We start from the raw sequence: 72,089 nt of genomic DNA on the forward strand, positions 1-72,089 counted from the left end.
TTTCTATTGAGTTGGAGGAAAAGCATTTTATTAAAAGCAGTAATTTGTTATGGCTCTAAATGATCTTTTATAGTTTCTAAAACCTCATGTCTTCTAGCTAAAGCAGACCTGAGAGTGAATTATTAGGCTACTGGAAGTCCTTGCTGGTGAACAAAGACATACAACATAATGTGCTTACTTCTGCTAATGCAGAGCAGCTAGGATGTCTTGGCTAATTAGTATGCTGCTGTTAGTACCTTTTCCCTCTCTTTTGTTTCCTTTAAAAGGCTTCTTCTTAGCGAAAAATAAATTACTGGCAAAGGTTGGTTTTTTTTGCTATGTGTGTGTGTGTGTGTGTGTGTGTGTGTGCGCGCGCGCGTGTGTGTGTGTGTGTGTGTGTGTGTGTGTGTGTGTGTGTGTGTGTTTGTTTGTTTGGGTTTGGGGATTTTTCTTTTGGTTTTGTTTGTTTGTTTGTTTGTTTGTTTTGAGGTTCCAAACAAAGCAGATATTTTTATGCATGCAGAATCCATACAAAGGCACTCTGAAACATCTGCCCTTATCCCCTGCAAGGTGGTGTTCATCAGTGAACCTTAGGCAAACATTTCTGGCAGAATGCAGTGCACCAGTGACAAAGCATTTTAATTTTACTCTTTCCAACTTCCTTGGGCCAGGCTTGGACCCTTGTCAGTGAGATGGTGTGAAAGAGAGGAAATGGAGGCACTGGGCTTGAACCCTCAGCCGCCTTCGCATCTGGCTTTGCACAACACGCCTGAGTGAGGATGCCCTTCTGTTCCTCTGTCCTTCCTGTTCAGGACATCTGAGAGGGACCTTGGAAGTCCATGAAAGCCTCCCATATGTTGTCATTGAAAAGCTGTTAGGGACTTTGCAGCTGACAGTGGTGCATCTAATTGCTGAATTATTAAATGAAAGTTCTCTGCCTAAAAAGCAGCATCCTGTCACTCAAGAAATAAATAAATTCAAGTGAAAAGCAGAGGTGCGTCGAGGTCATCTCGCGCACTTCTGCAGACAAATTGGAACGACTCCAACACGAGGGGCAAGAAAACTTAATTGCCTCTGGTACCTGCTGGAAGCTTGACTTGAAATCTTATGCCACATGTGGTTTCAGCTCATGACAGCTGGGGACAGCAGCCTCGGCCTTTGGCTATTTCACATTTTTTGTTTTGGAATCAAAGATTCTTTGTGGAATGTGGACTAGTTCTCCTTTAAATGACTCACCTGCACAGAAATCATATCTGGGAGAGATTTCAACAGGGGAAATAAGGGCAGCTGGGCTCAGGTTAGAGGCCACGTAAAAGGAGATTAAGAATCATTGCCTTACAATATAGGCAGCTTGTGGCCGAGACCATTTCCTTCGTAGCAGTTTTCATGTCAGACTTCAGGCATCCTGTCTCTCTCTTGCTCTTCACAGAAGAGGGGCCAATAGCATATTTTCTGGTTTTGCATTCAACTTCCCAGATGACATCCCAGTTGGTTTTCAATAGTAAGGATGGATAGAAAATCAAAACTATATGTGTATCAATGTTACACTTCCATCCTATTTGTTTAACTAGTTAGGAAGTTAGCTAGTTAGTTAGCTAATTAGCTAATAGTCTAGGGATCAAACCCAGACTTTTTAGGCAAGTACTCTACCACTCATCCATATTCCCAGGACTGTTTTACGTTTTGTTTATTTTATCCTATAACTCCATTAGTCATATAATGTATATACCCCTCATTGACTTCTCCATGAAGAGTAAATCTTGAATTGCAGGTCTGTTGAGTGAACTACATGCTCAGAATAACATGGGTAGACAGTGGATGAACAAGCATTTAAAGCAAGGGAAGCAATCACCTTTAAGGATCAAAGAGGTTGCTTTTGATTTATGATGGTTCCACATAGCCATTTTCATGCATTGGTATGGAAGCTATATAAACTTACTGAAAACCATCCTATACATTGGGATTTGGCTTCTTTCCAGAGGTGGCAGTATGTGGTGTGCTGTTCTTTGGAAGCTCTGGTTAGTGGTGATGAGCTGCAGTTCCCGGTCAGCTGCAGGACAATGAGAGCCAGCAGTAGATGGTGTACTGTGCACTGCTCTGCTGAGTCATAGTGATTTCAAGGTCAGCTTCATGCTCCATGCTTTCTACGCCAAGTGTTTGCAACTTTCAGTAAAAGTATAAGACTTAACCTAATGATAGTCAAAGGCCAAGTATATACCTAAATATTTTTAATTGGCCATTTTTTTTTTCTTTTTCCAGTGATTTTACAAATGGATACTAGGAGGACAGTGACTTTGCCATTACGGTTTTGCATTGTGTCAAGTAGGGCACCCACTTTAGGGTAACAAAATGGAATGAGAACATCAATGGTTAGTGTCATCTCTCCTCCAGCCTTTCCTCATGGTCAAGTCTGACTTTACGGGGATATCCTACCCTACCTGCACAGCTTGTCTCTGCATCTGTTCCTTCTAAAAATCACGAATACAGGTCTTTTAAAATGATCTATTTTAATGTTTAATTAAATATAATTACATCTTTTCCACCTTCCCTTGCTACTGTACATGCTCATGATTCCATGACCTCTATTGCTTTCAGTGTGTGTGTGTGTGTGTGTGTGTGTGTGTGTGTGTGTGTGTTTCTGCATAGCTAGATGCATTTGTTTAACTTTTAAAATGATTTGAGCCCATACTGACTTGATCCCTTTCAGCTACAAGAATGAACATTGTCCTTTTGACAGTGTCCTTTGCCTTACAGAAGCTTTTCAATTTTATGAGGTCCCATTTGTGGATTGTTGATCTTAGAGCATAAGCCATTGGTGTTCTGTTCAGGAACTTTCCCCCTGTGCCCATGTGCTCAAGGGTCTCCCCCCCCCTCGTTTCTCTTCTCTTAGATTCAGCATATCTGGTTTTATGTGGAGGTTCTTGTTCCACTTGGACTTCAGCTTTGTACAAGGAGATAAGAATGGATCAATTTGCATTCTTCTCTAAGACAAAACAGCAGCCCACAGATTGGGAAAAGATCTTTACTAACCCTACAACTAATAAAGGGCTAATATCCAAAATATAAAAAGAAATCAAGAAGGTAGACTCCAAAGAACCAAATAACCCTATTAAAATGTGGAATACAGAGATAATAGAGAATTCTCAACCAAGGAATGGTTGCGAAGCACTTAAAGAAATGTTCAACATCCTTAGTCATCAGGAAAATGCAAATCAAAATGACCCTGAAATTCCACCTCACAGCAATCAGAATAGCCATCTGGGGACTGCCCTATCTGGAGATCCACCATGTCTGTAGACACCAACCCAACAATACTGTTGCCATGGTCAAGAGGTGCTTGCTGACAGGAATCTAGTGCAGTGGTTCCTTGGGAGGTCCAGCCAGCAACTGACCAATGCAGATGCAGATGCTTGGAGCCAACCTTCAGACTGAGCTCAGGGAATCTGGTGGGGGAGCTGGTGGAACGATTGGAGGAGCAGAGGGTGATAGCAACCCATTGGAAGAACAACATAAGCTGGCCTGACTACCTAGTTCTCCCAGAGACTAGACAACCAACCAAGGAGGGATCCATAGCTCCAGATACATATGTAACAGAGGATGGCTTTGCCTGACAGCAATGGGAGGGGAGGCCCTTGGTCCTGGGAAGGTTTGATGTCCCAGAGTATGAGGATGCTGAAGCAGTGGGTGGGTGGGAGAACACTCTCATACAGGCAAAGCAGAGGGAGGAGGGCAGATGTGGGATACTGGTGTTGGTGGAGGAGTAACCAAGAAGTCAGATATCATTTGAGATGCAAACTAATGACATGATTAATAAAAAATGAGTTTTAATAGTGAATGACAGGTCTAGTTTGCTTTCTGGTGCTGTGATAAACACCATCATCAAAAGCAACTATGCAGAAGAGAAAAGGGTTTATTTGGATTATGTGTTCCAATCAGTGAATCACTGAAGGAAGTCAGGGCAGAAAGTCAAGGCAGGAACCTGGAGGCAGGAACTGATGCAGAGGCCATTGAGGAATGCTGAATACTGACTTGTTCCCCACAGCTTTCTCAGCCTGCTTTCTTATATAACCTACCACCACCTGCCCATGTGTGGCATAACCCACAGAGGGCTGGGCTCATTCATGTGGGCATCAATCATAATAGATTTTATACCACAGATTTACATACCAGCCAATGGGATAGAGTTTTCTCAATTGATGTTCCCTCTTCTCAGATCACTCTGAGGCTTGTTTCATGTTAACAAAATGCTAGTGACACACTGATGTATTCCATCCTGTTTGTTAGGGACCACCAATGTCTTCCTTTGTCACAACTAGACTTCCTGTGTCTCTGGGTCAAGCAAGGAGACCTGCAAAGAAAATGCTGATGATGAAGACCTGACTACTGAATGCATTCAGAAACAATGTTTCATTTCATTATTAAGTAGCAGTTCTTCAAAACATTCTTTAGCATTGTCCCCTGTTAAAGCAAAGTACTTAATTCAGACCCCAGCAACAGCATGCCTCAGTGGTTGCAAATATAAACTGAAAAGAACTGTTTTGTGCCAGGCAGTGGTGGCACAACCCTTTAATCCCAGCACTTGGGAGGCAGAGGCAGGCGGATTTCTGAGTTCAAGGCCAGCCTGGTCTACAGAGTGAGTTCCAGGACAGCCAGGGCTGCACAGAGAAAACCTGTCTCAAAAAACCCAAAAAACCAAAATTGTTTTTGTTTTGTTGTTGTTGTTGTTATCATTGTTTGTTTTGTTATTTTGTTTCAACTCTCAGTTCTGTGATTTTCTATGTATGTGATCTTTAGAACTTAGTTCCCCATTTTGAAATATAGTGAAATCTCCCAAAGTCACACATTCACAATCTACAGGGCTGAGTTAGAACATGTGTCTCTGTTAAGCATAGTAAATGCTAATTTTATGCATGCATGTACTTAAGAATCTCATGCTATTTTTCATGTTGAATATGTGCTACACTGCATCTCACAACGTTGATACTCAGCAATGTGTATTGGATATATTTTGTTTACTGTTAAATATTTGATCTAGGAACAAAATGCTATAAAAATAATATGACTCTTTTGGCCCAGAAATGATCGAAATGATAAAAACAAGATGATCAAAACTTAGCTATTTAAAGCAAAGACATCAATAGTACATTGAGGGTAAACTGAGAGACAGAAGCTTACAAACATCTGAACAATGTTAGCAGCACATTTTTACGTTTATTAGAAACAGCCTAAATAATTACATCAGTCAAATTACTGTGGTTTTTGGCCTTTGTCCAGGATGAAAGGTCATCACCCAACATACCAGGATCTTGCATGGTACAAGTGATTGACAGGAAGAGGAAATAGATTGATACTTTTCTCATGAGAGTAATAGTGACATGTTTAAGTAAAACACTTATCTGGAGGTTGTGGGAAATATTAGTTTTGACATGGTTCCAATTCTTTTAAGTAAGTGTTTTAATTACTATTAATTGAGAGAGAAAGAGATTGTGTTAGATGCCAGAGTGTGGGGGAGGGGCAATGTGCATGTGAGTGAAGTTGGCAGAGGAGGCCGGAAGTTACGGGTAGTTTTATGCTGCCCAGTAGAGTTGCTAGAAAGAACTTCCAGTTCTCTACAAGAGCAGTAAGTACTCCTAACTACTCTAATTATCTCTCTACCTCTTCTCAATCTCCTGTGAATCCAGAAAAAAAATCTATAAATATATTTATGTTTATGTTTTAAAATCCATATGCTTCAATGTATTCATATATATGTGTGTGTGTGTGTGTGTGTATACATATATATGAGATAAAACTTTGAGCAAGCACTTCAATAAATATTTTTTAAATATATTTTATTTTCTAGGTAGAAAGGGCATCCAGGTACTGGCCATGACAAAAGGTCCAATGACAATAGGAAAATCTTCTATGTGTCAAATAGGCATGAACACATAAGAACATTACACTTAGTAGGCTACTCCGTATGCACTATGAGGTTTGATCATGGGGTAATCAGAACACTTACATGATACAATTAACCCTTCTATTGTTAGTTAAAATGATGCCAGGGAGAAAGAAGAAGATAAGCATTGTCTTACCTTTTTTTTAACAGGGGAGTGGACTGGATGACCAAGCAACTCCACGAATAGCACTCTTGAGAGACACAGACTCATTGCCTATGTGCCTAGAAAGAAGTCATGATGGGACAGTTTTCAATCATTTTCTTCAGTTTTTTTTTTTAATTATTTTTGCAATACACTGTCCCTTTTCACAAGGGAAAAAAATCTACCGCTACTTTGCTCATCCACAAAGCACGGTATTCTGCTAAGAGACCACATCTTTAAATTAATTTCCGATTAGCATATAAAGAAACATGCTATTTTTGATGTGTTTTCTACATGTTATTGTGCTTTGTTCTTAAACTTTCAACTAAATTAGACAAATTCTGGATAATTATGAAGTTGCTGAATTTAGATCTCTTACTCATTAGATAAAATAAGCTGAGGCTTTTGTTTTTCTCTCACAGTTTTTCAAAGCAAGCATATAGGATTTCATAACCCCTGAACAATGCTTATTACATGTATTAAGCAAGTACTGGTTATCCCAGGGGACAGTTGATAACACAGTAGTTCTTTCATCACAAAGACTAAGTGGGAAGCAGAGAGTTCATAACCCTGCCTGTAATTGTAGGCACAGGTTCTTTAATTTTGAAGAGAAAACTTTAAATAAAAAGCATTAATTTTTATACCATCTAAGAATTCCAGATGAGCAGCAGATTCTACTCATTCCCAGAAAGAACAGTCTATTCTGATGTTTACATGGCGTGACAGAAAAGTACTCCAGATTGTACAGTTTCTTTTGTCTAAACTGCCATAAAAGTTACAGAATGGACCCAAACCAAAGAGTGGTCCTTGGAAATTCTATGCCAATCAGGAAGTAGAAAAGTTTGCTATGTTCTTCTTGCTGTATTATTTAGTTTTTACCTGGAGTCCAGAAGTGAGACTCAGATCATTTGCCACACTGGATAGACAATGACGTCAGCAAGCAGTAAGTTTCATACGTCATACAAAAGTAAGAAAAGTCTTCGTGAGAGGAATAAATATCAAGGTACAAACTCTGAAGACTTGCTGTTCTAAGCTGAGTGACCTTGAGGGAGGTTACTCACCAAGGCCAACACTACCAAACAAATTTCATACTCCTTCACTGAAGATGGAGAAATTACTGTTTAATTTCACTCACAGAACTGAGGGAACGAGATAATAATAGAAGTATCATATGGTCTCCATCATAGTTGAGGAAGAGCCATGGGTATTGTCTTCTTAGTGTTATTGTCTATATTGTACAGGTTATTAAAATGATTTCTCCTTAAGATGGAAATGTCAGAACCAGAAAATTAACTTAAGAGTAAGAAAAATGGAAATTCATACAAAGAAGCAATGTGAATATTGAAATTAAAACTTCTGTGTTGGTTTTTACATACCATACATACATAGTAGGTGGTAACATAAATGATTCATTTTTTTGTTTTTGACTTATTAGTTCTAAAAGGAAGCCATGACTTGAAAGTTTTGCCAAAGCATATAGACTATATATCATAACAAAGTTATAGATGTCTATAACTTATCATTTATGAATTCTCTATAGTCCCAATTTTATAATTATTTATAACTTTTTGGTAAACATTATTAATCTCAATTCTATGCTAAGTTCTTACAAGCCACATAAATGTTTAATTATATCAATTTGTGAATATTGGTCATCATTGGGCTCCAGTGCTCTGAAATAAATGTTCAGTTTTCATATCTTTAGTTAGTAACATGAATCTGGGATTTATTGTAGTTGCTTTTCTCATCTCCTTTGGGTATTTTCTCTGACTATTTGCTTGTTCATACTTCGCTCTGTAGAGGTTTATGGCTTATTAAATAGGAAAACCATTAAACTTAAGTATTTATTCAAAATATTTTTTCTAACTAAAAATGTCTCTTAACATTTTAAATCATATTTTAGCTGCAGAGAAATTTTGCCTCTTTATTGTGTCCAAATGGTTGTGTGTTTAACTGGGATCTCTTTCACTGCAAACCAATGGTACTGCTATTATTTGGAGCTGAGAAAAACCTAATCTCCTTTTATGTATGGACTTGCCCTTATTTCTGTAGTCTTCAGGTGCCTAGTGAAGCTCTTTATCATCAGGCATGGAAGATGAGTCTTAGTTAAACCAAATACAGAACCTTTTACAAAGGATGAGTATTGAAAACTGTTCACTACAACTTAAAGAAGTATGCACACAAAGAGAAAGGGCAACTAGAGAAGGGAAGTGAAGATGTTAGAAGATATTCACATATACTATAAGAGCTATGCTTAGGATAGATGACTATTATTAGATACCAAAGTTTAAACAGAAAACATTTATGATGAAACAAGTAGAGTAATCATGAAAATGAGGAAAATTCTAACTTTGTAATTTAAAGATACACACTGTAGCAATCCTTAATGTGCTGAAACACCAAATTAGGACTGGAGGAAGGCAAATGGAAGAGATAAAAGGATTCGCTGAGAAATGGTATTTAGCTAACTGACATAGAACTTTGTTTACGTCACCAGTCATTATCTGGTCACTAGACAATGACTCTAGTTGCAATAAGACAACCAATAGAAAATGAGAAGATGCTTTACTGAATGCTCAGTGGGTACGAGTACTTACTAGGAAAACATGCAGAAGTGAGTTTGGAACCCAGGACCAGAGTGGGGGAGGGAAGGAGGGAGGAAGGGAGGAAGGGAGAGACAGAGAGAGAGAGAGAGAGAGAGAGAGAGAGAGAGACACAGAGAGAGACAGAGATAGAGACAGAGACAGAGAAAGCGAGCCTGGAACATGGACCCTAACCTAACATAAAATTGGAGGGCCCCAAGGTTCTTTGGAAAACTCTATCTCAAGAGAATAAGGCAGTGAGCAATAAAGACACCCTGTGCCATCCTTTGATCTCCACAGAACACACACAAGTACATACCCTGCCACACACATGCACACACACATACACATACACACACAGAGGGGGGGAATGAGCTTGTTGCTGCTAGAGTACTCAAAATACTACTTTACAGTACACTCATTTTTATAGGTAGCATACTCTAAGTTGACAATGAAATGTTTATAAATATAACACATGTTAACTACATGTCTTTATTATCATTATTAATTAAGAATCCTGCCTTCCCATGGTTTTATGCATTGTACTTTCATAAGCCTGACAACAAAAGGTTTTTAAAAATCATATATCCCAAAGTAAGTAAGAAACGTAGTCTGCTGAGATGTTGTAATGGGCATGATGTTCCTCGGAGGCAGGAAGCTGTGCACAGTATTATAATCTATGGATCTACAGTCAAGACTAGGGTTATCATCATGTGCTGATGGCTTTACATTATTGTTTCTAATTATTAGCTTATATACATATTATTTATATTACATGTAAAGAAACAGAGAATTGGATGTAAAATAGGGAGTACTGGACATAAGAGTAAGCCCCTTTTAATTTTACTATAATGCTGCAATGTTGGGAATATTGAAGAAAGAAAGAAAGAAAGAAAGAAAGAAAGAAAGAAAGAAAGAAAGAAAGAAAGAAAGAAAGAAAGAAAGAAAGAAAGAAAAAAGAAAGAAAGAAAAAAGAAAGAAAGAAAGAAAGAGAAAGAAAGAAAGAAAGAAGAAAGAAAGAAAGAAAGAAAGAAAGAAAGAAAGAAAGAAAGAAAGAAAGAAAGAAAGAAAGAAAGAAAGGAAGAAAGGAAGAAAGGAAGGAAGGAAGAAGAGAGACAAAGAAAAAAGGGAGAGGGAGGGAAGGAGGGAGGGAGGGAGAGACAGAGAGAGAGAGAGAGAGAGAGAGAGAGAGAGAGAGAGAGAGAGATTAAGCTCATTAATTTCTAATATTTCATAGTGAGGACAAAACATTTTTTAATTAAAAAAAAAACCACAGTTCTACATAGTATTGAATGAATGGACATTGCTTAACAGCTGGTGCCAGGAATTGACCAGAACTGGGTGTCACCATTTTAAACAGCTACAGGTGTGACTTAAAGGCACCCTCGAAGCCCAAGATAAAGTGGAGGTCACCTCATGGATTCTATAGGCTATTAAGGTAATTTGGCAGTTGAGCCAAGGAAGATGTGGTTAGCTGAACCACAAATCCCAAGGGAAAAGGCAAAGCCTTTGAAACTGGGTGTGGGGAAGAAAAGGGCAGAATCAAACCAGCTGCACACAATTAAGTCTGCAAAAGGTCCAAAGGGCCAGGAGAAAGAAAGAGGACTGGGTAGAGCTGACCTCCTTGGCAACTCTGACACAAACCAGAGAGGGCAAACAATGTGTTGTCAATTTGCATATTTCCAGAAGAGGGGGAAGTGGCTAGCCATGCCAATGTCAATTGAGCCATATGTTGAAAGCATCCCCTAAAATAAAATATGGATCCTGTTGGGAAGAAGAACTGGAGCCATGTACTATAGTCACCAAGTCACCCAAGGCTTCTTCTGCCAGGGCTTGAGCTCAGGAGCCCCATGTTCCCACCAGGCTACTTCACTGACATCTCCTCCAACTGCTCCACTCTTGGTATCATTATTCCCCCTGCTTCCCAGCCTTCTGATGAGTGTCTTCTTCCCAGGGAACAGATCTATCATTCCAAATTCTGTAGATCTTTATATGGCTTTCGGTGTGCAAAGCGCATTCAACAGTTGTTTGCTCTCATGCGTTTAAATGAATTACACATTGAAGGAAAAAAAATTAATTCCCATGTTTGAAGTCAACTATTTATATTTGGTCATTTGAATGGAAAACAAATGTGACATGTGTGTACGCTGTAAAGGCAGGACCAAGAGGAAGTGCCTGCTACTCTATTTATCCATGACAAGGTCTGTATTGCTAACTTGATCTGCAACTAGAGATCAGAGAAGAGACGTGTCTGTAAACAAAAAGTATCAAAGTGAAAATGCAGTGTCATTTATGTCTATGGGGGCACACTGAGAGAGAAACATTGTGCCTTGAAAAATCATGAATAGGACCAGGGCTGTAGCTTGGTTAGAAGAGGGCTACGCAGAGCCCTGGGTTTGATTGGTAGATGTCATGTGTAGCACTCAATATCTTCCAATGGACACAGCACTCAGGAGGAATAGGCAAGGTGGATCTCTATTGTTCTAGGCCATCCTTGACACATAGCAAATTTGACACTAGTGTTGGTCACATGAGGTTCTGTCTTAAAGAGAGGGTCAGTTAGAAAGAGATTTTTTATTTTTAAAATACATAATTTTAATTCCATTTTAAACAATGCATGCTTACTGTGAGCAATGAAGGAGACAGCTAAATTTACTTAAAATATTCATAGTAACTTCTTTTCCTCTTTTGAGAGATAAGAACTGATAGCAGGTTGCTATGCTCCCATCTGCTAAAGCAGTAAGAAGATATAGAATTCAAAATTAATTTTGAGTTAAAGTATGTACTTATAGATCTAGTATCTATCTATCTATCTATCTATCTATCTATCTATCTATCTATAACACTATCTATTGACTATGTCTTCCTAGAATTTCAAATTGTATTAATTGAGTTCTCTGGGAGATTTGAATTTGAGAGTAAATGAGCTTACTTTACCTTTTCTGCAAGCCATTTTTCACTTACACTGCACATAAAGCTACACTGAGGATAACAGATATACCTTTTCATTTCATGTTTATAAGAATTAAACAAGATAATTCAGTTGAAGAATTTAGCAAGATGTCTGTGAATGTAATCTACGATGTTAATTATGTCCATTATAAAATTAGGAAAATGTTAAAAAAAAAATTCCTTTCAAATTGTGCTTTTCTACAAAATCTTTTACCATTGAAAGTTCTTTGTGGGATTGCCAAGATGAATCAGCAGGTAAAGGTGCTTACCTCACAGCATGAATTCTTGAGTTTGTTTCCCAGGATCTACATTTTGAAAGGAGAGAATGAAGAACTGCAAGACCTCTTCTGAACTCCAAATACCACTGTGGCAAGAGGAAGAGGAAGTATACACACACACACACACACACACACAAACACACACACACACTAAGCAAATATAAAAAATGAAATACCTCAGCACATAATCATTTATTACAATCACATTCACAGGAAAACATTCAGCCCTTGACTGTGGCTATTTCTCAGGCACTAGACACTGGATCGAAGAATGCAGATGTGAACACTAGCCTCTTTTCATTTATGGAAATTAAATAACCATTTTGGATAAAGCATGTTATCTAGATGTGTGAAGGAGATGTTATTAAAGACTTTTTTACTTATAACCAAGGGCCAAGAAGTGTTCTGGAATGAAGTCATATCTTAATGGAAGCTGTCGGGATGAGTATGTGTGCATCATGGAGAAAGATGCTATTACTTAAGAGCTAGGTAGTGATGGTCCAAGCACAGAGGCTACCATGACAGAAAGCCTGTGGCCCATTCTTGTGTAAGGTCTGCTGATATTGAACAAGGGTGTCAAGAAAACAAAAGGAAAATACTATCTCTTCCACACATAATATTGGGAAAGCTGAACACTCCCAAGCCAAAGAACGAACCTATCTCAGTCCAATCTCAACATTCATTAAAGACTCTCTAGGAGAAAATTAATCTGATTAATTCAACCAAATAAATTCAGTACCCTTTATTTGATCACAAGAACAAAAACACTTTGTGAAGTTTTGGAAGACTGGTTCATGAATTGAGCAGTTCCCAGAACAAGAGTAGGTTGTGAGAAATTCAACTAACAGCTTGATTGGCAGCATTTGTAGGAAACTAAAAGGAGGTAAAAAGATTAACTGGTCAGTTGCAGGTTACAAAATTTGCCTCAATTAATAGAAGTTCAGCTACTGTGGTTAAACTCCGGGTTGGTTTAGTGTTGGTTTAGTACAGGAGCCTGTTCAAATCAATGCTCTGAAAAAAAATTATTTAACCTACAAATGTAAAAGAACATAAATCATAAAACTCTTAAAGAATGTAAAGGAAAAGCATCAACATTGATTTTGACAATAATTTTGTAAATATGCCACCAAAAGTGCAGGCAAATATAGCAAATATATAAAAATTGACCTATGCTAAAATATAAGGCTCCTCTGCAGTGAAAGAAAAAAATTAACAGGGTGAGAAGACTTAGTAGAGGATGGAGAGTTGGTAGACAAAAATATATAATGAACTTTTATAACACGGTAGAAAAAATTCTCAGTTAAAATGCAAAAAGACATTAAAAAGGCATTTCTCTGAAGAAGACATGGAAATGGGCAAGAGGCTCAGCAGAACAACTTGCAATGAAAAATATCATCCCACATCTGTGAAGATTATTGTGAAATAAATAACTAATAAGTGCATAAGGATGAGTGGAGAAAGTGTTCAATGTTATCTACAATAATAACGAATTAAAATGACTGCCATCTTTCCATTGCTTTGATACCTGGCTATGTTGGGAACTATGTCCTGACACATTTTAATGCACTCACAGTGGCAACATAAAATGACTTGCATCCGAAAAAGAGCTGACCATGTTTGTCTATCTAAACAACATTTGCAATTTGTTTTTGGTTCAATAATCTCAGTTTTAGAAATTTATCACAATTTTTACCATGCAATGTTAAGAGATAACCTAGGCACAAATTTATTCTGGGTAGCATTAATTTTATAAGGTGTTTATTTGAAACAATCCTACTATCCCTCAGTAGGGAACTATTTTAATACACTATAGTAAGTTAATAATCAACTAAAATTATATTTTAAAATTGTATTTAATTTAAACATGGTTTAAATTCTAAGTTATAGCAATGAAATGAATTATTGAATAACTTGTAAGATAAAAAGAATGAATTATTCTTTATTTTACTTCATCCTGACTGTAGCCTCATCTCCTTCCACTCTTCCAATCCACCTCCAACCACTTCTTTCCACCCAAGTCCACTGCTCCTTCATTTCCATTCAGAAAATAACAGGCCTCCCGGGGATATCAACTGAATGTGGTACACCAATAAGACTAGGCACAAACACGAACATAACGGCACATCAGTTAGCATGAGGTACTTCTATGCCATTATTCCTAAACAATTTATTTTTATTAATTTTTGAGAATCTTAAAGATGTCTTTTGATCATTTTCAACCCCCTCCAATTTCTCCCGTCTCCATTCTCACTTCCATAACCATTCACCTTTGTTTTGTTTTCCTTCATTTTGTTGTTGCTATTACTCTTTTTGTTTTTGTTTCCTTGTTTTGTTTTTCACTCATTGATTCCATTTTGTGTTGCCCAACAAGTCTTACCTGTGGCCAACCTTCCAGTGTTAAGGGTTCAAGAATCGCTGAAGAATGATACCCCGGATTCAAATAGTATTCAAAAGCAAAGGATATGTTTAATCAGTTGAATTTCCTGCTTGCAGGGGTCTCCCCATTCAGGAATGGAAACACCTAGTGGGCTTGCAGGCCCAGCTTTTATTGTCAGTTATGGGAATTCCAGGGAGGGGTATATATGCTCTTTTACCTTGATTGGTTAGCTCTATCTCTAAGGGTCTGAGGACTTCTACAATTGGTTAGGCTCTGCGAACCTCCCATCAGGGTCATTTATTCATTCTATCTATGTAATCTTACTTCTGGCCAAATGACAAGGTTTTCTAGGATTGGCTGCCCGAGGCTGTGGTTGGCTGACCACAGGTTTCTGGATCTACGCTTTCATTTTTGGGAAACAAAAACTTTGGCCTAGTCAGTTTGTAGCCTGCCATAGAGTCAGCCTGACTCTGAGCTTAGTCCCTTCACCAGATGTGTCATCATTAAAGAAAGGTGACTCTCTCACCCAACAGCTATTAAGTACCAATAGTTCCTTGGATAGTGGTAGGATTTTGTGCCCACCATTTAGTCTGACTTGCTTATAGTCTTATACATTCTGCCAGAATAATTATGAGTTCATGTATGCAAAGGCTTTGCTGTGTCATACTATTTCCTCAAAGTCATCTACCACCTCTGACTCTTAAAGTCTTTCTGTATCCTGTTCCAGGAAGATCCCAGGGCCTTCTGGAGAGGAGTGAGTTATATACAACTTAGCACAGAGCATCCCACAGTTCTTTATTCTTTAAATGTTGGCCATTCATACTAAACAAGGAGCTGATAAAAGTTGGTAGATACACTTTTCTATAACTATACCAACATGTCACTAGGAGTTATTTTAATACTATGTGCATTTAGTGGAATAATAATATTTAGATCATCTCTTTCTATCATCTGTCTAGCCATAGGATCTTGACCCTATTAACATTTTGTATTAAATATTAATAATATTAAAAAATAAAGCCCAATACCTGGGATGGGTTTCATCTCATGCAGTAGGCCTTGGATACAATCAGAGTGGTTGGGTGGTAACTCTCATAACATCCATACCATTACTGCACCAGGAAAATTATTATTCTAACTTGCAAGTTTCACAGCTAGGCAAGATGGATAATTGCTTTTGTCTGCCGGTAGTGTGACTATCACATCCCAGCACTGTGAAAGGTAGGCAGTACGAATGAAGGCTGCAAATGAATGGCTGCTTGACTTTTTCCTTGTTCTGTGAAACTAGTGTGTGATTTTTTTTTCAGAAACAGGGTCTTATCATTAAGGAAGGTAATCAAGTCTGCTGGTAATAGCTTATAATTCTTTGGAGTCTATGGGATTTTACTAGCTAACAACTCACAAAGGGGCAACCCATCACTGGTCTTGGGATTTTGATTCATTTTGAAAGAGTGATAAATACTAATTATACTGGGATGAAGGGACATGGGGCCTTTGATTTCCTTTAGCAAGTTTTTATCACAGAGTAAAAAGTTAGAAGTAATTGGTTATGAGATTCATGATTAACACTGATTGTACTAGTAAATTTTTGTTGCTGTGAGAAACACCATGGCCAAAAGCAACTTGGGAGACAGTTTATTTCACTTTACAGTTTGCAGTCTACCATTAAGAGAAACCAATACTCAGGGAAGGTGCCTGAAGAAGAAACCAGAGTGCAACTCTGCTTACTGGCTTGTTCCCTCTGCTTGTTCAACTCTTTCTTATACAGTTCAGGTCCATCTACCTAGAGATGAAAGTACTCATAGTGGGCAGAAATCTCCCTTATCCCTCACTGTCTTAGGGTGTTCATTGCTCTGAACAAAAACCATGATCACAGTAACTCTTATAAAGAAAAACATCCCCACTGCCCTCCTGCTCTGTTGTGAAATACAGCAGAATGATTATAGCATGCTTGGAGTGATGAAACTTTCAAATATTAAATAAACACATTCTTACAAGATAATTAAAATGTAATGTTTTCATTAAGATTTCAAACTAAGGAATTTAGCCTGGAAGTTACAACCAACTGTTGCCTGCTGAAGAAAAGGAAATAATCTTTTCCTTCCCAAGTTGCTTTTGGTCATGGTGTTTTATTATAGCTACCCCAAGATATTTATATTTCAATATCTTGCTTTTTATTGTGCATATGTACTATCTTCTCAAACTCTCCCATCAGACATTGTATCATGAACTACTTAGACACCTTAAAAATTCTGCCCTATCCTAGGAACGGTGACATGTACTTGTGATTCCAGTACTGGGGAAGCCAGGTCAGAAGTTCCATAAGTCCAGGCAAGACAAGACTACATCGTGAGATCCTGTCTTCAAACACAAAACCAAAAGAAAAGCAAACAGATAAACATACTAGACCACTCTAACACTCTCTCCTACTTTCCCCTCATAGTCCTTTGATCAGATAATTTCTGTAAATGTGGATAAAACATAAATAAGTATGCTATTACTTCTCTAAAAAAAAAAAAACAAAAAAAGCATTTTTTTTGTTTTTGATTTTTTTTTTGAGACAGAGTTTCTCTGTATAGCCCTGACTGTCCTATAACTCACTCTGTAGACCAGGCTGGCCTCGGACTCAGAAATCCTCCTGCCTCTGCCTCTCAAGTGCTGGGATGTAAGACGTGTGCCACCACTGCCCAGGAAAGAAAAACATTTAATTAGCACTGGATTACAGTTTCAGAAGTTTAGTCCACTGTTGCCATGGTGGGACATGGTATAGCTGCAGACATGGTGCTGGACAAGAGGCTGAAAGTGCCACATGTTGATCCACAGGCAACAGAATGAGACTGTGACACACTGGACATAGCTTGAGCTATGAGACCTCTAAACCTTTCCCACAGTGACACCCTTCCTCCAACAAGACCACACTTCATAATAGTGTCATTCCCTCTGGGCCAAATATTAAAAAAAAATATGCATATATGGGCCATTCCTATTCAAACCACCACAATTAGTAATTAAAAAATTCCCCACAGAAATGCTCACAGGCCTCTCCAATGGAGGAAATTCCCTGATTATTTCTTTTCCCCTTGGTGTATCTAGGTTTGTGTCAAATTGACAACTATGATGGTGACCTATTAACCCACAGTAGTAAAAGGATATTTTAAATGCACTAATTAATGAGAAGAACATTACAACTGCTAGCAAAATACATAAATATAATTGTATCAATGTTGACAACAGTGCAGCAGATCTAAAGCCCTAAGACATGAGTCAGTTTAGATAATGTGAGACTTGGTCCTGTGCTTCAAATGATAAGTGTTGCACACTGCTGAGAAATAGTAACCATTATTTCTTTGCAAGGCTCCTGGAGCTCAGATCAAGCAATAATTCAACTTCCATTTGTATACTTCTGGAAACAGGAAACACCATGCCTCGTGCAGTGGCTCATGTCTCTCACGTAGCTCAGTTAGCTTTTGATGGTGCCAAGAATTTTCACATTTTAAACAGATGATTGTATCTCTAGAAACAATTACAGTTCAGAAAGGAAAGTCAGGAGCTCAAGGACAGACTAAGGTGATGCTTGCAGAAGTCCATCAAGATTTGTACCTAGGCAGCCAGTACCTAACAGAGCCAGTACCTAAGTCTAGTTATATTCAAGTCTTAGTAAAATTACTAGCTTTGAGCATGAGATGCTTGTTCTTACTGATAAAATATTATTTTATTGGCATCTATTCACTGTATTTAGTACTGGGTTTCATATCCTTTATTTTGGATCTCTCTAATGAAGTACACTTGGCAAGTGGTTGGAACTGGAAAATATCATCCTAAGTGAGGTAACCGAATTACAGAAGAATACACGTGGAATGCAGTCACTGATAAGTGGGTATTAATTAGCCCAGAAGTTCTGGATACTCAAGACAAAATTAACATATCAAATGATTCTCAAGAAGAAGGAAGGAGAGGTCCCTGGTCCTGGAAAGGCTTGATCCAACATTGTAGGGGAGTACCAGGACAAAGAAATGGGATGGGGGGGTGATTGGGGAATGGGCGGAGGGAAGAGGGCTTATGGGACTTATGGGGAGGGGGGAACCGGGAAAGGGGAAAGCATTTGGAATGTAAACAAAGAATATAGAAAATAAAATAATAAAATAATAAAAAATAATTTGTGTCCATGTTCAACAGAAAAATCAACCTATAATTCTGTTTCAGTTGTTGTTGAGTCCTTATCCAGTTGGGTATCAGGGTAGCATTGGCCACATGAAATGCATTTGGCAGTACTCTTTTCACTTCTCTTGCATCAAATAGTCTGGAGATCATTGGTGTTGTTTCTTGATTAAAGATCTTTAATCCATCTACAATATATTAGTTGATAGAATTTGCATTGCTGCTTCAGTTCAATTGTACACCACCAATTTGAATTGTTTATAATTTCTTAATTTAATTTTTGCAGGTCATATATATTTTTGAATTTATTCATTTCTTTTAAATTTTCCAATTTATTAAACTATAGATGTTTTGGTCACTTTTCTCACTGATAGGAAAAAAATACTGAACAAAAAGCGACTTAGCAGAGGAATAGTCAACTGAAGGAGGGACATCGATCCCAGCAGAGGGTGCATGTGCAGGGGTGGGATGCAGCTGCCACACTGCACCCAGAGTCAGGAAATAGAGCGATGCGATGCATGGCAGTGCTCGGCCTATTTCCCTTAGATTCAGTCTGGGACCTGGACTCTGGACCACGGAGTTGTTCTGCATGCAGTTAGAGTGGGTATTGCTCTGCCTGCAGATAGAATGGGTCTTTTCACTTTAATAAGCCTATTCTGAAAAGTCTATCACAGACATGACCAGAGATTTAACTTCTAGGCTGTTTTAGATAATTTTAAACTAACAGAATACAAACCAGCACAATAAATATGAAATTGTGACTTGATGACACCAAGGATTTGGTCGATGTTAGTCTTTTCTCTATAGCTTTCATATTTTACTTCTTCCTTCTCTTTCTTCATTGAGGTTGGATATGGATTGTCAACTGTACTTATTCTTTCAGTGAAGCAACTCCTTGTTTTATTATTTGTTTCTGACACTTTTACACTTATCTAATCAATTTTTTTCTAATATTTATTATAATTTTCTACTTACTGATTTGGGATTTGGCTTGGTGCCCCTTTTCTGGAGTTAAATCTGTATCATTCAGTTTTTGTTAATTTAAGATTTCTCTGGTTCTCAAATGTAGATGTTTATAGCTATAATTCTCTACCAGAACCATTTTATGGCATCTTATGTATTCAAGTATGTTATGTTTCTTTTTATAGATTCTGGGATTTCTTTAAGTTTTTTTTCCTCCATTTCTTTAATGAATCATTTATTTTTCATTAGAATGTTACTCATTCTCAATGATCTTGTACTTTTGGTTGCTATTTATTTCTACCTTTTATCTATTGTGATTAGCTAGCAAACTAGACATTATATCACCTGTGTGTGTTGATATACCTTTAAACCTATGGAAGCAAAGGTGGGTAATTTCTGTGATATCAAGGCCAGTTGGGTCTCCATAATGAGTCCCAGTCCAGCCAAGGCCACAGAGTAAGGTTATGTTTCAGACAGAAGAGAGCCAGAGAGTTGGGGAGATAGAAGGAGAGGGATGGAGAAAGAGAGATCACACATTTTTTGCATTTGTTGTCTTTGTGTGTGTGTGTGTTTATGTTTTGTTTATTTTTTGTTGTTGTTTCTCTAAAATGTGATCTATTTGAGAAAAATGTTTGGTTTTAGAAAAGGTTGCACATTCTTCAGTGTTTGAGTTAATAATCTATTGGCCAAATCCATTTGACTACTCATAAAATTTATCTCTGGTGATTTTTGATTCTTATACAGATGACCAGATCATAGGTGAGAATAGTCTATCAATGTCTCCGACTACTGTACTCAGAGGCCCTTGTTCCTTTACAACCAGCAATAAGTATGTTTTGAATTGGGTATACTGATACTTGGTATATATGTGACTATAATTCAAATAACCTTGTTTTGATGGATTAATCCACTAATATGTGACATGCTTTATTGCTTCACCACCACCAGCACCGTCACCACCACAACTCTTTCCCATCTATTCTTCTCACAGATAATTTTAGTCAAGCAACTTCCTGAAGAGATTCTGTGTCTCCTAAAAGTGGTTTCAGTCTCTTCTGTATAGTAATGAGCTCATATGACACAGGTAGATCATGGTCAGAAACAATGTTAGGTCTTACTGATACTTGAAATGCAGGAAGATTGTCTTTATCAACATTCAGGGGCCATTTTGTTTCTTTGTTTCTAAGATTATATGCTTTTATTTCATTTCTTTCTTTGCATAATATTTTAACAGACATAAAGATGTGCAAAATTACTGCACAATCACATGTACCTGAGACTCACATATATAAAAAACATGTGTACATAGACAAAAAGATGGTAAATGATATCTAGACATGCATATAGTAGATAGATGATAAATTAAAGATAGATGATAGACATACAGATAGACAGATATAGCTAGATTATTACATAGATATAAAAATGATCAACAGATTTTATATATAGGTAGATGATTGATAATATACGAGCATTCATGTTTAATTGATTTTAAGTGCCTTTTACTCTATTATTTCATATTTTGCATTTTTCAATGGTTTTGCAGTCAACTCAAGGAAATAAAAATCACAAGTCAAAATATGGGAGTTAAGTAAAATTAACACTCATTTACAAATAATAAATGATTGATAGAGAGTTGCTGGTTAAAGAAAATTTTCTCATTGTTATATTTATTTATTTACTTATTTAAATGAGTAATTTAAGGTTCCTGTGGTGGTGTAAACAAGAATAGCCTCATTGGGTGCATACATTTGAATGCTTGCTGTTTACCAAGGATTAGGAGGTGTGGCCCTGTTGGAGAAGGTTCATCAGTGGGGATTTGGGGATTAGCTTTGAGGGTTCGGAAGCCTACATGTCAGTCTCAGTTTCTCTGTGTGTCTCTGTGTCTCTGTGTCTCTGTGTCTCTAAATATACATACATACATATATACATACATATATATATATATATATGTATATGTATATACATATATAAAAGTGATATATATATGTATATAGATATATACATATATATATATATATATATGTCACTTTTGAAAATAAAAAGAGCTAAAGGGGGCCAAAGAGATAGCTCAGTGGTTAAGAGCACAGACTTCTCTTCCAGAGTACCAGGATTTGATTACCACAAACAATATGGCAATTGACAAACTGTATTACTCTAGTTCCAGAAGATTCAACAATGTTTTCTGGCCTCCATAGGCATTGAACACATGTGGTATACAGACTTGTTCATGGAAAGCACAAATTCACATAAAGTAATCAACTTTTCTGATTAACTTTTAAAAAGTGATAGAGTATTAAAGAATGATTTCTTCTAATCCATCCACAATCTGTCTCTCTCTTTTTAATTTTATCATACACTTAATAGTTTAAGTTCATATTCAGGAGATTTATGCTGCTTACAACTATACTTTTTAAAGCTCACTTAAATGCTTCACTTTAAAAAAATACACAGATTTTCTACAATTGAAAAATGAATCATTTTTCAAATTATCCCTGAAATCATATTTTATTCTGATTTAAAATTAATAAGATATTAAGTAAGATCCAATAATCTTACGATTATGACTCAGCTGTTTCTAAAATCCTAAACTTTATTAAGAGGGAAATAACTACACATCAAAGTATTTTGATTATGTCATATATCATGTGTATTGGTTTTCTAAAAAATAAATATTTACTGTGGACATACATGTGAATTGTTATCCATGAATCTAAATCACCAAAAGTCTCTGTAGGTTAATACAAGTGCTACAAAGTACAAAACTCAAGCCTCTGAATTTGCACATTTGATTACTCAAATCTTACAGAAAACAAGAGAACTCTCAATTTTGCAAGTAGTATTAGAACCGTATTAGTTAAAATTTTTTGTTTGTTTGCTTGTTTGCTTTTATTTTTTTGTTTTTTTTATTTTTTTCTTTATTGATATATTTTTATTTACATTTCAAATGTTTTCCCCTTTTCTGGGTCCCTACTCCCCGCGAGTCCCATAAGCCCTCCTCCCTCCCCCTGTTCCTCCATCTACCTGTTCCCACTTCCCTGTTCTGGAATTCCCCTATACTGTTGCACTGAGTCTTTCCGGAACCAGGGGCCACTCCTCCATTCTTCTTGGACCTCATTTAATATGTGGATTATGTCTTGGGTATTCAAAGTTTCTAGGCTAATATCCATTTATCAGTGAGTGCATACCATGATTGATCTTTTGAGTCTGGGTTACCTCACTTAGTATGATGTTCTCCAGCTCCATCCATTTGTCTAAGAATTTCATGAATTCATTGTTTCTAATGGCTGAATAGTACTCCACTGTGTAGATATACATTTTTTGTATCCATTCCTCCGTTGAGGGACACCTGGTTTCTTTCCAGCTTCTGGCTACTACAAATAGGGCCGCTATGAACATAGTAGAGCATGTGACCTTATTGACTGCTGAAGAATCCTCTGGATATATGCCCAGGAGTGGTATGCCCAGGAGGGTCCTCAGGAAGTGTCATGCCCAGTTTTCTGAGGAACCACCAGACTGATTTCCAAAGTGGTTGTACCATCTTGCAATCCCACCAGAAGTGGAGGAGTGTTCCTCGTTCTCCACATTCTCGCCAACACCTGGAGACAGGGTTTCTCCATGTAGCCCTGGCTGTCCTGGAACTCACACTATAGACCAGCCTGGCCTCGAACTCAGAAATCCACCTGCCTCTGCCTCCCAAGTGCTGGGATTAAAGGCATGCGCCACCACTGCCCAGCTAATTAAAACAATCTTTATAAACTTTACCTATACAGCACCCAGGTAGGCCAATAGGAGGTAGGCATTTTCCCCCAACTCTTGTGGATTTTTTTGTAAGCAAGCAGACATATGAAGCTGCAGATATTGTATAAGTACTGCCTCCATCTTACAGTTCCTGTGAGGTTTGTTTTGTTACTGATCATTCACATGACTCCAGAAAGAATTTAGAACAGGTTTGGAGGCAGGTGATGTTAGCCTAGTTCACGCATTGCAACAAGGTTGTCTAGAGGACTTATTAGCAACCACTTTAAGCTCTGGCCATTAGGAAGATAAACAAATATGTTAACATAATATAGGCTGAAATAAGTCACTGATAGGAAGGATAGTGTAAATTTCCTCTGCCATTGAGTCATGACAGTAGAAGATATGCCTTCTATATAAAATAGAGACAAGCATCCTCTATTATATGCTTAACAAAATGAGTAGTAATACAATAAAAAATGCAAATTAAAGATAAGTTTTCTCTTTTAAAGTACCAACCACAAGGATAAATTTTGGGAGAAAAAACATGTGACAAAAAAGGGGAAGATTAGTAAACATAATGGACCAGGGAATATAATCCTATAATCCCTATTACTGAGAACATTTAATCATAAGAAATAATTCTCATGTCTAATTCTATCCTAATTAATACAGAAATGAGGATATTATAAAAAGCATTGAAGTGACTGAAAATGCCAACTTTTCACCAAAATTTAAAGAGATGTGAGGCCAGTCTGGTCTACAGAGCAAGTTCCAGAGAAATCCTGTCTCAAAACTAAATAAATAAACAAATTAACTAACTAAGTAATTAACTAACTAATTTAATGGATAGGCAGTAGTGGTGCATGCCTTTAATTCCAGCACTTGAGAGGCAGGCAGATCTCTGAATTCAAGGCCAACCTGATCTACATAGTAAGTTTCAAGACAGCCAAGGCTACACAGAGAAACCCTGTACCAAAAAATAATTATATGACTTAAATAAAAGAATATTTAAAAGCATGAACTTCAACGCTAATGCTCAAATTCTTCAATTCTTTCAGTTGTATCTTAAACCATGATGACCAGTTGTCAGGCACTTGTCTGGACCATAAACAAAGGAAAATCTTCCCATATTTTTTTAATACAACCCTAATATCAGATATACTACTGGGCCACTGTACATTTCTAAAGTGATTTTTACTTAAATTCACATGCAACTATTAATTATGACTTACTAGGTAAATGTGAGGATGACCCATAATGTTGATCCAAGTTAAATAATCCACAATTGTACAAGTGAAGCTATTTGTGTCAATCTTAACATATGGCAAATATGTATTTTTATAAAATTCCATATTTGTTCCTAATTGAAAAAATAAAATACTAAATTAATGACTTGCATTAAATATTGATATTCCAAAATGTTCCATAGAGTTTTTAAGCCAGTTGAATCATGATGCTTGATGCAAAATTTGATACGTATTCTACTAAAATCAGAATTATAGCCAAAATTCATATGCATGGAGAAAAGAAAAGAAGACATGTTCCAAGAAGCTGATGGTATAAACTTTAATAAAAACTCACATGAAATATTGCCATAAAAACATAATCAACAAAAACAAGATTATCCCTGAGGTTAAGAATTAATATTGAAGTCAGACTATGTACCATAGAACTCTGTATTATTCCTACAGGTGGGACTGATGGTCATCCAGATGTGCCAAGTTCAAATCGAAGGATTCCAGGCAGGTGCATTATCCACAGTCTTCCAAACAGCCCCAACCAGCAACCAAGTTGATGGACCCTCTTCTTAGCAATTTAAGATCATTCCTGAGCCTAGCAGCAAGCCCAAAAGGTCTTGCTCCAACCAAAAGGTAAGTAAGTATGTGCTGTGGATGATTACAGGCCCATATAGTATTGGTTAAGTATTCTGAACATGATGCTGTGATGCCTAGCTACACACCTCGTATTTGTCTATAACTTCTACAACAGTCACGCAAGCATATGACATGAACAACTAGGCATTACAAAGGATCTTAAAGTAAAATGTAAGCCAACTTCACAGAATAAAGCTATTTCTCTTGTACAAAACTTTAAAAACAGAAAAAAAAAGAAAAAAAAAAGAAAAAAGCATGCCATTGTCTTGGCTCCAACCAGGACTCCCACACAGCAAGAACTGTGTGAAGTAAGAAATCAACCGTGTTCATCAACAACCCTCCTGTATGTTCATAGGACTCAACAGGCTGCTGCTGCTAACAATACCCATGGAACATAAACCAAAGCTCAAGCTTCCCAGCCTAGTAGTCTAACTTGTATCAAGATATCTGATGTATTTACCCATAGAAGACTGAGACTCTAGGAAATTTAACTAAGCCCAATTTCTGTCATTTGGCACTACTTTTCAGACAGTATCTGCTAAATCTTACTCAGACACTTTCTATTTATTTTCCTTGGGTTTTCCATCCACACTGAGCTAGGCAGTTTCAAGAATAGTTTTATCCTTTATAATAAAGAGGCTCATAGCCTGAAAAAGAAGCTTGTTCATGGCCAGACAACCAGTGAGTGTTGAAAGGAACTTTCCAAACAAATTTCTGTCTGACTTTGCTATTTTAAAAATGTTTAAATTATCCTCTAAGATGTGACTTTCGGTTCACTTTCTAAAATGCCAGTTTGTGCCTACAGAGCCTGAGTGCCTTTTCTGAAGCGATGCACAGTCCTTGCCGTGTCTCCATTCCCAGGCAGAGTAGGCATCACACAGAGCAGTAGATGTCTACTCTCAGTTACACAGCAGATCCATTCTGTTAGCCTACTGCTCTTCCTTACCGGCTTATACTTGAACAACTTCATAAATGGAGGTGTAAAATGGTGAGGCTGACAGAGCTGCGAGGGCAGAGGCATGCACATGCTACTGTCATGAATTAGTAAGGCGTCTTCAGGAGTGTCCACTTAACCTCAGTCGTCACCCTGTGCCCTGAGCGTAGAAAACAAGTTTCCACCTTCTGTCCCCTTTTATCAAAAAATGTGTTTCCTTGACTTTGGCGTCAGCTCTCAGATCACTTGTGGTGGTGTTCTGCACCTTTCATATTTTCTTCCTAGTCATAATATTGCCTCAGTCATAACCTTGGCACTTTGAGGAATAATTGTCCCTGACAAGAGTAGGAATCACTGACAGAGAGTTGATAAGCATTACATACAGATGACAGGAGTCAGGACATATCGGATTACTGCTGTGAATATAATAAAAGAGAGGCTAAACACTTTGGCAGCTCAAAGGCAAGCCATTTCATAACTGCACTGAGGCTATTATCTTCCATTTACTGCCACTGATAACCAGGTTGAGACTGTCTCCCTACCATCTAGTTTCAATTCACTTAACACGCTGCTGACCAGACATGGAGCAGGAGACAGAGATGATAATCAGAACTCCTTGGCATTTATTTTTAAAGTTTATCTTCTGCCAACCCCTTGCAGCCTGATAAGTCTCTAAGTGAGAAAGCTTTAAACCTTCCTGGGGAAGGCAAAGTACAGTCACACTCACTTTAATCTGTGACTCCTGGTTGCTTTTGAAGCTGCTGTAGCCAGGGAAAAGTGACAATCTACTTTCTCCATTCCTGTGATATACCTAGGCTTCAGAGCCTGGAGCAATAAACAGCTGGGCTATTTTTACACTTAAGGGCTCTGAGAAGATAAGATAATTATTTTTTCCTTAAACAGTCTGAGCCACCTGAAGAGATGTATCAAGAGTTGTGTTGTCTGTCAGTATATACCCAGCTCTAGCATCAAGGACCTGAAAGGTACCTAAAGAATTGGGATGCACATGGTATCTGTAGGAACCATCAGGGGTTTTCTTTCTAAATGCATAGGCAATAAAATCAATATGTCAAAGTGCTAGATAAGAAGCAATAGCAAAGACTAAAAACAATGAGGGGGGAAAGCGTGCTCCAATGGGGAACCAGCCATTCCTGCAGAGAAAGGTCGTAGTACATAACTGAATTAAAAGTTTGATGCTTTGACCTGCTTCCTCTTAAATATGTGGCCTCCCAACTCATTGCCCTTTTCCCTCAGATCCTACTTAAATGTATAGATAGATCAGGGATACGGTACTGTGAAAATGTTAACATAAAACATTCTGTTTATTAGTAACCTATATTACTTGCTTTTTTGATACATTTATGAGTGCCTTATCAAAGAAAGATGTTCAAGAATGAAGCAAGTCAGCACTATAGTAAGACAATGGTCTAAGCAATGTTGAAAGCCACCTAAATGATGGAGATATAATAATCAAAGCACGTGTTTTCCATAAAAATATCTATAGCCCTTGAAAATTTTAGATAGAGATTAATGGTAGTTCATATCTGGAGGTTAGTATAAGGGGCCAAAACAGAAATGGAGTGCCATTCAAAATGTCTTAGAAATTGCTTTGATAGGATACCAGACACTTGGTTGTAGCTAACAGAATTTTATCAAGTACTGTCCAACTGTAAGCATACCATTAACAAAACAGTCTTCTTGAAAGACAAGCCTTCATCCTCAGAAGTGAGCACAGCCAGGCTCAGAGGTTCCTGAATGATAAAAAACATAAATTCTTGTTATTTCAGACTTTCTCCTCTGAGTCACAGTGTGCCCTCAGTCAGGAAACAGCATTCATAGAGATGATTAACTCATGTTTTTCTTTGTATTCAGTCCAGCATCTCAGACTATGGGATAATATCATTCACATCTAGAGTAGATTTTCAAATAATCCAATCTAGAAAATTCCTTTTTAAAACATGTTCAGATGTTGTTCACATAGAAATTCTAAATCTCCTTAAGTTGTGAGTTGTGATTTATCATCACAAGTACCAATGCCCAAATAAAAATAAATGGAAAAGTTCATTCATGCTACAAAAGTATAGGATGTGGAATACACCCATTGCACAAATAAAGATTATTATCTTTATCATTTATTTAGAAAATGTGCAGACATTCATGCAAGAGGTTAAAGAAGCAATGAGATGCATTTAAGAGTATCCAGCAAGTTCTTAGCTCAGAGACCCATGGGCTCCATCCAAGCTCTCCAGGGAAGAGAAGATGTTGTGAGTGTGCAAAGTGAGTTTTAAGAAGGCACTCTATGTAGAAAATCAGCCTCTCTGTACTTACCAGTAAGCATTTTATCCTGAAGCCAGGGACTATGAGTAGCTGAGGGTGAGATCTAGTACGGTCATAAGAGTACCTTACTAGACATGCACCTAATGATGACCCATCTAAGCAATTGTATTTCAGATGTCACCCTGTGTCATACATAGTCATCCCTAGCAATTAACAATTACTTGGAGATGGAAGCCTATTAGAAGTAAAAGTGTCATACATGGATGCAGAGTCCTGTGGCTGCTTGAACTCATCACTGGAGAAATTCTGTTAGTCTTCAAAGTATTTTCTAAGCATCGAACCCTCTTAAAGAAACCAACAGGCAAACCAATATTCAGAGTTACTACACATCTTGTACTGAGACTAGCCTCGTTAAAAGGTTCTACATCCGCATGCACAGACAACTCAAGGGTAACATTTGTTAGAAAGACTCTGACAGTATAGGTTTGGGGACATCAAGGGTACAATCAGTCTCATTATGCTCAGCTCTCTACCCGCTGTCCATGGTACTAAAGAGCAGTAATTTAAACTTCTCTTTTTCTGTGATTCCTCTCATGTTCCACTGAGATAATGATGCAGTTATTATACAATTAGATTAGTGAATTCATGTAGCATGTTTATAATTGGTCTAAATGCCCAAACAAGGAATAACAACAGTTCCCCCTTGATTTTATAGCCAGGTGATTTATTAAAATATATTTAAAATCAACAGTGAAACTATAGCTGCTGAATATAAATTCCCCCACATTACTCTTAAATTACCTTAAAACCCTTCACAAAACTTTTGCATTATGAAATGTCAGGCATTTTACAGATTAGAGCCACAAATTGGCCTTCCTATACACTACAGTGAAAGTCACTATCACATGGACATGCCAAAGCCTATTGAAGATTTAAGCTACAGTGTATAAAGTACACTTGGCATTATTATTTCCTCTTTGTTCCTGATCACCATTCTTCCCAGGATGATCATGAAAATATGCAATATGTGAGACTGAGTAATAAATCTGCCCAAGCCAAGATTTAAAAATATAATAAAATGCTTACTTAGTCATGAAAATAACTTTTGTTTTTGAAGATTGGGGATTGGCTTTGGTTACCATACAGGATTAAAAGAGTGAAAGAAAGTAGCTTGGGATTATTTTTAGCAATGCTTTCTTGCCCACTCTGAAATAAGATCCATCAGTCAAATACCAGAGAACTAGCATGGAAATAGTTAATAGAACTGTCATTATGTCTATAATTGTGAAAGGTTTCTGCACTCTGAAAACCATTTCCTTAATTATTTTAGGTTAACATTGTGCCCATAGCCAGGGTAGCAAAGGGAACATGTGTAATCTGAAACCCCAGATATGGTGTCTGCCCTGAATTGAGATAACATTAAAGATTTTACTGCTGATACATTATAAATTATTTCTATTACTGTGGTCCTACGGGTATTACACTGTCAGTGCACTTTGCCTATTACCTCACTTAATGTTATTAACACACTTTGGGGTATAAAATTACAGTTTTATCATGGAAACCTTAAACACTTTCATCCCAAGTACTGAATCAAGTTATTATCTTTACTGACCAGGCCTGTTTCATTGTCATCTCATCTCTCATAAAATCTGAGATTCGATTTGATTTAACTATTAAGGAAAGCTTGCCTTTCGTGAGTTTAAACCTCGCTGTAATATTAATAAATTCATATATAAGATGACTTCATTTTATTAAAGGTGAGGTAACTTCAAAAACCTCTCTTAATGTCTCGCTACTGCTAAGAAATTTAACTTGACCCGCTTGCACTTCGTTCTGAGCAATATCGACAAAAATTTAAGATCATCATCTTGGAAGATGGTGGGCACTAATTCTAACCTGCTTCTGATCCATATTAAATGCTTGGGGTATATTAGTCAGAGCCACAAAATAGCATTGCTTATCACAGTGTCAAAAGGTAATGTTCAATTCCAAACCAAAAGGCACTTAGAATCCCTGTACCTTAATGAAACGGGGTTCATGGGTAAGAAATATGAAGCAGAAGCATGCAAACCCATCATTTTGATAGCTTTTAAATTAAAATTGGTTGAAGCCATGATATCACTTAGAAACTAGAAAACTGCAGTTAGTCTGAATTGTGAAAAAAGTTTTCTACGGGGTTTCCATGTGATTCTAACTCTTTACCTGCAGAGTAGGAAGAAATTTGTTGGACCAATTTGATAACAAAAAGAAAAAGTAATGCTTACCTCGTTAATCTAGATACCAATTGGATATTGTTTAAAATTTCTGTTAAATCATATCTTCAATATGCTCTAGTTAGTAGCAAGTAACCATGCAAGAAGACATTATTTTATTTGGTTTACAGGCTTGCCTTTCCAAAAATGTATTATTTGTATATATTCAACCAGTTGGCCATACTGAGGATTATTGCCTTGTAGATAAACCACAATTATGTCACTCTAAAGACATAGCATTCAGTTGAAACTTTGGTTGGGTAATCATTAACATTCTGTACTTTAATTTCTATGTAAAGAAGAAATAACACCTCCCAGTGTTGCTGATGAATTTTATTGTGGATGTGACTTGCACAGAGATGATGTTCTGTATGCAAGTGCCCATCATTCTCTCTCTCACTACAACATCATTTCACTGCCATTATATCTCCACAACTGAAATCACAGATGAATGCAAAAGCAGCCATTGGGAGGTAGGTCCCTAAAGCAGAGGAATGGCCCTGCCCAATGACTACCACAGTCTTCTGAGAAACAGCTGAAAATCACCTTCCCCATTCCTAGAAACTTCAGATTTTACATGAGTTTCTTGTCAGTGGAGAAATACTCATGTTATATGAGCTAAAGATATTGTCAACACTGAATTGGAACAGAACAGGTTGACACTTATCTAAGGAGAGATAGTCAGGAGCATCACATTAGCTGGGAGTATAGACAATTCTTGGAATTTTGACGAAAGTATGACTTCAGCCACATCCAGCTTAGCGTTGCTAAGTTAGAGGAATCATAGGACTTTACTGGAGCTGGGGCGAAAAATCAGAAATAGGTTCTGAGTTCCCCAAATAGGACCTCTGTTTCCACAGGCAAGAAAATGGGATCAGCAAAAACACTTTAAAGGGTTTGCCTATAGTTCCATGGTTGTTTGATGAGAAAGCTGAACCCAATGCCCTGACTCTCCCATCCTTCATTCTGACTGTAAATCCTGACACCTGCCTTCAGAACTTCAGTCTTCTAAATTTATAGTTTTCCTACAATAAACATGGGTTTATCTCTGGCTGAACAAGGGGCTGTATGAGACATGGGTTCTGCTTCTGTAGGATAGAGGATTTCTCTCTCTCTGTGCATTATCTGATGTGGGTGACAGAATTTATGACATATATACATGTGTGTGTGTGCAATTTTTATATTCCTATGCATAATTTGGGTGCTGAAATTTAAAGAGTGAAACTATATGTAAAGTATCTGGATAAAGTTGAGTGGATCCTCTCAGCAAGAGTCTTTCCTCAGTGAGAGGAATACTCATGCACTGTGTCAAGTACTGGAGTGCCTCTATCTGGCAAACAGGCTTTGGTCAGTTTCTAAGTGTGCTTTCCATATCTTCAACTATTTGACATCCATTCTTTTTCTGTCACCTTATATTTCAGTAAGAATTTGTTAGAACTTTTTTTAAAAAGCTGATTAATTTTCCTCTACATTTGTCTTATCATTTGTACTATTTTAATATTTATTTTGCCTCCATTATCAAATTTTGTATGTCCAAGAAAACAATATGATTACTTTGTGATTTACTGCTTTGCATATTTCTGTAAGAATATCAATTAAATATTAATTAACTCACATAAATGCCATTATTTTCCTAGAGTAACACTGGTAATGTTTATAGTCTAAATTATAAAAATCATTTCAATTGCTGTTTAATTGGTGAGATCTATTTCATCACTATCTCTTCGTTCTTTTTCCATTCTTTGCCTGTAAAAAGATTCCTTTTTTTGACAGCAAAACAAAGACTGCAACTAATGACAGCCTTTCCTAAATACTTCAAAATAACTAATGTATGTGTGAGTGTGTGTGTGTGTGTGTAGTTCTATAGTGCTACAATATTTAACACATAAATGCTGTATAGATACTTTTCTCTACTTTGTATCATTTAATTACATGATGAAAATCAATCCCCAGTACACAGCATTACCCCTGCATGATATCTCACTGGATATGAACCTTAGAGTCAGGCAATCTTTAAGGATTGAAATCTTGGCTATGACTGGGCATAAATGATTTAACTTTCTAAGAATTATATTTTTCTTTGTGTGTGTGTGTGTGTATGTGTGTGTGTGTGTCTGTCTGTCTATCTGGCTATGTTTATGTCAGAGTATGTGTGCATGAGCACAGATGCACATAGAGTTCCCTGATTTGAAAACACACACACACACACACACACACACACACAATCCCAGTTAGACAGTATATTTCCTAAAAGAAATTCACACATACGAAATGTGTTTGCCAAATGATTGAACTGAATATGATTGTCTACTGATTCAACATGGTGACAGAGAGTTCTATTCCAGCATGAGAGAACAACATGAAATCAGCAAATTTCAGAACGGTATTTGAAACGGTACAGAAAAAATAAACATTTTCATCAGAAAGTACATAGGCAACAATGGAGGCAGTGAAATCAAGGGAACAAAATGGCTGCACAATTCCCCCTTTTTCCCTCCCTCAGTCCCTGCTAAATGGCACTCTGGTCTGTTTCTGTGTGTTTGACTCTCTGTTATGTTTCCCATAAATGATATCATGCAGCATTTTATCACAGTATTCCCTGCCTTCCAGAAGGTTCATCCACATTGTCACATATTTATGCAATATAAGATCTGCTAACTACCTTGTGCATTTGTACTTGTCACAGTTAGGAAAACATAATTAGTACAACTGAATATTGAAGTTGGAATTCTATTTAAACCATATCACTTACAAACATAATGATATGATCAAGGAAAAAACTATTTCAGGTATTTGTGAATAGGAAGAGATCATTGTTCATTTCTACAGGTGATCATATCATCTTGCATTATTTATCATTTTTTAGAAATATATATCAAATCAATTTAATAATGAATTGGACCAACTATTTCATTAAGAACACAGCTGAACTTCTTTCCTACTCCAATACTTCCCTCTACAAAGTTCAGGCTTGTTTTTAGAAGGGTTTGAGCTGAGGCCTCTGCTGTAGGCAACCAGAGTAGAAAGGGCAGATTGGCCAATTCTAAGCGTCCTCCTTCTCTAGCTGAGTGCCAGACTGTGCAGTGAGTGACTGGGTCTTTCTCAGGTGATAAGCAGGCTACTTCACTCCTTGTTAGTGGATTCAGTCAACACTGGTTCATGAAATAAAAATTTAGTAGACTTGATGAATCAAATCTAACCATAACTGATGTAGCATTCCATTTAAAACTGCCATTATTATCAACATTTGGAAAGATGATGAATTGAGTTGCTGACAATAGCTGAGGTAGGTTCGAAACACTAGGGACAATGAGCTTGATAGCAAGTGCCTTTAGCAGTAGATAATTTACCAGAGAATCCACAGTCTTGCATTTTGGAAGTCTTCTTTTTAATTTTTAACTATGTGATTTCATAAAGAAATCATCTTCTAACAACATTTAAATAACTGTAAAATCATAAGGCAAAAATCTTTGTAACTTGTACTCCAACTGATACCCTAATCTTCCTATCTAGATTTAAAGGAATTACCAGTTTTCCTTATATCCCCATTACTATGATTTTTAAATGAAGAATTTGGACTCTTGTTTGTTAAATCCAAGAAGCTCTGAATTCTGTCCTTCTCTTCAAGCATCCGTGATAGTCATTTCTGTGCATTCACCTCATTTTTCTCAGGAGATTGTAAGTGCACTCATGATACACAACATGGTACTAGAAGCAACCACTGCAAACTTTGAGAAGAAACTTGCTTGATGGAGGACTGCCATCTGGACCACTATGGATTCCATTGAAGACAGTATTTAAAAATCATTCTCTGTGTTTTAAATCTTCTTCCCAGTAATAGTATGTCCTGATTTGATTCATATTCTATCGACCACATAAAATTATAGCATGAACCCAAACTTCTTTTCCACAATATACTTGAAATGAGGGACAACAGAAATCAGAGGATATCTGGTTTTACATGGAGGTGCTTGATCCACTTGGAGTTGAGTTTAGTATAAGGAGATAAGAATGGATCAACTCACACTCTTCTGCATGCTGAACACCATTTGTTGAAAATTAACCTAGAAAACTGGAATACCAAAAACATAATCCACACATCAAATGAGGTACAAGAAGAATGGAGGAGTGGCCCCTTGTTCTGGAAAGACTCAGTGAAGCAGTATAGGGCAAAACCAGAACAGGGAAGTGGGAAGGGGTGGGTGGGAAAACAGGGGGAGGGAAGTGGACTGACAGGACTTTCGGGAGTGGTGGTCTAGAAAAGGGGAAATCATTTGAAATGTAAATAAAAAAATTTATCGAATAAAAAAAAGAAAAAAAAGAAAAGGCTATCTTTTTTCCACTGGATGTTTTCTGCCCCTTTGTTGAAGATCAAGAGACCATAGGTGTGTGGATTCATTTCTGGGTCTTCAATTCTATTCCATTGGTCCACTTGTCTGTCCCTGTGCAAGTACCATGCAGTTTTTAACACTATTGCTCTGTAGTATTGGGTCTGGGATACTGAATCCCCCTGAAGTTATTTTACTGTTGAGAATAGTTTTAGCTATCCTGGATTTTTTGTTATTCCAGATGAATTTGAGAATTGCCTTCTCTAACTCTGTGAAGAACTGAATTGGGATTTTGATGCGTATTGTGTTGAATCTGTAGATTACTTTTGGCAAGATGGCCATTTTAACTATATTAATCCTGCCAATCCACGATCATGGAAGATTTTTCCATTTTCTGAGGTCTTCTTTGATTTCCTTCTTCAGAGACCTGAAGTTCTTGTCATATAGATCTTTCACTTGTTTGGTTAGAGTCACACCAAGATACTTTATATTGTTTGTGGCTATTGTGAAGGGTGTCATTTCCCTAACTTCTTTCTCAGCCTGTTTATCCTTTGAGTATAGGAAGGCAACTAATTTGCTTGAGTTGATTTTATACCCAGGTACTTTGCTGAAGTTGTTTATCAGCTGTAGGAGTTCTCTGGTGGAGTTTTTTGGGTCACTTAAGTAACTATCATGTCATCTGCAAATAATGATAATTTGACTTCCTCCTTTTCAATCTGTATCCCCTTGACCTCCTTATGTTGTCTAATTGCTCGAGCTATAACTTCAAGTACTATATTGAAAAGATAAGGAGAGAGAGGACAGCCTTGTCTAGTCCCTGATTTTAGTGGGATTGCTTCAAGTTTCTCTCCATTTAGTTTGATGTAAGCTACCAGTTTGCTATATATTGCTTTAACTATGTTTAGGTATGGGCCTTGAATTCCTGTTCTTTCCAAGACTTTTAGCATGAAAGGATGCTGAATTTTGTCAAATGCTTTTTCAGCATCTACTAATAGAAAAGAAACTGGGGAAAACCCTTGAGGACATGGGCACAGGGGAAAAGTTCCTGAACAGAACGCCAATAGCTTATGCTCTTAGATCAAGAATTGACAAATGGGACCTCCTAAAAGTTTTTGTAAGGCAAAGGACACTGTCAAAAGGACAAAAGGGGAACCAATAAATTGTGGAAAAAATCTTCACCAGCCCTACATCTGATAGAGGGCTAATATCCAATGTATACAAAGAACCCAAGAACTTAGACCCCAGGGAACCAAATAACCCTATTAAAAATGGGGTACAGACTAAACAAAGAATTTTCACCTGAAGAAATTCGGATGGCCGAGAGGCACCTTAAGAAGTACTCAACATCATTAGTCATTAGGGAAATGCAAATCAAAACAACTCTGAGATTTCGCCTCACACCAGTCAGAATGGCTAAGGTTATTATCAAATTCATCTGGAACAACAAAAAACCCAGGATAGCTAAAACTATTCTCAGCAACAAAAGAAAATCTGGGGGAATCAGTATCCCTGACCTCAAGCAATACTACAGAGCAATAGTGTTAAAAAAAACTGCATGGTATTGGTACAGTGACAGGCAGGAGGATCAATGGAACAGGATTGAAGATCCACAAGTGAACCCACACACCTATGGCCACTTGATCCTCGACAAAGAGGCTGAAAACATCCAATGGAAAAAAGATAGCCTTTTCAACAAATGGTGCTGGTTCAACTGGAGGTCAGCATGCAGAAGAATGAGAATTGATCCATCCTTGTCTCCTTGTACTAAGGTCAAATCCAAATGGATCAAGGACCTCCACATAAAGCCAGACACTCTGAAGCTAATAGAAAAGAAACTGGGGAAGACCCTTGAGGACATCGGTACAGGGAGAAAGTTTCTGAACAGAACACCAATAGCGTATGCTCTAAGAGCAAGAATTGACAAATGGAACCTCATAAAATTACAAAGTTTCTGTAAGGCAAAGGACACCATCAAGAGGACAAATCGGCAACCAACAAATTGGGAAAAGATCTTCACCAATCCTACATCAGATAGAGGGCTAATATCCAATATATATAAAGAACTCAAGAAGTTAGACTCCAGAAAACCGAACAACCCTATTAAAAAATGGGGTACAGAGTTAAACAAAGAATTCTCACCTGAAGAACTTCGGATGGCAGAGAAGCATCTTAAAAAATGCTCAACTTCATTAGTCATTAGGGAAATGCAAATCAAAACAACCCTGAGATTTCATCTTACACCAGTCAGAATGGCTAAGATTAAAAATTCAGGAGACAGCAGGTGTTTGAGAGGGTGTGGAGAAAGAGGAACACTCCTCCACTGCTGGTGGGGTTGCAAATTGCTACAACTACTCTGGAAATCAGTCTGGCGGTTCCTCCGAAAACTGGGCACCTCACTTCCAGAAGATCCTGCTATACCACTCCTGGGCATATACCCAGAGGTTTCCCCACCATGTAATAAGAATACATGCTCTACTATGTTCATAGCAGCCCTATTTATAATTGCCAGATGCTGGAAAGAACCCAGGTATTCCTCAACAGAAGAGTGGATGCAAAAAATGTGGTATATCTACACAATGGAGTACTATTCAGCCATTAGAAACAATGAATTCATGAAATTCTTAGGCAAATGGATGGAGCTAGAGAACATCATACTAAGTGAGGTAACCCAGACTCAAAAGGTGAATCATGGTATGCACTCACTATTAAGTGGATATTAACCTAGAAAACTGGAATACCCAAAACATAATCCACACATCAAATGAGGTACAAGAAGAAAGGAGGAGTAGCCCCTGGTTCTGGAAAGACTCAGTGAAGCAGTATTCCACAAAACCAGAATGGGGAAGTGGGAAGGGGTGGGTGGGAGGATAGGGGAAGAGAAGGGGGCTTACGGGACTTTCAGGGAGTGGGGGGCTAGAAAAGGGGAAATCATTTGAAATGTAAATAATTTATATCGAATAAAAAATTAAAAAAAAGAAAGTCTGTTATAATTCTGCACTACAAAAAAAACAAAAAAAAACAAACAAACAAACAAAAAAAAAACAACTCAGGAGACAGCAGGTGATGGCGAGGATGAGGAGAAAGAGGAACACTCCTCCACTGCTGGTGGGGCTGTAAGATGGTACAACCATGTTGGAAATCAGTCTGGTGGTTCCTCAGAAAACTTGACATGAAACTTCCGGAGGACCCTGCTATACCTCTCCTGGGCATATACCCAAAGGATTCCCTGGCATGCAATAAAGACACATGCTGCATTATGTTCATAGCAGTCTTATTTGTAATAGCCAAAAGAACCCAGATGTCCCTCAATGGAGGAATGGATACAGAAAATGTGGTATATTTACACAGTGGAATACTACTCAGCAATTAAAAACAATGAATTCATGAAATTTTAAGGCAAATGGTTGGATCTGGAAAATATCATCCTAAGTGAGGTAACTCAATCACAAAAGAATACACATGGAATGCAATCTCTGATAAGTGGATATTGATTTATCCAGAAGCTCTGAATACCCAAGGCACAATTAGCATAAGAAATGACTCCCATGAAGAAGTAAGGAGAGGGTCCTGATCCTGGAATGGCTTGATCTAGCATTGGAGGGGAGTACCAGGACAGAGGAAAAGGAGAGAGGTGATTGGAGAATGGGTAGAGAAAAGAAGGTTTATGGGACATATAGGGGCAAGGGAACTGGGAAAGGGGAAATCATTTGGAATGTAAACAAATAAAATAGAAAATAAAAATATATAATAAAACAAAACAAAACAAAAAAAGAAATCAGAGGATAGGGCATTACATTTATTTCTGATTTCATGCCGTTCTAAACATTTTCAACACACATTCTTTCTTTAGGTTTTCTAATTCTAAAAAGTTGTAATAATGTACCATCTGCAGTGGCTAATCTTGGTTGCTAAATTGACAGCATCTGGAATCAACTGAACTCCAAGATCCTGGGCTTAAGGGATATTCTTAGTCCAGTTATTTAAAATGGTAAACGTCACCCTAATAGTGGACCTTATCTTCTGGAAGTGTTGACAAAAGGTACATGGTAGAAGGAAATTTTGTCTTTTTGATGCTTACCCTCGTTCTTGCTGGCAAATCCATTTATGCTGTTGCTGAAGTATTTCTTCCTTTGCTGGTATAGAACTTATTTCTTCAGGATCTCAAGGAACACTGAAGATCAGCAGTTTTCTAGAAATTCCCTGGGACTCCAGCACAAGATTAGTATGGCTGAGACAACCAGTCTCATGGACTGAACAACTACCACTTCTTAGATATCCATTGTGAGACAGCCACCTTTGGACTACCCAGATCACTATATGCAACCATAATTGCGTGTGTGTGTGTGTGTGTGTGTGTGTGTGCATAATATGTTTTTATGAACATATTACATATATATTCATTATCTCTCTATATATATATTCATATTAAATGTGTTCATTATATACATATATGCCTTCTGTCAGTTCCATTTCTTTGGAGTTCCTAAATAATGCACTACTATTCTCATTTCACAGAGAGAAACATAAGACTTGAAACTAGATCATTACTACAAAGTCATAAATGGTGAACTTGTTACTCCCACTAAGTTGAACTTTGCCACATACTACAGTGTCTGCTTCTATCATCTCTAAACTCATTATGCAGCTTTAAATATCATAGTAGAGAATTTACCTTATACTTCAATCCATAGAATTTGATGCATGAGTTTAATTCATAAAATTAAATATACAGAAGACTCACAAATCTAGAACTAATTTATGAGATATGTACAAAATATGAAGAAAAGGCAGAATACAGTGATGGAAAAAACATAATTAGCCAGGAAAAAATGTAGGTCACTGCTAAGTAACAAAGAGTCACAAAGTATGAGTTATTTCATATTCATTATCTGTGATGGTTAATTTCATATTCATAATCTCCCATGCAATTAGTAAACAGCTTCTAGGACTACTACTCTTATCAGCAACCAGTTCAGAGACTTGTGGTTGTTGTTGCAGTTATTGTAAAATGCAGGTGTTGAGGATTGAATTATATTGTGAGTTCAAGTGATTTTCAACTGAAAACCCAGTCCGTAAAATATATGTGAGTTGCTTTTATACTCCCTTGCGTATTACTGGGTATCAGGATCTTATCTAGGGTGACCAATCATTTCGGTTACACCCATAAATCAGGAGCTCTTCTAAAACAAAACAAAGGCTGGGAAACCTAGACCAATACCTGCAACTGTACACACAAAGGGAAGACAGGGCATGTAGCCTGCATCTACACATCCTCTTCTGAATTCTCACATGGAAATGTATACATTAAGTATGTAAGATCCCAGGAGTCATAGGAATAAATGAAAGATACAACTCAAATACAAATTTTAAGGCAAACGTCACATAAATAAAAAAAAACTATTAAATTAATACTGACACTTTAAATACAAAGGAGTTTTATACAGTCATAACGGATTAAATTATTGCCATCAACAAAATCAACATCACCAAAAGAAGTAGAGATCATGATGGTAAGAAAAGCAACCTAACCTGCTATGCTTACAGACTGGAACGTAGCATAACTGTCTCCTCGGAGGCTTCATCCAGCAGTGAGTAGAAACAGCTGTAGTGACCCACAGCCAAACATCAGGTGGACCTCAGTGAGTACTGTGAAAAAGTGGAAGATAGAATTGAGCCAGCTGGAGGGGTCAAGGACAGCACAAGAAAACCTACAGAGTCACCTAAGCTGGGTCCAGTGGTGACTGAACCACTAACAAAGATCATGCAGGGGCTGTATCTAGGTACAATACGCATTTTTAGCAGATGTGCAGCATGGTCTTCATGTGGGTCCCTTAACAATTGGAGCAGGAGCTATCTCTGACTCTGTTGCCTGTCATTGGATCCCCTTTTCCTAACAGGAGTGCCTGGTTAGACCTCAGTGGAAGAGGGTGTGCTGAGTCCTGCTGAGACTAGATGTCCCGGGGCAGGGTGGTACCCACTGAGAGCTTCACCTTCTCTGAGGAGGGGAGGAGAGGAGAATGAGGAAGTGATTTGTAAGTGTGGGACTTGGACAATCAGAGCATTGGGTGCTACAATTCCAGTGTAAAGTGAATAAATGAATTATGGATGAAAAAAGAAAAGAAAGAAAAGAAACCTACTTTCATGAAGACAAGCAAGTCATGCTTCCTCTTAAAGATGAAAATCTTTGGGGAGAATGAATGAAAGTGAAAATGAGGCTACTTGGGTGTGAAAATACTGGGAGCATGACAAAAGAGAGGGTGGGACAGGGAAGCGGAGGTAGGAGAAGGGGGGTTGGTGAGCAGAGTGACAGGGATGGGTTAAGGGGGTTTTGGAGGGGAAACCAGGAAAGGGGATAATATGTGAAATGTAAATAAAGAAAATATCTAATAAAAAATGGCAAAATGATTATCATAATATTATATGGTTAATATACACTTTTAAAAGCTGGGCCAGAGAGAAAACTATATTTCATGAAAGCAACAATAATTTTCTGCTTTGGAATTCATACAAACCAGTCATGTTATACGTACTCCAGAGGAAGGGGAGAGGAAGTACTGTCCCTACCATTCAAAACTCCTGAGCCTATATAATCATTCACTATTCTTAAAGGCCATATATATACATGCATAAAGAATATACTATACATAATACATTATACAATATATATGATACATAAAATATAATATATAATATACTATACATAACAATATACATAATATAATATGTATGATATACTATACATAAAGGCCAGTTTCCAGACCTTCTGCTCTACCATGCTGGATGCCCCAAGCTGTATCTCTGGGGCTTTTCTCTTGCATTCTGTCTGTTTGCTGGGAGGTTCACCTCAGCAGAGGAACCATGTGCAGGTGAGACCCTCAGGGACTGTGTTGAGAGATGTCTCTATTCCATTAATGTAAATCCATTTGACCTTGTTGGGCTCAGTTACACTGGGAAAGCATGTCTACACAGTAAGTCTCATGACACCAACACAGCATTTAATGCTCATCTTTTCTCTCACAGTCAAATCTGTTCTCTGAGACTCTTGATTGTTTTGTACAAGACCTTGAGCTATCATATGCATGTAAGTTCAGTAGAAAAGATGACATTTGCCCACCAAGGCTGTTAGATTAAGAATCTTAGCTAGCAGACTCTGTAACAGCCTCATCAATAGGAAGAACAGAGTGAAGGAGCCATCCTGCCCTGGCACACACACACAACCCCCATAGCAACAGAGATGACAACTCAGTAACAGCAGCTGCTGCTTAATTGAAAACATTAGAAAAATATTACATTATATCTGTACTCCCTGTTTTTATGTTTATTTTCATCACAAGTCGGAAAATAGCCCGGGAAAAAAATACAAAGGAAACATAAAACAAAAGTTCAAGACTAACCATGGTAAGAGGTGAATGGTTGCTTGAAATTTAATTTATTGGAAACTCATTCTGTTTCTCAGTCCTTTTTGAATTCTAGGGGTAAAGAATTCCTCCTTCCAATCACTCTGAATTAGTTTCAAGTCAACCCTTTAAACTTGATTCACTACAAAGAGAAACTATGTGCAATCTATTTATATGCTTCTGAGGACTAACTAAAATCTCTGCACACACAGAGACTAAAAGTCCAACACTTTGAAGGAAGGGATCTTTACATACTTATAATAGATTAATTATTTGAAACAGGGCCAAACAATGTATTCCTTGATGTCCTAGAGCTCGCAAAGACCCTTCTGCCTCTGTCTCCTTGGTGCTAGAATTAAAGGTGTGCACCACCTCACCCAGCAGGTGCATCTGTTTTGTGACAGTGACATGAAATTGCCTTTATAGAGCAGTTTGTCTACAGCAAGATTAATATATATATGGCACACACACACACACATATATATACATATATATATATATATATATATATATATATTACACACACACACACACACACACACACACACACATATATATATATATATGGCCAACATATGTATATGGCACAATCAGAGAAGGGTTAGTAATAAGAGTACATCTAGGGTTTTATAGAAGAACAATAAATTGAATACCCAAATTCTGTACAGGCAAACATGTCTCAAACCATCAAGCAGGAATGCGCCTTAAGGTTTATTGGGCTTGTCTCCTCTTTTCATTCAAGTCAATTCTCAAAAACTTTCATTTATGACTTAGAACATTATATAAAAAAACAAGAGATGTTATTTGATGGCAATATTTTTCCTAAAATCATTTCAGAGGCAATAATGTCAATGAATTTCATGTTCTCTAAACATGTTTTGGCACATAATCAGGATCCATCTTAACAAATAGATACCAGGAAGCCCATATGCAAACTGAATTTCCAAATGCCAGCAATGCATGGAGTGTTCTCTGTAGAAACTCAATATCAACTGTTTTATTGATAACAGCTCATTCTTCCCCACCCCCAGCCCTATGTCATTCATATACAGAAAAGAGTATGGTAAATTCTTAGTCTCTACCCTACAGTTGTATATATTATTACATAACAGAATTTAAAATTTGGGAGATAATAAAGCAGGAAAATATCATTTTATAACCTCCTTGGGGTAGAGAACTGTGCCAGGTAGTCCTTTTACTCTCCTACGATGACATGCAGTGAAAACCTTTCATGGAATAGGAACTTTGCAAACCTGGTCAGTGGTAAGAAGTAGAGTTGACACAATACTTAAAAGTGTAAAGCAACAGTATCTAAAAAATATCTAGTTATTCTGGAGTTACATTATAATCTTGCACTAATTCAATCAGTTCTTTATTGTTAAGAAGCACCATCTTTGGGTTGAGATATTTCTAACTTCCCGTTGTGGTATGAATGCAAGCTGTTTTCACATGTGAACCCTTGGGCCTCATCTAGTAGCACTTTGCTGGAAGTCTTTAGAAACTCCAGGTCATAGGGTCTGACTGAAGGAAGTGGGTAACTGGGAAGTGGGAAATAGATGCATCTCTAAGGAAGAGGCCTTGAGGCTTACAGTGTATCCTTTCTCCTCCTTCTCCTCTTCATCCTCCTCTTCCTCCTCCTCCTATCTCTAGTTAGACAGATGATAGATAGATAGATAGATAGATAGATAGATAGATAGATAGATACACAGACAGATAGATGATACACTCTTAATCCACCAAAATGTGATGCCTTGAACCTCTATTACCATAATCAAGTTGTTTTGAACCCTGCCTTCCCTATCAATGTGGATTTGCCTCTCAAAATGTGAGGCAAAACAATCGTTTGTTCCCTTAAGTTTCTTTTCTCTAGTATTTGTTAACAACAATAAAAACAAAAGTAGCTGATACAATTGATGCCAGGAGTGGGATCATGACTGTTAACAACATGACTATATGTCCCTTAGACCTAATAGATATTTGAAATAGGTCAGTGGGAAGAAGGAAGAAGAGTCTGGAATTCAGAGACAAGAGAATCTTTAAAATTATGTAAACAGAACTTAAAGGGCTGTCTTGTTGAACGTCAGAAAACTAGAATAGCTGGCAATAGTCATATGGACTCCACAAGCTTGAGTTGTAAAGTTTTAGAGAGGAATAAAACCTGGTCTAGAACTTATTCATATAATTTTCTGGCAAAAATAAATACCAACAACATACATGATTATATCCTGCATATATCCTGAATATTATAATAAGGCTGAATTTATAAATAATAGGATAATTTTATTGGCAAAAGAAAGTATGTAGGTGATATTTGGTGTCTAAATAAGGGCAGTATGTCACTGAGAGATAGGATTTGGGGTTTTTAATCCAGTCCTGCTTCCTGCCATCTTGCAGCTTCCTGGCCTACCCAAATACCCCATTATTCCCTTAAGTCACTTCTTGTCAGTTACTTGATCATAACCCTGAGAAATATATCTAACACCCCCGACAGCTATATTAGTTTTCAGGTGATAAACACAGGCTACATTTGCTCTTATGCCAGTGTCTCTGCTTGAAGAACTTACAATAGTATCTTTGTGACTTTGTCACATATCTTAAGGTAAACCTGATTGAGGGTGACAAACAGTACTTCACTTGAAACAAGAGCTATAGCTGTGCTCTACTTGAATATTATTTGTCTATATGGCCCTTTCTTCTTTGATACTCTATGGTATGGCTAAATAAAAATAAATGGTAACCTGAGGGGGGAAAAAATCCATGTTGGTTGGGGGAATAGAAAGATATTTTTGCTTTTCCACTCACTCTCTAGAATTTTAATTAAAAAACATTTAGATTTGGTCTCACTGCATAGCCTAGGCTATCCTGAAATTAATTTTTGACTTGCCTCTGCGTCTGATGTGTTGGACTGACTATAGGATATGTAGCAAGATGACCAGTCTTATTTAGCTTTTCAAGTTAAAAAGAATATTCAAGTCTTAGGAAGTTGATTAAATAATTCTTAAGGGGAAATTGAAAATTGTGATCATAAATAGGCCAGTGAAACCCCACTAATGAGGACAGCAAAGAAGAATGCATTAGATAAAAGGTAGCTAAAGAATATATTCAGCAGTACTTAGTGGTAAACTCGTCGGTGTGAATTATTCATTGATTGACATATACCCTTTCCCTAATACAAATATAATCATTAAATTTTATCAGAATTAAATTTAAGGTCATAAAATAAAAATAATCCAAAAGATCATATCTAATGGGATTCTTATTAGTTTATTGTAGAAAATTACTCGGCTGTTATTTTAAGATTCATTACTACTTCCAACCCCGGAAAATAAATGGAGATTTTTACTGGAAACACAAGTCAGTAGATTAGGAAATTCCGTTAACTGCATGAAAAATGGTTGCTTGAGAGAACGTGTTATGAAAGGATGATAAAAACGGTAAGGTTGACTATATAGAGATGAATAATCTGAAAAATTTAGAAACAATGTAAGTTCTCAACAGCACTTGATTAATAATGAGCAAGCATGGGAAATTCTTTCCTAACAGTTTTGGAAGGTCATCATACAATATTGATCCTACATATCCAAGAACAAAGAAAAACTGACCATAACTCAGTGTTAGTACTCTGTAAACAAATTGGTTATATTCTATACCCTTATGGCTTTATAAAGACCTAATAGCCTAGACTTAATAAAAAAAATCACAAACAGAATACTTAAGAGACTATAGAAATCCTATATTTTGACTCACAGTAAAAAGTATCAGTAAAAAAGAGTGCTGAGAATTTGTACCCTGCTGAGTCAGCATCATAATGAAGACAATTATCTGAAAGTAAGAAACTACCTTCACCAGAATGTCTAACACCAGAGGTATGGTCACGAGAACCTGGTTGGTGCTACCTCCCTGTCTAAGAAAAGGAACAAACTCTTTTTCCTTTGGAGATAAGTTTCTTGCAATTTTCCCATCTTCTTAAAGGTCAATAGCCTACAAAATAGAAATGAGAGAACTTCATAATGAATGATTGTGAAGAACAAATGAGATAAAATTTGTGAGCCTGCTTATCATTGTTCAGTGATTTGTACTCAGAACTCAAGAAATTCCAAAATCTACCTGTGACTATAATTGAATTATTGGGGTTTTCATTAGTACCACATCTATTATGAGCAAAATTAGCTGAAAGAAAATTAAATTTTATTATGGAAATTTTAATTGAATACAATTTTTAAAACCTAAAAATTATTGAGATATGTGAAAATTAATTAAATTTATGAACATTTCTTTACCAGTGATATTCATAATTATCTATAAAACATAATTAAATTATACTATACTTTCCAAGGAAAGATTCCTCAAATTAATTTCAATTGCTTACTCTAAATCTATCATTGCCTAATATCTATTTTTAAAAGTATTTAAACCCTTGAGGACATGGGCACAGGGGAAAAGTTCCTGAACAGATCACCAATAGTTTATGCTCTAAGATCAAGAATTGACAAATGGGACCTCATAAAATTACAAAGTTTCTGTAAGGCAAAGGACACTGTTAAAAGGACAAAACAGCAACCATCAAATTGGGAAAGGATATTCACCAACCCCACATCTGATAGAGGGCTAATATACAATATATACAAAGAACTCAAGAAGTTAGACCCCAGGGAACCAAATAACCCTATTAAAAAATGGGGTACAGATCTAAACAAAGAATTTTCACCTGAAGAAATTCGGATGGCTGAGAGACACCTTAAGAAGTGCTCAACATCATTAGTCATTAGGGAAATGCAGATCAAAACAACCCTGAGATTTCACCTTACACCAGTCAGAATGGCTAAGGTCAAAAACTCAGGAGACAGCAGGTGTTGGCGAGGATGTGGAGAAAGAGGAACAGTCCTCCACTGCTGGTGGGGCTGTAAGATGGTACAACCACTTTGGAAATCAGTCTGGAGGTTCCTCAGAAAACTGGACATGAGACTTCCAGAGGACCCTGCTATACCTCTCCTGGGCATATACCCAAAGGATTCCCTGGCATGCAATAAAGGCACATGCTCCATTATGTTCATAGCAGCCTTATTTATAATAGCCAGAAGTTGGAAAGAACCCAGATGCCCCTCAAAGGAGTAATGGATCCAGAAAATGTGGTATATTTACACAATGGAATACTACTCAGGAATTAGAAACAATGAATTCACAAAATTTTTAGGCAAATGGTTTGATCTGTAAAATATCATCCTAAGTGAGGTAACCCAATCACAAAATAATACATACACATGGAATGCAATCTCTGATAAGTGGATATTAATTAGCCCAGAAGCCCTGAATACCCAAGGCACAAATTGCATAACAAATGACTCCCATGAAGAAGTATGGAGAGGGTCCTGATCCTGGAAAGGATTGATCTAGCATTGGAAGGGAATATAAGGACAGAGAAAAAGGAGGAGGTGATTGGAGAAGGGATGGAGAGAAGGTTTATGGGACATATGGGGAGGGGGGATCCAGGAAAGGGGAAACCATTTGGAATGTAAACAAAGAATATAGAAAATAAAAATATTAAAAAAGTATTTAAAACGCACATGACAAAAAGTAAATATTCAGAATTTAATATCAAAATATATGGTTTAAATTCCCTATCATAAGACTTATATATATAAGCTAATATAAACTGCATATAAATTCCACAGGTACTAAAACAAATAAGCGCAAGTTGAAAATCTCAATGGAAATCAAACCAGCATTGTTGTATATTATACAGTATAGTGTAGTACAGAATAACAACATATGATAGTACATTGCACAATATTATGTGATCCAACTTTTCTTTGTTTCGCAATACAAGTCAGAAAATGCAGCATACAAGTCATTGGAACACCAACAAAATATATTTGTCCTCATTATATAGTCTTGCCATTTATCATTTATCTACAGAGATGATGTATTCAGCACTAGATTTAAAACAATTCTCAATTTCTCATAAATTGAAACATTGAAAACTTTTGCAGGAAAATAAGGTGGCTAAAGATTATATATGCTAAATTACATTGTGTGTCTTACAAATATAAGATTATGCTGAGAATTAGAATACCTCTTAATCCTATTGTTTAAAATTTCTCCAATTGAAATATATAAACAATAATCCTACATTAAGTTATTAAACTTCTTCCAGATAAATTATGCATGGGAAATATGATCAGATACATTAATAATTGCAAAGGCTTGATTATCTTGTAATCTTCACATATTCATTTCTAATGAGTAATTCCATCTAATTTTGTGATCCTTCTGCAGTTGGAGATTTGAGTTTGATATCTCAGTGCTTATATTAATCCCAACATTTGTGTGCAAGGACACTGCTTTTGTTTGTGTGGTAGTAGTATTGGCTGCTTCAAGGGGCTTTTACATCAATCCTAAAAAAGGAAATCAAGCTAGGATATGATAATGAAGACAGTTAGTAACTTTGTCATGAAAGCATGCTGTTTCCCTTCTAGATGGAGGCAAAAGCCAAAAGGTCATCTATTTAAAAACACGATACCCAACTCTATAAGCATATTAACACTGTGCAATTCATTGTGAGGGTTTTAAAGAATTGTGTTTTAAGTAAAGGATCAATTTACTTGGGAAGCTTTGACAAACTTCTGGTTGTTTTGCTATCCCACTGTAATCTTGGTAAATTGAATCAAAGTATATTTTGGAGTACAGACGATACCTCTGGCAAATTTGCTGTCCTTGGCCTTTTAGAGCTATAACCAACTCAGGCTGGTTCCCATAGAGGGGGGAGAATGAGGGCCGAAGGGAACGTGGGAGATGAGGAAGGCAGTAAAAGCCTAAGGTGGACTTTTAAAAAAAGCAGGAGGCAGAAGCAGCCTTGGCTAAACACCCTTCACAGGAAATGTGCTTCCTCAGGCTTGGAGCCAGCCAGGTACATTCCAAAGTGAAACACTGGAGGGAGAAAGTGTCACTCACTGCAGATATTTATGAAAGATGACAGTTTGCAAATATCTCAATCTTGGACAAGCCTGCACTGGTGACACAGAGGTGCGCAGCAAAATTGGAAGAGTCAGCAGCCAACATGAATTTCATCAGGCTCTGTCCAATCTCCATAGATGCTTTGATGGTCCTGAGAGAGCAGGCAACAGTGGGACACATTCTGCTACTTACTCAAAGGCAGTTTGCATGGATCAGCCCAGAATGTCCTAATAAATATGTAAAGGGGGATAAAAAGAATTTAGAAAAGCTCTCTCCACACAACAGGCTCATGATTGGATTGCCTTTTTAGCTATGCCAAAGAGTAGGCTTAGTAATTACAGGAGTATTGATTGCTGTGCCCACTGGTTGACAGCAAAATAGGTAGTGTCTTGCTAGTGTAGAGACCTTCACCTGAGGCTGTTGGTCCAGAGACTGTAGAAGTGATCCAGGTAGATACCTTGCCCCTGACAGCAGCCCACCCCTTCCCTAATTACTGAACACAGTGATCTTCATGAGACATAGAAGTCTATATATCATCCCTAAGGGAGGGAGTACCAGACAGTAGCCTAGACAAATGCTTTAAAACAAAACAAGAGGGAATTTTCTGTAGTATTTCCATCGAAACAGCAGACAGCATGGATGTTAGATTAGAAGGAAACAGGGTTTGAATGCAAAGAGACTGAATTTGACATCACTACACTGTCTCGGATGCAGATACTTGTTTCAAGCTATCCAGCAAAAAATTTTACTTGGGTACTCAATATACCTAAAAGGTTGGTTTTGGATATATATAATAGTATGATAATTATTTAAAAATAAATAACAAAATACTATACTAAACACTTTTTAGTGTTAACAGTTTTAAATGCAAGAGGTTTTATGTAAATTCTAGGCTTCCAGATGAAAAGAACGGGTGCCACCTTCAAGAGATATATAATTCTTCATGATTTCTGATTTTCTCTCCCAAAAGCCATGCTGAGGTTCAGTCTCCCTTTATCATCCTCTCTGGACATATGTTATTTATGATTGTCTTTATTTCATTGTCTTCTCTTCCTGAATGGCAATTTAAACAATTGAATTCAACCACAAAATATGTGGTACCATATCTCAGTCACTTGGTTAAGTTGCAATCACTCAGATCTCACATTTAAAATTAGGACCCAGAAAGCTGGCTTAGTGGCTCCATAGCCCCAGTGCTAAGAGTCTCAGCTGCAGTCATCTCTGTAGACTCTCTGGCACCCACCCCATCCCAGGTCTCTGGCACATTCTAGAGATGCCCCACCCGTGCCCATTTTAGTTCACTCTCCTGGTCTTCTCTCCCTGACTCTCGCTACACCTGATTCCCCTCACCCCATGTAGGCTTAGATTTAAAAAATAATACTTTTAATAAGGGTTTTTAAATGCTTTGCCCCAACCCTTCTAGACCATCATCCAAAGGTAGGAGAGAAAAGATAGTAAATAGGACAAGGAAATATGGACCTGTCTAGAAACAAGGGGCTATTTCAATTTTCATTCACCAGACTACAAACAGTCCAGTTCCATAGTGTCAGGAAACCAAACACAAATCACTAGCAGTGACAGGATCTAGCAAAACTCACCAGGTTTCTGGCAAATCAGCACAAATCAGGTGGAACAACTGAGAACAGCCAGGATGCCAGGAAAACTTCCCTTCTGTGTCTCTCCCAAAGAAGCAAAGATGAGCAAAGACAAAGACAGGAGACCAACAAGGCATTGCAAATCTAGCTATATGAGCAATGTCTATTGAGTCCTATTTATACATTCTCCAAACATCACATAACTTCCTGGGGGTCTTGCATCAGAAAACACTACATGAGTCTGTATCAACAAAACACCCCATGAGTCTGAATCACCTGACAAATGCAAAAACTTCCACTTCATCCTCCACCCATTCCCTCCCCATCCCATTTCCCACCCTATTCTCTGTTCCCTCCCTCCACGTACCTCTGATGATGACAATTTTATTTCCCCTTCTGAGTAAGATTCAAGCATTTTCCCTTAGGCCTTCTTTGTTATTTAGCTTGTTTTGGTCTGCAGTTATAGTGTGGGTGTCCTGTACTTCATGACTAATATCTACGTGTAAGTGATACCATGTATGTACTTCTGGATCTGGGTTACCTCCCTCAGAATAATGATTTCTAGTTCCATCATTTTGCCTGCAAATTTCATGATGTCATTGTTTTTAATAACTGAGTAGTATTCCATTGTCTACACAAACCAAATTTTCATTATCCATTTTTCAGTTGAGGGGCATACTTCAGTTCTTGGTGTGAGGGATATGGAGCCTGATGTGACCATCTTCTGTAGATAGGCATGTCTCCCAATGGAGGGATAAGGACACCAACCCATCCAAACAACATTTAACCCAAAATTTGTTCTGCCTCAAGGAAATGTTGGGACAAAGATTGAGCAGAGACTAAGATAATGGCCAACCAGTGACTGGCTCAACTTGAGAAACATTCCAAGATCAAGAACCAATTCCTCACACTAATTATGATATTCTGTTATGCTTGTAGACAAGAGCCTAGTATGAGTGTCCTCTGAGAGGCTGCACCCAGCAGCTGACTGAAACAGATGCAGAGAACCACAGGTAAACATTAGACTGAACTTGGGAAGCTTTATGGAAGCACTGGAGGAAATTTTGAGTAACCTGAAGGGAATAGAGACTCCATAGGAACAACAGAGTCAACAAACCTGGACTCTTGGAAGCTCCTGGAAACCAAAGAGCATACAAGGGATGCTCCCACATGTATGTGCAGCAGGTGTGCAGCTTTGTTTTCACATGAGTTCCCCAACAAATGGAGTGGGGACTTATCCTGACTCTGTTGCCTGCCTGTAGATCCAGTTGCCCTAACTGGACTGACTTATCTAGACTCAGTGGAAGAGGATGTACCTGATCATACAGTAACTTGAGGTGCTAGGGTGTGTTAGTGGTCATGGGGAGCCTTCCTCTTCTCAGAGGTGAAGGGGAGAGGGAAGAAAAGAAGAGCCATGTGGGGGGGGGACACTGGGAAGAAGAGGATCTGCAGTCAGGATGTAAAATGAATAAATAAAAAATAATTAATAAATTAATAAATACATAAATGGAAAATTTTAAAGATGGCATAGTGGGAACAGTACTTGCTGAAAAAACAAGAAGACTGATGTTCTAGTCCCCAAGACCAAGTAAAAGCTGAGAATGGCCATGTGCACCTCTAACCCCATGGGAAATGGAGACAAATAAATACCCAGTGGTCACTGGATAGCCAATCCAGCTAAAATAGCGAGCTTCATGTTCACTGGCAAACCCCATTTCAAAATAAATAAGGTGGCTTATGATAGAGGAAGACATTAAATACTATTCTTTGGTTTCCATATGTATGCATATATGTACATGTGCACATACACACACACACATACACACACATGCACACATGCATCACATAGACTCACATTTATACCACACATACACACAGGAAAAAATTAAAACAGATTAAGACTACTTGTTGTATGTGGTTGACGATGAGAGTTAGCAATATGTCGGTAAAAGGGCTCAAGATCATATTGGACACACATCAGACGTTCGATAAATGCTCTTGTCACTTACTTTTCAACTGTCACCCCCAATTCCCACATTATCCATTAGTAAAGAGGAGGGGAAAATCACATCTCATGCTGAAGGACAAATTTAGATAAGTAGATGTCTTATTTATGTAGATGCGGTGTGTTAAACGTTGTCAAGCATTTTAATGACTATCACATTACCCCAGCTTTTTCCCAGTATGCATTGTGTTACTGGCATGGTTGTCAGATTAAAATGTCAATCAGAATCACTGCATCCTCTGGAGTTTTACGTTCAGATAAATCCAAAGAGGGGCCTGAGAGCACACATTTCTAACAGGATGCAGTAAATGTTTTGAAAACATCAAGTACCTTCAGTAAGATTAAAATTACAGAAACTGGAGAGTGCTTGGTGCTTGGGGTTACTTTGTTTTGTTTTTCCTAAGTTTCCATCAAAGTAGGATGAAGAATAATCAATTTACTTTTACTTATGAAATAAAAATTCAGTCCAAGAGTTTTATTCAATTTATTGGCCATAAACTTGCAATTTCTATGTTTTTTGTTCATTTGTTCACTTGATTGATTGATTGATTGATTGATTGACTCTTCAAATGAGACACTGTGACATAGGCACATGAAACTGGACAGGTCTAATGAGCAGGGACATGGAGACCAACATCTAATAGCAAGCAAAGCAAGGAGACACACTTGTCTGTTCTCATCAGAGTTGTATAGTAACATAGTTCAGATAACCATTTCCTCTCTGAGAGTACTTTCTTGTTGCCTGTATGCCTTTTAGAGATTGCTGTCAACCACACTGTGTCAGTGTATTTTCTCAGCTGACAGACTGAAAACTGCACCCACTTCAGTGAAATCACTTGCAAATGGAGGATGGTTGCATTAGAGAACAGGCAAACAATGTTCCAACTTAAGTTTCCTATATTTCCAATCAAAGACATGTTGAATGTTGAATTCCACTATGCCCTGTTTTCATCCTGCTTCTACACCTGCATTTTCCCCTGAAGCTTGAGTAATTATATCTATCCATAACATGAAATATTTGTTTGATTTCTACATCTTATAAACAATATGCAAAAATGAAAATATTTGACTCCATGCATTAAGCAAGATCTAGCTAGAGAGAGAGAGAGAGAGAGAGAGAGAGAGAGAGAGAAAGAGAGAGTTCTATAATATAGACATATAGACACAGTGGTGAATACTTTCCTTGTTCATAGTTTTCCTTGACCATGTGAGGTGCAAAGGAAATCTAGGCCATATCTTTAATGCAAACCTTTCTCCATACAGCGTGTCTTTTTTTCTGTTTCTGTGCAAAAAGAACAGGACAATATAGTAAACGATATACAAACATGCCCATGTTATCAAAAAGCTGAAATTGATTTAGTTATTTAATAAAATAGACAAAGATTAAGATGCCCAAAAATCTGACAGAGCAGACAAAATATCAATATTCTCTATACTGGCAACTTGTAGCAGGACCTGCAAAGAGAATTACATCATCCAAAACTTGGGAGCTTAAATAAACTTCTCTGCCCTGTTTCCCTCCCCATCCCTATCCAAGTAGAAGTATCATGAGGACAGGCCTTCTCAACTTAAGTTTCAGTCTTCAATGTTGGTTACTTAGTATATGTAACCTTTGGTTAATAATCTAGCTGCTAAGAATGAGTATTCTACAAATACCATAAGGACGTACTTGGGACCTATATAATACCGTTATGAGAAAAGTCACTGGAATGATAGAAGTGAAATGTCTAAACCATAGCAAATACCCCTTCAATCTAATATGTGTATGCCAAGAGATGTTATATTAATTATAACCTAAGCTTATTATACCAATTATAGTCTTTTTGAACTTTTGGCATCCCTATTATCTTCCTTGTCTCCATTAAAGTCATTGTCACATCCCATAGTTGTCTGTGTCATTGGATACTGAGAGGACTGAGGTCAGAGTAGAACATATCTATCTATAATGTCACAGTTCTAAGCATACTTCTAAGAACATGCTACCTACATGCTCTCTGTACATGCATGAACCCCAGTGAATCCATATTTCGATGTAGAGTTGAAGAACTGTATACCTGGCCATTTACCCCACTGGGCCATGACTACCTCAGCTAATCCTTGTTTGTATACTTTATTTGAGGTCTACACATCTAGATCAGAAAATGTATTGGGTGTTGTGGTAATAATGGATTGTTGATGTGACTTATTTCTACTACTTTTACCTGAATGTGATGAAATATTAACTGAATTTCTCCACTGAAGCTTTATTTCATCTTTCTTCTGATATGAGAAGCATTATTAACACAAATATCTCACTTTGGCCATTCTTAGTTCCAGAATCTTTCAATACAGTATTTAATAGTATGATTCCATGGAGCAATATTCTCACTTCTTTTCCAAGGGAATGGGCAGCAAGAGAGACAATGATAAAGGAGAAAGTATTGTTAACCTAAACTGTTCATGTCAAAGGTGGTATAAGTACGGAAGTCATCATCAAAACTTGGACTTTTAAAATGAAAAAATGATGAAGATATTAATAATATTATGGAGAATTAATAATTACATGGAAAATAGGACATTTTGGAACAACTAGTGTAAGTATTCTCCTAAATAACAGGAAGGTAGAAAAGGAAAGAGGCTAAATATCTAGGCTTTGTGGTAGTTAAAATACTGACCTTGAATATGAAACAAATGTCTTCTCTAGGAAGCTCCCAAAGATGTAGCTCAACAAATGTAGGACTCACAGCCACTGTACATCCTGCTCTGGAACTCAATGCACTTTAGTACAACCACAAGAGTTCATAGAAAATGAGTCAGCAGTTCACTTAAAGGATGCCTCAGAAAATGTTTAACTACGTTATACCTATTGGTAGATTTAATTATTTGACTAGCTATGTATGGGTAAGGGCCATTTACTGAGAACCTTTTCAAAGTTTTCTAAAATGAAAACAAAAAGATTTTTGGAAATCTCCTATCATAGAGCAGGAGTAACAAGTCTAGCTTCCCATCATTTTCTAAGGAAACTAACGAAAGCAAATGGCCAAACACACATCATGGGAGAGGAGGCTATAACCTAAGCATCTCTGTGCATGTCTACAATTGTACCTCTATGGAATAAAGAAGAAAAGTGAAAGTAAATTTGTTGCCAAGTGGCCACCATTTCTTCACAGATTGGTAGACTTGGCATTGGTAGCAAATGGGGCAGAAGGGTAATAGAGAGACCTTGCGTTAGCATTGATGTAGAACCACAGACTTCCAATCTAAAATTTGTTTATAGTTTATGATAAGGAGAAGCATAGAAAAGTTTCCTTTGAGTTGTTATCTGAGACAATTTTTTTTCACTCCATCTACAAATTTTTCCTTCTGACTTACTTCTGAGTTGAGAGTGTTGTCTATTACTTTCAGGATTTACATGGCTCATTCCAACATGTAGTATCCCCAATAACATTTAAATATTTTCACAACTCCCCAGGATTTAGAGATGTAACATTCTGGTGATCCATGCCATCATTTTAAACTCTTGGTTTTGTTTTGAATCATGGCTACTTCTTTCTTAAAATACTCATCAGGTTTTGAGGTTTAACAATAACAAAACAGAGCCTACATTGATACTTGTCTTTATTCAAGAAATGAAAGAAATCTGCATAGTAATTGCACATCCTCTACAATCTCAATATTATTCTTTATTCCCATTATACAGTTTTTTTTTAATTAAAGTAAGTCAGGGTTTCAGTAAGAAGGTCAGTGGTTATGAGCTAGCCCAAGTCCTTCTTAGGTCCTTCATTCATTGTTATAGTCTAGTGTTATATTTTTCTCAGTGTTTTACTCCTCCTACACTACATATCTGTAACATTTTGAATGTTTATTAATTCCTGTTTTGAGGAATACATGCATGCCTAGCACATGTGTGTAGGTCAGATTGAGAGGAGTTTGTTCTTTCCTTTCTACTACATGAGTCCTAGCTGAGCTCAGGCTTTCAGGCTTGGCAGCAAGCAATGCACCCTGTGAGCCATCTCAAAGGCCCCATTACATACTTACTGATGCTCATAATAGCATCATGCTTATACTTTAATCAACAGATTCATTGTTTTGTGCCCTTACTCCTCAGTGCAACACAGAATCAGAGATATCTACCTTAAATTCCAACTACACTACTTGTTTTCTATGCAGCCTTGGACTAGCTACTTAGATTTTGAAGCTTCATCCCCCTACAGATAAAGACAATAATAGGATCTGTCTTATAAGATAACTGTAGACCAACTGCTATCATCCACAATGCACTAATAGTAATAAATAGTAACCTTGACTATTGTTATGTATTTCATCTACCACTCATTCCTCTCTTATATAATTAAATATGCATCGGTGTTAAATTTGAGGAGCTTTGTGCTTCTCTTTCATTTTTTTCCTACATTAAGAGCAAAAGTTCTTAGATTAGAATTTTCAAACAAGACCAGTAATAGGGTTCTCTCTACAATGCTATACAACTGCTAACTACCGTGGGAAAGAGGGCTCTGAGGAAAACAATATTATCACTTTGTAGTGACATTCAGGTTTTCTTAGGCTCTCCAAATTTGATCTTCCCCTCTGAACTACCCAGATGAAATGCCACATTGTTCCACATACCAGCAATTGAGATACTGTACTATGATTGTGACGATAGTACTTTTCCCCAAGCTCAATCACTTTATACCTTTTATAAAAGGTATACTTCCATGTCAACTCATGACAGTGATAACCTCCACTAGAGGAACGTGAGTCCATTGTTATTTCCTAAGGTACAAAGTAAAAAGTTTCAAATGGCTACAAATTTTATAAAATACTAGTTGATTTGCTCCACTGCTGCAAACATTATATCTATTTTGCAGAAATTTAAAATTTCACTAGTAAGTGCATGAATTCCTCCTTCCTTTGTGTCTAAAAAACATAGTTCCCACTGCCTCCTGCTAAGCCACAAGCACTCACAGTGGCTGCCCATTGATTTATTCCTCATAGTTCTCCTCCTCCTCCTCCTCCTCCTTCCAATAGCTGTTTTAGTAATTCAAGTCTTGAATTAGTCTCTTTAAATATAAATGATATGACAAACAACAAGATGAAAATCTAACTGAAACAATATGTATAAAGAACATATTAGAAGTTTCTATGTTGTTGAGTGAAGTTTTTCTATTAAAACAATCTTCATTTTGTACATGGGCTCAGAACTTAAAGTCCACACTAAAATTAGTAATCATGCAATAAAAAGGATCTGATATACAATTAACAATCCTAATAATTGCATTAAATCTAATATGCTTTAAAAATACATACTAGCCAGTTTCAAAATCAAAACATAACTGCTATTGAGACAGTGAGTACATTCATCACATCTTCAACTCCCATGTGCACTTGGCAACACTTAAAGGTTTTCATTTGTCTTCTAAAATGTTCTACAAAGAACATGGATGATAATGGAATTTACTTCTGTTGAACATTGATTTTAGAAAATAACTTGATTATTTTCTATCATGTCAGTTGTGTGTGCGTGTGTGTATGTGTGTGCATGTATGTATGTGTGTGTGTGTGTGTGTGTAATTGCCTCTTGTTTCATGGGACAGCACATGATGTCTCCTGCCTCACCTACAGAAATAATATTTTTCCATTGAATTGTTTATATTATTGATGCTTTTGTCAAGCATCAACTGTATAAATATTTTTGTTTGTACTTCAAATCTATATTGTATCTATTTTTATTGTAAATCAGTACAATTGTAATAATTAAGATAGATGATTGGTATATGCTAGATATACAGTCAGAAAGATTAGATGGATGGATGGATAGATAGGTAGGTAGGTAGGTAGGTAGGTATAATGGATGGATGGATGGATGGATGGGTGGATGGATGGATGGATGGATGGATGGATGGATGGATGGATGGATGGATGGGCAGATAGGCAGATAGACAGAAAGATAGACGGATGGACAGACAGACAAACAGATGGATAGATGATAAAGAAAAGATAAATTCATTTCTTCCATATATTGCTCAGATTTGCCTTAAACTCAGTGCCATGTTCTTGTCTACAGATGTGCGCCTCCATGCCTGGAAATTATTACTAAACATTTAAAATCTTCTAGTAAAGTAATATAAGTCATACAGTTCCTTTTTAGACTGTTTTTACATCTGTCTTCTACTTGAAATTTGTAATTGATATGCCAGTGTTATAAGAAACTTACTGGATTTGTTCTCAATGCTGACTGCTCATTTCCCTCTTCATTATTTGCCCACAATGTCATTGTTTTAACCTGGTGTCAGGAGTTTGATGTCCTTATAGGATAAATTATAAAATATTCTGTCCCCATTAATGCTTTGACTTATCAGCCAAGTTTGTAGGAAATTCTATTTCTTCTGTAAGAGGCATGTTTTAGCGAATTTTAGAAACTATGTGGGCCCAGAGTTCTTTTATTTGCTTTTTGCTAGAAAGTCTGTTTTCTTAACAGCTATGAAAGATTATATATGAGTTTGTCATGATTGTTTATCAAATGATTGGAATATTATAGTTTAAGTTCCTGAGCTCAATGGTATAAAGATCTTCACAATATTCTATAACCAATAGAGACATTATATGATGTCTAAATGTTTTTGTTTTGATCACCTTATCCATTTCTTATATTGCTTTTTTGTCTCTTCTTGTCGTTTTCTGGATTTTATAGCTACATGTTTGAGGAGACAGATTTTCTACATTTTCCTCTGTGATTTATCTGTTCTGTCTTATTGATCTCTAACTCTGACATCATGAATTGGGCTTTATTTTTACTTCTTTTTCTAGACCATTAAGTCTGGTGCTAATGTCCATCACTTTGAATTTCTTGGAAGAAAACAATTCAGGATAATAAAGTTTACTCTAAACATATTCTTAGATACAACAAAATTTTAAAATACTTCTTGTGTTCATTTTTACTATAATAAAATTAACTTAATATCTATTTGTATTTGACTTTTAGAACTGTATTGATTACCTTTTAAATCTTTAGCCATGCCTTAAAAATCTATTTTTGATTTCTGATTTAATTTTTTGAGGTTTTAGAAATATATTTTATGTGATTTAAATCCTTCTGTAATTAATATTTTATGTATTTGACTTGTTTTTATTTATTTTTAAGTGTGTTCATGTGCATGTGTGTTTGTCAGTATACACATGAAGCCAAAGTCATAGGATGCCCCTGAAACTGGCATAATAGACATCTTTTGGATGGACCATATGGGTGCTAAAAATAGAACTCTGGCCCTCAACAAGAGCAAAACAGTGTGCATTCTTGACTACTGAGCTATTTCCTCAAATCTGTAAGACTTCTTTTCTACCCCCAAATACATCCTATTTTGTTTAATATTTCAATTGCAGGAGAACAACCAAAGGATGTGCATTGTACTGTTGTTGGTAGAGTATTTTAATAAAAGTGCCAATTAGACCTATTTATTTGATTATGCTTGAAAAACCTATATTGTAACCTATGCCATACCTACTTACTTTCTGTGTAATTGAACAGTGTACTAAAACCTCTGGCAATAGTTATACACTTATTTGCTTCACTTTTAAGCTGTCTCAGTGTTTTCCAGGTATTTTGAAGATCTTTTGTAGATATGCAATGGTTTAGGAATGTCACACTATATTGATAGCATGAGAGCATTCTCATTATAGGCTTGTTTTTATATGACCAGAAATATTCTTTGCACTGAATTCACTTTGTCTTGCAATAATATAAATAATATTAAATATTCAAGTTTTTCCTCTAACATAGCACATTGTTAAAGAGCCATTGAGATAGAGCAGAAAATGTATCATTTAAAATTATATAGTGGTCTTAAACTCATTCATCATTGTGGAAATATGAACTCCATTTACAATTATTTACTGTATTAGGCAATGTTCTTTAGAGGAATAAAACAAAACCAACCAAACAAAAATCCAACAGTAGTGGAGAGGCAGAGGTGTGGGATTGAGGTGGGTGGAGCATCTCTGTAAATTTGAGGGCAGCCTGATGTACATAATAATACCTTGTCTCAAAATCAGTCCACAAACAAACAAAAAAAAAATCAGTAGAGTCGAGTCTGACTGATACAATACTAACTTTCTGAATCCTGGAGAGACTAAGAATCAGGTCAGGAGAAGTGGAAAGGCAGCTGTCTAAGCAATTGCAATCTAATCCTGAAGGAATGGAAGTTTCCGAAAGATTATCTGTGTTCTCACTGAAACCAGAGAAGTTAACTTCTGATATCTGCAAAAACTGTCAATAACAGATATAAATGTATCCACCAACAAGAAGTAAGGGCAGGCAGACAGTGGTACTGTATTTTTTCTTGGACTTGATTATGTCTGTGCTACAGCAGAGATGTGTTGCCCACTCTAGGGATTCCTCTTCTCACTTCAAATAATCCTTCCAGCATCCACTGTAAACTCTCTCAGTCACTTGTAACTTTAGTCCCAGGGGATGTGGCATCTTCTTATGGCCACCATAGGCACTGCATGCACATGGTGAACAGACATGTACCCAGGCAAAATACAAATTTTATATGTACCCACACATATAAAATAAAAATAAATTAGTCTTTAAAAAATGTTTAAACAAAAAGAAAGGGAGGGTTACCCACAGGCAAACTGCTGGGAAATACTATATCCCATCAGTCTTGAATCATTATTAAAACACTTGTATAGCCTTTCTGGAGCCACAGGGGGGAAAGGCATCCAGTCAAAGTAAAGATACAGGATATTCTGTAAGATTGTTCTCATTATCAGAAAACTAAATATTGTAAAATAAGTACTTAGAAATATTATAAATGTAACATTTGGCATGCTGTTTCTTTTACTTAGCATTTTTATCTGATTAACCAAAAAGACTTTTCTTTTGCCAAGCGAGGTGAACAAGTGTGGATTTAAGCTGAAAGTTTTGGGCCAAACATGCAGCCAAGTATTCAGCATTCCAGCATCCTCACCTATATGGGAGACTTTCTAAAGTCACAGGCTTATGTGTATATAAAAGATAAGGATAAGGACTGGAGAGAGACACAGCTGCCTGAATTTATTTCTGGCATTGGTGAGATGTTTCCATACCCTTTTCTCGGACTCATATTTCTTTCATGTAAAAATATGATTTGTTTGCATTTATTTAGAATTCTCTAGAGGAGCAGAATAGATAGAAAGAATATAGAATGGAAGAGGTCTTATTAGAATGATTTATACAATGCAGTCTGTGTAGTCCAAAAATGATTCTCTCAAACACAAGAGTATGATAATCCTGGTGGCAGTCACTGAGTGGTGAAGCTGGATTCCACAGCATTCCAAATTTCATGCTAGTGCCACGATGATCCACTCACCTTCAGTCCATGCTGGAAGCCCAAAGAAACTAGGTTCAAATATAAGTGATGGAATATAACAGAAACAGCAGCAACAGGGTGGACAGACGGGCCAGTAAACGTGGAAGCCATGCACATAGTTAGGAAACCTTCTAGGAAGTGAGCTATATTAGTGCGTCATTCATTGCCATGCTTATAATTCAAAGAAAAGTGATTTTCCTCATATTTTCCTGCTGTGTGTTGGAGTAATATAGAACTGCTGGTATGCCCACCTTATGCACAAGTATCTCATGGTCTTCCTGGTGTTTATCTTTTATTCTTGTCATATGAAAAATGGCTTAATCTACTAGATACACATCATAATACCCACAAGTATCCACCTTTTGTTTTTAGACTATGTAGACTTCATCTTTACTTTTCCTGTTACACTATCTATAGAAGCCCTTCACATTGATTAGTAGCAGAGTTTCTAGGTATTTTCTTCTAATATGTTCTCCATTTCTAAAATTCTGACAAGTCTATTGCCACACGCTGAATATAGTATTTATGAGAGTTACTAAGTAAAAGGAATTGGATTTTAATGTCTGAGGCTCATGTGGTCATTAGAACTTTAAATATATGTGGCTAAGTAGTCAGATTATCACATTAAACTTAAAATATTGTCTAAAATTACTAACCAGATACATTTTTGTTGTAGAAGAAAATGAGCAATCATTTACATGTTTGTTGATTTGAAGACTAATACACTTCATGTATCTTTATCTAGTTATTAACTCTACATGTGACTTTCATAAAAAAACTTGTTGTATATTGTACAGAGAATTGAATTTTGCTTTCATTTCCTGCTAACATGTAAGCATTTAAAACATAACTGAAGTTTCGCCAATATTGTTACAAATGTCTGAATTATATTCCCTTTCAGTTCTTTCAACATCTCACTTGAGATCATTTCCATATTTAACAAAAATAAAAGATGATTGCTTTGTACAAAATTTCTATTTATGATTATTTTCCTTAGATTGGTCTAAGAAGTAGTGTTTCTAGATCAAAGGGAATGATTGCCATAACTCTTGAAATATGTCTTGCTGAAGTTCTTTGTAAAAGGAAAGTCTGTGTGCCTATCAGTGGTGCCCAAGAGTGCTTGTCTCATAACATGTGCTCCAAATTGGGGGTTTTCATTTTAATTGTCAAGATAATAGAAGCAATAATTCCAATTTTATTCATTTTGTGTAGAGATTGGATACTTAATTATTCTGTTTGCTACCAATATGCATTTACTAATCTGTCTTCATAGTCTGTGGATGGTGATTAGGCTTTAAAGAGGCTCATATTGCTTAAATGAATTGAAAACCAGATACATTAACCATTTTCAAAATGAGTGGCAGTTTTCTTTGTCTCAATTCTTTTGCCTACTCATTAAAACATGATCATATTTTGTATATGAGGAAAAATTATCTTCAACTGCTTTTCAACATGGTCCATTTGTCTGCATAGAAATGCCTACTCTGGGTGAACTCAGTTGGCAAAGTGACTACCTAGCATGAACAAGATCCATGGGTTGATTGCCAGCAGCACAGAAACAGCACAGCAGCACATAAATGTGATCCCAGCACTGAGGAGCCTAGGAGGCAGGAAAATAAATTAAAGATCATCCTAGGCTACATAGCAAGTTTGAGTCCATGCTGGCTCTACAAGGCTACCTCTTAAAACACATATACTTACACACACACAGGTTTGCACACATGTGCATGCACATGTAGACATATACATACAACATTTTAAACATATTTTTATGTCTAGGTAATTTATAAATTGGAAAAATAAAAATTTTCTGAGTAATCAATGACAGTTAAATTATTTTTTTATGTGGTGTTGTGGATTAAATAAGAATGACCCACAAAGACTCATATTTGCATGGTTAGTTATCAGAGAGTGACACTACTTGAGAAGAATTAGGAGATGTGGCTTATTGGAATAGGTGCAGCTTTGTCAGAGGAAGTGTGTCTCTGGTTGATAATGAGTTTTCAAGAATTCTCGGTTCAGTTTTCTCTCTCTTGACTTTTGGATTACAATGGAACTCTCAGTTCTGGTAACATGGGTGCTGCCATGATGTCATGCTATGTCTTCAGCAAAGTAACAGTGACTAAGACAGCCATAATAGTATATCTTATATTACTAGACACAAAACACATTTAAAACATTCTAAGAAAGCTTGAAAATCATGTTAAAATCCCACAAATTTGTTTTTAAAATTATGTTAACATATGATATATAGTTTCCAAATGTAGCAAAATAGATAATAATATCTAATTTCTCTTTTAAGACATTGAAATCACAAGGTATAACTATTATTTTTTCTTTACTGCATTTCCCCTTACAGCCATAAATAACTTTTTACAAAATCTAAGGATTTTTAACAAATCTTTTCCCAGGTGTTCTGCTTCCAATATAAAAAAATAAGTTTCTGGCCTACCAACCCACATCATGAGAAAATTAAACCTCTGAGGGAAACAGAAAATACAGCTACCAGATTTTAGACAGTGAAAAGCAAATGTGTGTTTGGAAAATTATTGAAAACATTAAAGAAGTAGTACCACAGAAGGGTCTGTCTTTGGAGTGTGGGCCTCAAGAAGGCTATAGTGATGATGTGATTCAGGTTAGCTAAGGTTCAGATGTGACATATCTGTGACCTAAATTCATCACAAAATTTAAAAAGTGATGGGGAAGTCATGGAAAAGAGAGAGTAGAAAGAGAAGCTGAGGTTTCTCTTGCATATCTATCCACATCTTTGTGGGTCTACTAGACAAAACATAGTCGGGGAAGATGCCAAACAGTACAGCTTAAACTAAGTCCTCATGAGATTAAGCTGCTTCCACTAATAAACCAGAAAGAATTGACACAGTGTGAGCATACTATCTTCACTGTTAAGCAAAGAGAACAAAAATCTTAAGAGATTTCACAGAAGAAAAACGCGATGAGAGGGAAGAATGAAAGAAATGAGAGAAAACACAAGACATTCACAACATCCGGATATCACTAAACCTTACTTAACATCCAACATTGCAACACCTAGTCTCTGTAAAAAAAAAAAAATCAGTCCAAATTTAGCTGCTAATAACTAGTATCACTTAAATGAGATAATCTTGAGATAAAAAATTTAAGGCAGTTTTTGGTACTATAAAAAATGAGGCAAGGAAACTCCACAAAGAAATTGAAAAGCATCAATAAAATTATATTTATATACTATAGCTTAAAACATCAGATATAAAATTTTCAAATAGCTGTGGGAGCAGATTAGATACTGGAAGAAAAAGTTTATCAACCTGAAGATACAACAAAAGAATCTAGGGAGAAAGATAACCACTACCAGCAATGGCCTTTGGAAAAGCCACATGAAAACCTTCTACCAGAGAAGCTTCCTAAAAATGTAAGCATATAGTAAAGAAATTTAAGTAGAGTCAAAGTAATAAAAGAGACAATACCCCAACTAGACACTATATTCCATCAAATAAAATCCCCAGTGCCAGGAATGGATTATATCTTTTTTGAGTTGTTGGCCAATTGTGTCCCATAGACTGTTGAGGTTTGGTCTTTTGCTATGCATTGTAATACTAAGTTCAGGCCATCAAGGCCTGGTTACCCTAGATATGAGAGAGTCAGCACATAGACCCAAGTGACACTATGTGACCTTGCCCCTAAGTCATTTCTGATTTGTAAATAAAGATGCCAACAGCCAATATCTGGGTTTCAGAGACATAGGTAGGTTTTAGGGTTCCCTGGCCTGAGGGTGGATGGGAAGCCATTGGATAAATAACCACAAGAGAAAAAGAAAGTAAGAAGGAAGTAAAAGTCACCATGGGTTAGGTGAGTTTATGAAAACATGGCCAGGAGGGCTGGCCAATTGCAGTTAAGAATAGCCCAGATGAAATAGTAAGTAATAACTCAGGGATATCTATAAGAAAGTAGATTCTAATAGCATAGTTGGTAGATATCTGCCTAGCTCTTGTGTTGCTTAGGGCTTATTGTAAACAATAAAAGTTGTGTGTCTTTTATCCAGGAACGGAATGATCAAAGGCAGGTTAGAAACCATGGAGTGGGATTAAAATTTTCTAAAACATACTGGTACCCAATGTTGGACAAAACTCACTTAAAAATATTAATTTCAGAATCCCAAATGGAAAGCACATAGTGTCCCTTTGATATTAGAAGGCAGGGATAATTGGTTTATGGTTTAGTAGCACTTCAACCTCCCTTCTAGTTCATTACCAACCAAAGTTACGGAAAAAGAAAGGTTAGTAGGAAATAGGAGGTATACATCTGTTTAAAATAGTTCTTTGGGGATAATTCTAATCTTCATCATCAGAAATCCAGTTCACTAGCAAAACACCAAACATGAATTAGAAGCAGCAGCTCTATCCAGAAGAAACTGCAGTGATCTGCCAATCACCTTATGTTCAAGTCTACAGAAGTGTCAAGAAGCAGCTGGAATACCACCAGAAGTTCTTTGGTGCATTTCTCTCTAAGAGGTTGTAACAAGCAATGATCAGTCAAGAGAGTAACACAACGCAATGCAAGAGCATCTTCAGTGAAGACCACTGTCACTAAAGCCCAATGCTAACCAACAAAGGATTGTATTGCTATGAAGAGACACCATGACCAAGACAATTATTATAAAGGAGAACATTTAATTGGTGCTGGCTTACAGTTTCAGAGCCTGGTAGTGTGCAGGAAGACATGGTGTTGGAAGAACTGACTAGAGTTCTACATCTTGGGCATCCAGATCTGAAGTCATTCAGAAGGAGATCCTCACTGGGTGGAGTTTGAGCATAGGCCTCAAAGTCTTGCCTACATTGTGATGTACTTCCTCCAACAAGGCCACACCTACTCCAATAAGACTACACCTCCTAACAGTGCCACTCCCTTTAAAACTTTTGAATCTATAGATGCTAAACCTATTTAAACCACCACACTGGTTAAAATAAATATAGATATACGGAGAAGAATATCAGAACAGAAAGCCTAGAAACAAGCAACAGGTATTTGATAAATTAATCTTTATAATGATGTATGGAAACAACTCATGCTAAAACAACTAAACATTATATGAAAAATGAAGTTCTTTATGCATCCAATTATGTACAGGAATGGAGCACCGTAGCAGTGTCAAGGAAGACTCCAGAAGAAAATGGGATGCCATCATTAGTGATGTACACTGGTAATCCTAACCCTCAGGAGTAGAAACTGAGGGATGTTGAAAGTTCATGTCCACAGTGACATAGTAGACTCCAGAGTAGCATAGTAAGACCCTGTTGCAAAACCTAAAGAAGAGAAGGGAGGGAATGGGGGAGAGGACAATGGGAGAAGAGGTGGAGTAGTAGGGGGAGGAGGGAAAAAACTTTGGCCTAGGTTTAATTTGAATATTCAGCATGCAAACCAATAAAAATTATACACATAAGAAGATAAAAATGTTTGTTCAGAAATTCAAAGCAATGTATGAAACACTGAACTGTTTTCTGTACACATGTCTAGAAAAATAATTCACACAGATTAATAACCTAAAAAATAAATGAAGTATTTAGAAAATCAAGTGTTTGAGAAAAACATGCAAGTACATCAAGGGCCCTTCATATAAGTCCTAGTGGCACATGCATTTAACTCCAGCACTTAGGAGGCTGAAGAGTGATGTGATTTTGGTTTGGTTTAGTTTGGGCTACACAGCAAGACCATACTCTCTCTCTCTCTCTCTCTCTCTCTCTCTCTCTCTCTCTCTCTCTCTCACACACACACACACACACACACATACACACACACATACACACACACACACTCATGCACACACATGCACATGTACACACTTTTGGTTTGACTTCATGAATAAGAGAGTTTTAAGTTAAAGTCCCAAGATATATCAGCACAAAGCCACTATCATAGTCCAGCATTTAAAGACTATTAATGTAAGGCATTGATTTATAAAGTTTGGCAGTTATCCTAGAAATTCAAACACACACTTTATTTTAGGGCTCAGAGTTCTACTTCCACACACTTCCCCTAAGGCTTAACACTATGCACCCATCCAAACACTGAAGAGGAGCATCCCTATCAATCAATTCTAAAACCCAAGACTAGAACCCACCCAGTGTCCATGCACTGGTAAATGGGTCAATAAAACAGTTCACAAATAACATGAAATTCTACTTAATGATAAAAAAATGAACCATTGCACACAGCATGTACTCAATATAATTATGCCAAGAGAAAGAAAAGCAATAGGAGAGGTATAAACAGCATATTTCTCTTTTTTATTGGATATTTTCTTTATTTACATTTCAAATGTTACCTCCTTTCCCAGTTTCCCCTCCAGAAACCCCCCATACCACCCTCTCCCTCCTGCTTCTATGAGGGTGTTCCCCCATGCACCCACTCCTGCTTCCCTACCCTGGCATTCCCCTACACTGGGATATTGAGTCTTCACAGGACCAAGGGCCTTTCCTCCCATTGATGCCAAATAAGGCCATCATTCTGCTTTCTTATAGCACCCAAAACCACCAACCCAGAAGCAGCACCATCTACAATAGGTTGGATCTTACCACATCAAAATTAAGAAACTGAATCACAAACTTACCCACATCCTAATCTCATAAGGGAATGTCCTAAACTAAGGCTGTCCTCTCTCTTCTCAAATGGCCCTAGCCTAGATGCAATAGATGTAAAATTTAGCCAGCATAATTGCTCTTTGCATTTTTCACCATATCTATGGTGGTATTCTTCATTGATGGTGTCCATATGTTCTTCTGTTTTGATGAGGAGTAAGATCTACACTTATCTGTGGATAAAAGGATAGATAGTTTATGATGCACTCAGGACTTTTACTGGCTTAGGAATTGTCACATTCCTAAGTTGTAGGTTGTCCTCTAACATGGTTGGAAGAATAAGCAAGTATACAACAAGACAGAACAAACGCGGTCTTTAAAAGTTTATATTCTGTGTATCCTAGTATTTTTGACAAGTATAGGAGGCCTGTCTGTGATAAGATAGATCTAGCTTAGGCAAGTATAGACAGATAAATGTTCTGGTGTGATCCAACATTTTTAAATGGTGATAGTTGCATCCTAGACATCCTAATTTCATCAAAAATCAGTATAGGCACATAAAAATAGAACCCTTTATGAAACCCAATTTTATGTCAACTTGGCACAAGCTAGAGTTATCTGAAAGGATTGAAACTCGATTGAAAAAATGCCTCCATAAGATCTATCTGAACAACATTTTCTTAATTAGTGATCGATAAGATAGGACCTGGCCCATATAGGTAGTACCATCCTGTGCTAGCATTCCTGGATTCTATATATAAAAAATAAAAAGAAAAAGAAAAAAAAAGAAGTATGACACTTCCAGAGGACCCCATTATACCACTCCTGGGCATATACCCAGAGGATTCCCCAGCATGCAATAAGGACACATACTCCACTATGTTCATAGCAGCCTTATTTATAATAGCCAGAAGCTGGAAAGAACCCAGATATCCCTCAATGGAGGAATGGATACAGAAAATGTGGTATATTTACACAATGGAATACTACTCAGCAATTAAAAACAATAAATTCATGAAATTCTTAGGCAAATGGCTGGAACTGGAAAATATCATCCTAAGTGAGGTAACCCATTCACAAAAGAACACACATGGAATGCAGTCACTGTTAAGTGGATATTAGCCCAGAAACTCTGAATACCCAAGACACAACTCACATATAAAATCATTCCCAAGAAGAAGGAAGGAGAGGGACCTGGTCCTGGAAAGGCTTTATGCAACAATGTAGGGGATTACCAGGATAGAGAGGTGGGAGGGGGTTCATTGGGAAATGGGTGGAGGGAAGAGGGCTTATGGGACTTATGGGGATGGGGAAGAGGGAAAGGGGAAATCATTTGGAATGTAAACAAAGAATATAAAAAAAACCAGAGTGAGCAAGCCATGATGAGCAAGACAGTAAGCAACATCCCTCAGGACCTCTGCAACAGCTCCTGCCCTACTTGAGTTTCCTACCTCAGTGATTTTGATGATGAAGTATTATATGAAACTGACTGAAATAAAACTTTTCCTTCCCAAAGTAGTTTAGGTCACACTGTTTAATTGCTGCAATGGTAACCCTTACTAAGTTACATCTTTACTTTTAGAAGACCCAAATGAACTATTATTGAAAATATTTAAAGGTGATTATATGGCTTGGTCTGATGATTAGAAGAGCTAATCTGCCAGCATTGTGCAAGAAGGTTGGATGATCAGGAGATGACTTTGGAAGTGATTTGGGTCATGAGGAAGTGTCAGAAACAGATATAAGTAAGCAAGTGGGAAGACAAAAGAGACTAATATTGCCTCTCCAAAAAGGTTGGTCTTGCATTGTTGGGTTTGACCAACTTTACGCCAATAATATATTTTTTAATTTGTTGTCTGTATTGAATATATACAAGCTTTTTTCTTGTTTCCTAACAATATACTCTAGCAGTTACTTATGTAATGTTTAAGTTGCTTCATGAATTACAAATAATCAAGATATGATTTTAAGTGTGCATGAGAATATGCTAATTCTGTGCCATTTAGCACAGCACCCCAGATGCATGGATCCTGATGATAGAAATGTCAATATACATTAGAGGGCCTTGAAAAGCATTTTAATGAAACCAAAGGCTTTTGGCTTGGGCCTGCACAGGTGTCTGATAGGTGTCCCTTTGAAGTCAGAGGTTCTCAAGTCATTATACCAGTTCATGAGCATGTACTCCAGGAAGAGACATGAAGACTCATCAGGTTAAAGACCAAAGATTATCAGTTCCGATCAACCACTTTCCACTTACTCCCACTTCTGAAATATCCCTAAGCTGTGTCACAGACAGGTGGATTTGGGACTGGAGTTGCTCATCACCATCTTTGACTGGCTTGCAAATAAACTCTTCCTCTTTGCAAAATTAATTCCAGTTCCAGCATAATGTTGGGCTGTCTTATTGCATTCTGTCCCTCTGCCAGGGACAGGTGTCTGGATGCCAACACTTTGTCCAGAGGAGGCAGAGCAAAAGCCTTCAGAATGGGGAGTCCTCACCCCATATTTCCATTTGGGGACATCAGATGCTGTAACATGCTTGACTAGTTAAAAAAAAAAAACAGCAGGGTCAGGGATGAATGCTTGAGTTCTGGGTCTCATCACTGGGTATCAAGCTGGTGTATTGCAGCAGGGGTGAGAGAAGAGAAAGACTTCTTCCGAAGTCATGGGCATGGCTGTTTTAGGTGAAGACCTTTCCCAAGGTGATCTTTAATGAAGCAGCTCATTGAGACAGTCCTCGCTTGTTCATATTCTTTATTTTATGGTGGATGTGATTTCATATATTTATTTGAGGTGAACCAGGGATTATATACCTCTTGGGAGAAGAAATACCCAGGAAGAGAAAGTCATTGGCTTAGGGTACAGAAATGTCTCATTAGCATGGGGAAGCATTTCAGAAATCTCAGGTGCTCGAAGAGAAAGCAAGTTGAACTTGTAATTTTAACCAATGTTATATGACATTCTGTGAGTAGACATGTGAGGATTTTTGAGCTCCCCAAATAAGAGGAAGCCTTGCCAGTGAAAGGAGTTCTTCAAAAAGCACTGAGCCCCAGAAATCTATCTAGTCAATGGTAGATTTCAACCTTAATTAGCAGAGTTTTCCCATACTGGGCAAAGTTGACAAGGTTTGGCAAAGTTGACCTGGTTTGACAAAGATGAAGAACAGCTAAGAAGGAAGGAGGGAAGGAAGCAAATCACTCTGCCTTCCCCTTGGGTACCCTTGCGCTCTAGATCTTCATTGTATTTTATCTCTAGTTCATAGTTCCTAGTGGTAGGATTCTCCTGTCCAGACTCAACCCACAGTTCCGTCACTTTCCTGAGTCCTTGGCCTACTAAAGAGCAGGCCAGGCTTTTAATCCATGCCATCTGGCTTCGACTTCTGAATTAGCTGCTAATTCAGCAGCTTTGCCTGAAAACTGCCAGCATAACTCTGCAAAGAGCTAATCCCTTTACTGAACCATG

This window comes from Apodemus sylvaticus, chromosome 1 (genome assembly GCF_947179515.1).
Source record: "Apodemus sylvaticus chromosome 1, mApoSyl1.1, whole genome shotgun sequence".
NCBI lineage: Eukaryota > Metazoa > Chordata > Mammalia > Rodentia > Muridae > Apodemus > Apodemus sylvaticus.